This window comes from Nuphar pumila, chromosome 14, assembly GCF_984573655.1.
Source record: "Nuphar pumila chromosome 14, dmNupPumi1.hap1.1, whole genome shotgun sequence".
NCBI lineage: Eukaryota > Viridiplantae > Streptophyta > Magnoliopsida > Nymphaeales > Nymphaeaceae > Nuphar > Nuphar pumila.
In genome coordinates, this window is record NC_143262.1 from 63,182,734 (window position 1) to 63,254,822 (window position 72,089).

The 72,089-nt window shown below is 35.7% G+C and overlaps 1 protein-coding gene across 2 annotated transcripts; it reads left to right on the forward strand.

Moving 5' to 3' along the window:
• The first annotated feature begins 6,765 nt into the window (after nt 1-6,765).
• Nucleotides 6,766-36,176, forward strand: RPE (D-ribulose-5-phosphate-3-epimerase). 2 transcript variants are annotated; one of them, XM_089986631.1, is made up of 10 exons: nt 6,766-7,035; nt 16,433-16,547; nt 32,051-32,191; nt 32,351-32,464; nt 34,261-34,339; nt 35,277-35,386; nt 35,518-35,574; nt 35,644-35,713; nt 35,813-35,874; nt 35,961-36,176. In XM_089986631.1, the coding sequence occupies exons 1-9, from the start codon at nt 6,908-6,910 to the stop codon at nt 35,860-35,862; spliced, it is 864 nt and encodes a 287-aa protein (XP_089842757.1). In that variant the 5' UTR covers nt 6,766-6,907; the 3' UTR covers nt 35,863-35,874; nt 35,961-36,176. The 2 variants fall into 2 exon arrangements, with proteins under 2 accessions (XP_089842757.1, XP_089842756.1); XM_089986630.1 differs by having other exon boundaries at nt 35,813-36,176.
• Nucleotides 36,177-72,089: the final 35,913 nt, after the last annotated feature.

Here is a 72,089-nt window from a genome sequence, read left to right on the forward strand (position 1 = left end):
TAAGGGGTGATGATGCGCACTGTATTGCTCGTTGCGTTGTTTTGAATATAATTGACAAAATCACATATTGTCTGGTTGCAAAAATTTACGAACTTCAAAACATACAAACCGAAGACCTAGAAAATGATAGTGGTTACATACGTACAAAATTACTGATAGTGTTCCCGTCTGCAAATTCATCTTGCATTTGCTCGATGTCATCTACTACCTCGTTAGGGCGTTGCCGCCCACCCTTGTTTGTGGATGTTGCACTGAGTGCACCATGAGCGTAGTATTCAAAATTCGTCATTGAAATTAGTTTCTACAGTAAACAACACAAGTCAAAATACGACATGAAAAGGCAAATGTTGACTAAACCGGTCAGAAGGTTCAAAAAATATACGTCTTAAGCGCTAAAGCTGCTACTGTGGAAGTGATTGTCTTCTTCTTTGGTGTCGTGCCTGGTCGTATTGCTCTCATCGTGCTCTCCTTTGGCGCCATGTCTGGTCGTATTGCTCAAATCGTCCTCTCTTTTGGCGCCATGCCTGGTCGTACTGCTCCCATTGTCCTCTTCTTCGGCGCCATGTCTGGTTGTATTGCTCCCATCGTCCTCTTCTTCGGCGTCATGCCTGGACGAAGATATCGATGCCACCTTTGCAACGCAGATACAGAAACGACGTCGTCAGTCAAATATAAAGGAATATGTTTTTTCCTATGCTGCCCTTTTTCAAAAACAACCCGCAAGTTAAATGATTGAGTTTTAAATAATTAAGAAACCGTTGTTTCGAATACCGCCCTTTTTCGAAAACAACCAGCAAATTAAATGATTGCGTTTTAAATAATTAAAAATACGTCTTTTCACATGCCGCCCTTTTTCAAAAGCAACCCGCAAATTAAATGATTGTGTTTTAAATAATTAAAAAACCGTCGTTTTGAATACTGCCCTTTATCGAAAACAACCCGCACATTAAATGATTGCATTTTAAATAATTAAAAAACTGGCGTTTCGACTTCATATTATAACAATAGTTGAGTGGGAGATTGACCCGACCCGAACAAACATGTTTTCCAGGTATAAATAATCTTTGACGATTATTGAATTGATTATCAAATATGGATACATCGATATATTAATGCCACATATCTTAGCCCTTATCGGTTTTTTAACAACAAACGTTCATTATCGCTTTATACTAGTATCATTTAACACCGCAAATCATTGTTGACTTACAACGTTTACAAAGGGACAAGCCATTGCTGTTTGCGTTGTTAACCTCATGAATTGCAATCCTAAATCGCGATTTGCATTGAAGGTGTCCCTACAAATGAGCAATTTCTGACAGGAAACCATATCGTACCGATTTTGGCTGGCCGGCATCCTATTGCGCGATTGCAATTTACTTATGATCATCAGTAGCGATTTCTGAGCATCAAACTTTTCTTATCGCTATTGACTGTTATCATTTACGATGTCAGAACTCGTCAAATTATTGTTCACGACATACATCGCAAATCCTTTTTGCGATGTATTATCGAGGCAGAGACAAATACATCGATTGCTGGGAAGAAATGCTCTATCATAACGATGTCGACCTTAGTCAATGCCACACATTCTGAACAACAAACGTCTATTTTCGATTAAAGTTTATTTATTTACGAGATCCACAGACAAAACGTGTCTGTTACATGTAATAATAAAGAATTAAACAATAAAAGAATGTCACGTTATGATAATTAATTATACAATTACAACAAATAGCTATCGTGATAAAAAAGAATGCCCAGGGTTTATTCTTAGGCACTTGGCAAATCAGATGAAATATCATACACTTGTCTCTCTCTTTTTATTGGTGAACTGTCTATCCTGGGTGGCCTCTGGGTTGCGTCCATCTTACTAAAAAAATTGATCATCATCTCTACCACTGAGTTCAATTGTATCCCCATATTGCTTATTTATGTCCTTAATTTCTTATTCTCTCTCTCCATAAGATCGAACCTTGCGGCAGAGACAATGTTCTTTTTTGTAGCAAGTGTTCGCTCTTCATCGCGCTTTGTTACTGAGGGACTCGTTGTTGTAACCAGAGAGAGATGACGTTTTGGTTGTAGAGGCTGGGCTGCAACATGAGAGGGGGCAGTTGGGAGGCATGGGTTCCCAATTTCATGGATCGCCAGATTTCGGCGCATTGGTTCCCAATACCTTTCGAAATAGAAGGGATCAAATTATAGTCCATTAGAATCATACGATACAACACGGACACCACCTGAGTTCCAAATTAATAATTCGTTCCTGTAGCGTTCGCGTCAATTCACGTTCCTGCACCCACCAATATTCATCTTCCTTCTCACTTCCAAAGGCTTATTTGGGATAGACTGCCCCAAGCCAGATTGTAGGAGAACTCGACTACCATGCTGCAACTCGGCTTCATAATTGCAAAACAGCCACAATCGCGGTCAAAAAATCTAGCAGCCTCTGCAACAATGTCTTGGTCATCGTCCTCCCCATTTCCATAAGGTCTCCACAAAACCTGTACATTGGTAATTCTTTTTAATAACGAGTGACAAATATATTACAATTTACTTAAGCATGATATGACGACAACGATATATACTACGGAAGACAATCCTGCAATGATGATTACTTAAGAATGCTAAACATTACAATGATTTATAATACTCAATGATAAATGCTGACACGATTGTAAATAATTTTAGAACGTTTACCTCATTCAGTTGCAGCCCATCTAAAATAGACTTAGCATTATGAACTGTGACGTTTATTCTAGCCCAGCGACCGATCTTTGAAAACCACAACTCGCAAGGCCACAACGTGGACGCAATGAGATAGCATGTTCCCACGCCCAAGCCTAACAAAAACAATATTATTAGTAACACTACAACCTTCAATGAAATTAGTTTACAATTACTAAGTATGCAATCAACAAATACTTGAACAAATAGACAAAATCCCCCAACTGTTTTCGTACCATTACTCGCACGATAGAGTTGACTGTACAAGTGTGCGAGCATAGCGACACCCCAGGCATAGTTGTCGACATCGTCTACGTCTGTCAGGTACTGTAGCCACATGGAACTTATTCTCGAACTAGAACAATCGGAAAATAATGTAAGACCAAAAAATTAAAGAAGAAAGCCGCGCAACTCTCGGTCAGTTGTTTCAGATGCACAAGTAGCGGAGCGACCTTCCCATTTATTACGGAAAAATAAGACTTTCAGTGATGTGGACTTGATTCCACCAGAAATACATTGACTCTATTCGTCCATCAACATTCCTAAAAGGGCCATGCATTTTTTCCTTGTGTTATAGTTTGAATGTCGTAATAGGACAACAGTGCCATCGCACTTAAGGCCAGTGATCCTTGTCACATCTTCTAGAGTCATGGTGATCTCAAAAGAATCAAACTAGAATGTGTTAGTCTTATCATTCCACTTATTTACCAGGTGGGTCATGGTATTTCAACAAGTTTCAAAATATTGTTGGTCCAAAAGGCCACCGAAGTGCATATTTTGTAATCGGTCCTTCTGATATGCACTCAGTTGACCATACCACGACAGAACTACAGGCCATTGACACCGACCTCCGAGCTTTTCACCTGGTGCTCTACTTCTCCTGTGACCTCCCTGTAACACAAAATAACATATTATTCCTACCAATTTTAAATTAGTTCCATTTGTACTTATAAATAATATTCTACTAATCACTATAAATAATATTGGTTGCACACAAACTATCACAGTAATCGCTATACATATTAATACCTAACACAGTAATCGCTATACCAAAATCGATAAACATATTATTAAATCTTTAGAGACAGGACGAATTTATTTACCTTGGTCGCTCTTTTCTCATGTTCTCCTTCCAACCTAGGCCTTTCTGGTGGGTCCACTGCCTCCAACTGCCTTTCCCTTTCCTTCTCTACCGACTCCACCATCGCCTTCCTGTCTCTCTCCTTCTTTCCTTGTCGTCCTTCTCCTTCCTTTCTCTCTCCTTCCTTTTCTCGTGCTCCTTCTCCTTCCTTTCTCTCTCCTTCATTTCCTCGTCCTCCTCCTTCATTTCTCTCTCCTTTTTCGCCTCCTCCTTCTCCTTCCTTTCTCTCACTTTTTTCTCGTCCTCCTTCTCCTTCATTTCTCTCTCCTTTTTCTCCTCCTTCTCCTTCCTTTTTCTCTCCTTTTTCTCGTCCTCCTCCTTCCGCCGCATTTCTTTCTTTTTCAAATATTGCTTCCTTCTTTCCTGCACTTTTTCCTCATGCTTCTTCATTTCTCTTTCCTTTTCTTCTTCCTCCTCCTTCTCTTTCCGCCTCCTTTCTTTCTCTTCCAAATATTGTTTCCTTCTTTCATGCACTTCCTCCTCCTTCTCCTTCCTTTCTCTCTCTTTTTTCTCGTCCTCCTCCTTCCGCCGCCTTTCTTTCTTTTTCAAATATTGCTTCCTTCTTTCCTGCACTTCCTCCTCCTGCTTCTTCCTTTCTCTTTCCTTTTCTTCCTCCTCCTCCTTCTCCTTCCACCGCCTTTCTTCCTCTTCCAAGTCTTGTTTCCTTCTTTCCTGCACTTCCTCCTCCTTCTTCTTCATTTCTCTTTCCTTTTGTTCCTCCTCTTCCTTCTCATTCCGTTGCTTTTCCTTCTTTTCCTCATCCTCCTTCTCTTGCCTTTGCATTTCCTTACCTTCCTCAAACTCCTTCTCCCTCCTCCGCCTTTCCTTTTCTTCCTCATCCTGATGCTTATTTCGTTCCTTCTCTTCCTCCTCCTTATTCATTTGCCTTCGCCTCTCCTCCGCCTCCTTCAGTAGCTTTTCCTTGTTTCACCTTGCTTTATGCTCCAAGCCCCCCTTATCCAATTCCGCCCTAGCCTCCATCATTACCTTGTAAAAATACCTTTCCCTCTCCTCCTCATTTTTTTTTTGCCTTTTCTTGTGCTCTGCCTTCTTCCTTCGCCTTCTCTTTTCATTCTCCTCATTTCTTTGCTTTGCCTTCTCTTCGTCATCCTTCTTCTGCATCTTTCGTTCTTCAGCATTCTTCCTTTGGTCCGCAACCTCGATATTTGAGGGATAATCCTCCGCATAATACAATTCCAAGGCTTTCTCCCTGTCATCATCGTTCTCAATCTTAAGTATATTTTGGTACCTCTCAAGAACCTTAAATAGATGAGACTGGCAGATCACTTCTCTAATACACAAACCATAGAACGACGGGGCATCTCTTCTCTGATGAGCCACAGACATTGCTAACCTGCACAACACATTAAACGATCATCATGATTACAAATCGTCGCAATATTTGGGTTCATAAGTACACATCTTTGTAAGATTTATCAAACTTACAAATCATTGTATAAGAAGCAACCTACAGATTGAATAACGAAACCTTACACGAAACTCACCGAAACGATAGGATTTTGGATATTCCAACTGTAGAGTAAGCAACAGTAACAACTAATACGCAACAGAAGGTGACAACGATGCTGCGACTGCGCGTAAGACAGAAACGGATGCTCTGGAACAAAGAAAAGGATGCTCTGTTGTACACAGATGAAAGCAAAGTATACTCCGATAGAGTTTTCTGCTTAGGGCGAGAATGAATTGTTTTGAACTATTTAAATCATACAACATACAACTTGCTGCATACACAAACTTTGCGAAACATTTTGGCGCGATAACGATGGAGGGCAGTTTTGTCCTTTTCACGAACCCTCGATTCAGTTTTCTAGATAAGGGGCATTTATGTCCGTTCGAGGAAGATGAAGAGAATGACGATAAATGGTACTTAAGTCTTTCCGACGGCACCAAATTACGATGCAATATGATGCAGACACACATGGGGATACATGCCGGTCTGCATCTTATACGTGGCACTCTTTGGGAACACCCGAACATGAGATGGAGTACCGGCCCTGTTCGGGGGGGGGGAGGGGGGGGACATATAACCTGCTTCGCATGAATCTTAGGGTTAGGAAATAAATACATATATATATATATATAAAGGATTTAAATATTATTTTATAAAATATTAAAAATATATAAATAATTTTAATAATAAGAATCCGGGGCAAAAAAAAAAGTAAGTCCACCATGCCTCATTCCTAGCATGAGTTTTGATTTTTATCTCTATACCATGTCCTCCATCCCATCACCATCCCAAAAGGAGCGGGTTAGGACAGATCTCCGTTTTTCTCCCATACACTGCCATCCCTATTCACAACCACACATCTAAAGCATGCAAAAGCGATCACTTGTAAAAGTTATCACGAGGTTAGATTTATGTAAAACATTCACAAATTTTAAGGCTTTAACATTTACATATGAAATCACATTCATGGGTAACATTTTTTTATGTTTGCAATGCCCATGTGAAAGTTCTAATAAAATTTGCAAACAAATATTTCAAAAGTTGAACGAGTATTGTGACATTTTCAAATTACGGGAAAATGTTTTCTCTTTTTCCATGACGGATGGAAGAGGAGAGAGGATAAGATTCAAGGAGCCATGGACAGAAAAGCTGCCTTGGGATCCACAACCTACCTAATGCAGCTTGTTTTGGAAGATTTTCAGCAATCCGTTTTTGCATCATTAATGCACTTCATGTACAAGGCGAAGGGCAACAAAAACTCTTGTAGGGCCCATATAGGTAAGGTCATTTCTTTAGATGAGTGTTGGATGCCGTCGATTTCTATGATGAACGGCATCCAAAGACCCATAGACAGTTTTCCGTCCAAGGTCTACTGGCCTGATCTTCTCCCGTGGAGGGGAAACCTTGGGGGCAGAGAATAGAGATTGGGATATGACACGTGTCGTCCTAAGACCCAACTACGATTAAAACATTTTAGGTTGCGGGTGGTCGTCTTATCTTTTGTGAAGTGACGAGCAAGGGGGGGAAGGAAGAGGAGAAACGAGCTGAAGTTGGGTGTTCGAGGAGCGATGGCAGCTGCTGTTTCGGTCTGCTCAGCCAGGCACTCTTTCAATCCTCAGATCAAAGGACATGAAGGTGGCCTTAAATCTGGAAGAGCTTCGTCTCTTTCTACCACAACGCTGGTGACCTCGATCGGGTAACCACCATATTCTCTCTCTCTCTCTGGTATTTGAATGAAATCTTCATGACTTGGGGTTTGGATTTTCTGAGTTTGATGTTGAAGTTGTTAGATGGGTTCTTGCTTTGGACTTATGTTCCCCACCATAAAGTAAGTAGTACGTGGGAATGCTGGGAATGTTGAAATTGAAGTTGGTTTTGGTTTGATGTCTTGGTCTAGTTGAGCCGTTAAAATTTCGTAGTGATTCATGTTCAGAGTTCAGGTGTAATGATTCTGAGACCAAATCAGCCGTGTTTTCTGGATTGCGGGAGCCGTGATGAATTGAGGCTCTTGATAGGCCGTTCATTTTCGTCTCTTTTTGTTCCCTCTCCTGCTTAAGCACCTTTTATTTTAGGCGATGTTCACTGTCCTGGATGTCTCACTAGTGTATTACATGTTTTTTCGTGTGTGATTCAGATTCTTCATCTCTTTTGATCCACAGAAAGCCATGATTTTTCTTGGTTTGGGAAAGAAAAATCATGCTTGCATACCAATAGTTGCAGATTTTAGATTGGGAATTATGGAGCTTTCATTTACATACGTGGATTGAAATTCTAGTTTATTATATACCACTTCCCCATGTTGAACCTGTCTTTCTTTCTCTTCTTGGAGCATGATCGGGACATAAGGATTTTTAAGTAATATCTAATGTTAAAAGTTGAAACCATTTTTTTAGTACTGAATAAAACTTGTCTTCATGCAGTTCAGACCTTCGTGGTGTCAATGATAACTGGTTTATTAATTTCAAGATTAAATGCCAAACTTAGATTCACACCAGAAAATCCAAGGAATAAAGTTGAAAACAGCTAACCTTGCTAGTTTTGAATTTCTTATTTATTGGACTGGATTGCTTGATAGTTATATCATCTAAAAAGGTGTACAGTAGAAGAAAGTATAAAATTTGGAACATCATTAATAGAGCAGGCTTAGAATAACTATACTGTGATTATTCTAGCTTGAATATTTATTGGAAATTGTCTCCTGGACATTTCAATCAAAGCGGAATGTCACACTACATCTCTCTCTTCCTACTCTTCATTCTACATTTGGTAGCTATGTATATCTTGGTCTATATTTTCAAGAATGCAGGAAGAAAGGAGAAGCAAGTTGGACATCTTTTAGACGGGAAGATTCTGCTAGCTTTGCCCATCTTAGTTATTCAGCTCCAGTCACAGTCTTATGACTGTTTTTTCCGACAATGAAGAATATTATAAGTTTTTCCAAATTTTTGTTGCTCTCATGTTTCCGAGTTAGTCTGAAGGTGGACCACAGAGTTATGTCTACAGGGTCTTGTCTTTGGTTTATTTTTCCTTATGCATTTCTTCTGTCCATATTCCATTTTAAAGATATAATTTTCGTATGTGTGTCTGTGTGTGTGATGTGAGGTACATTTATTCTTTGTTTCCCTACTTTATGATTAGGTCATATGGAACTATTCTCTCCCAAGTATGATTCTTCACATGGAAAACATGAATAATCTTATATATATATATATATATATATATATATATATATATAGTTAGATTTTACATATAGAAATGCTAATCCAAAAAGAGTTTTTGCATGCACAAATGCCAGTATTTTCACAGGAGGGTGTCTTAGAGGCCTTTTACTACCTGTTCCAATTCTAGATGGTATGCCTGCAATGGCAGTACTTACAGGATTGATGTTGGTTTAATTATTAAGCCATTAATAACTTCACAATGACCTGGGAAAGTTCCAAATCTAAATGCTTCAAATGTTTTCGTTACAAGGATCAGCATGTAAGTATCTTATAATGCATGGAAAATGTCAGATATCCTGATAGGGATGTTAGGATTTCACCAGGGTGGAAGTTGTTGTATCAAGGAGGAGGAAGTAGAGGTTGCGGAATAAAAAGGAATTCCTTTGGGGATGAGGATATCTAATTAATTGTTCATCCTTTTCTCTGAAGTACGGGAAAAGGTGAGAGAAATGCTTGATGGAAGTGGAGCCAGTGCAGTTTACTTTTCCCAGTTTAGCATCATAATGGACAAACATTTCTCCTTGTGAGTATGTCATTGTTGTGTTTTACTTATGCACTCTTTATTTATTCTGTCTTTTGCCTTTCCTTGTAACATGAGGGGCATTTATGTTCTTTTGCCCTCTCTATACTTGGTGGTAGCAGTTTGTAAAATTCATGTTGTGTTTAATATAAAGAGGAGCAATAGACTGCATGATCCACTATTGGGAATAGTGAAAAGACGTCATTCACGATTGGGTTTGGATCTCAGGATCCAGACCCAACTCGGTTTTATTTTAACACGCTCATTAATGGCATAATGTAATTTTATGTTGTTATGTAATGGGTATTTTCGTACCCTAATAGTTGTATTATTAGCACATACTTAATCGAAGCCAATACCGTAGACCCTAATTGGGTTTTCTGCAGCCACCGGCGCCTCTCTCCCTCTCTACTCCTCTTCTTGTGAGTGAATGGTGGAATACCATTTTCTAACATGGTATCAGAGCTATAGATCCATCATTGAAGATCGTGTTCTCCTATGAACATTCAGTTAAGCCTCTTTGTCTTCTTCTAAGGTATTTCTCTATCGTTCATACCATTTCTTTTTCTTCACAATTCAAAATCTTCGATTTGCTCATTAATCTCGCATTCTTTTCTTCCCCTGATTGATTCTTCTCTTACTATTCTTTCTTTCATACTGTTGCACATGATTTCACCTAAACTATAGCCCTACATAATCACACAATATCAGAATTCATATATGCGTGATTTCAAAGATTAAAATCACATCAAACTCGTTCTTTCTGTTTTCTCAAATTGACGTTAGAATAGATTCAAAACTGGACATGATCTCAATTCTGTCTTGATTGATTGATATCACTTTGAACCTATCTTTCTCTCTACTTTGGATTTTTTCCTTTGAAAAAAACACGTTATTCTCATATTAACATGCTCCTTACTGATTGAATACTTATTTTTCTTCAGAACGGTTTTTTTTTTCTTTAGTGCATAGTTTGGTTTTTTGCCTCGGGTCTGCAGGTTATTATTAAAAAAAAAAAGGAAAAGGCAGTCGAGTTCTCTGAAATTCAAATATTTGTTCTAACTTTCTATTTTGTTTGCTCTAAAGTGAATTTTCTTTTCGGTCGCTTAATCTTCCTAGTTTTCGCTTCCCATCGACTATGGATTCATTTTCTTCTTCTTAATCTGACTTTTCTTCCAACTTTCTCAGTCAGCTTGTGTCTGAGAAACTGAACAATTTCAATTTTCTAACCTGGAAGAGACAAATCATCTCATTCATTAGAAGTCGTGATCTTTCTGGGCATTTGGATGGCTCTATTCATGTTCCTCCAGAGTTGATATCACAAGGAAAGAATGGGGAGGGTGACACTTCAATTACTTTTGTTAGAAATCCAGAGTATATATCCTGGATGAAGTGAGATCAGGCTTTGGTTGCCTACATCACTTCCACTCTCTCACAGGAGGTGCTTGTGGCAATCCTAGATGACTGCTCAACTATGCAGTTATGGCATCGTCTTATTCAGACATATTCTCAAGTTTCTCAAGCTAGAGTTTTATTTTTAAAGAAAGAGTTTCAAATGCTGAGAAAAGACTCCATGACTGTCATGGAGTACTTGAACAAAATAAAGACTATCACGGATCAGTTGGCCATCGTGGGTTGCACTGTCAGTAACAAAGATATGGTGTAGCAGACTTTGAGTCCGATTATCACATGATGGTTACTTCTTTGCTGTGTTTGCCAGACTTACCTACATTTGAAGACCTTCATGCTAAGCTCTTACAGTATGAGATGACCTTGAAGGGATTCTCTGAAGGTATTCACAACTCCATTGGAGCACACAACGTTCTTGCCACAAGTGTTACCTATGTTTGAGGACCCTTAGGTATGCAGGGGCCTCGCCCCTGCCTCTTCTCCCTGTCACAGGCAGGCAGGGCAAGGCCCTGCCTCCCTGCAGGGGCTTCGCCCCTGCCACTCAGTTTTTCCAGCATTGGCAGGTGTGACGGGCTAATCGCTCTCTCTCCTGCAGCACAGGCAAGCGCAAAGGGCCCCTGCCCCTTCCTACTTTTTTGATTTTGTGTTCAGTTTTTAGTTTCACTTTTCTTTTCAATTTTCACTTTTTCAGATATAATGGTGAGTTCCAGTGGCAGTGTCAATACAGTTGGTTCAAGTTCTAACTCTTAATTAGAAGTTTCTCAACCACTTTGGAGGCTTGTCACAAAAGGGATAAAAGCTAGTGGTGGTGGTGGGAATGTGTAGTTTCTTTGTAATCTATGTAAGATGTTTTCACGGGTTCTTATACACGTGTGAAAGTACATCTTTTGCATATTCGTAGTCTAGGAATTAGGCCATGTTCTAGGGTTGACAAAGACTTGTTAAATCAATTAAAGAAAGAACAAGAGGAAGCTGAAAAGAAGAAAATTGCAGAGATGAGAAGCGATTCGATTAATCTGCCTTTTGCTATTGCTAGTGATGAACAAGAAGATCTTTTGAAGAAAAGAAAAATGAAAGGCAATAAAACAATACAAGGGTCATTCAAAAACTTGGCAAGAGCAGAAATTGATAAAAAGATTGGTCGATTCTTTTTCTCAAGCTCAATTCCTTTTAATGTAGTTAGAAGTCCATACTGAAAATGTATGATTACATCTTTGGCTAATTGTAATTTGAGTGGTTATGTGTCTCCTAGTTCAGAAAAACTAAGAACAATCATTCTTGCAGAGGAAGAAAATAGAATTGAAGACTTGTTAGAGACCAAAAAATTTGCATGGAAACGACATGGAGTGTCTATTGTTTCTGATGGGTGGATTGATATACAAAGACAACCACTGATAAACTTTATTGCTTACTCACTTAATGGGTCAATCTTTTTGAAGACTGTTGATGCATCTGGGGAGTATAAAGATGCTGAATATTTAAAGAGATTATTTGTCGAAATGATAAAAGAAGTGGGTAAAGAAAGTGTGGTGCAAATCATTATTGACACGCTCCAGTTTGCAGTCGTGCAAGAATGAATTTGGCAAGTAAAGATTCGTATTCACATATTTTTTGGACTTCTTGTGCAACACATAATTTAAATTTGATACTTAAGAGTATATGCAATCCATTAAAAGATGATGCACATGCACGTGAAATGCGTTTATTGATTGAGGAAATAGAGCATGATGTTCAAAATATTAAAATTTTTGTTGTAAACCATTATCATGCTCTTTCTATACTTAATAGGTATTCTGATCTCAAGTTACTAAAAGTTGTTGAAACTCGTTTTGCTTCTCTCATTGTTATGACAAAAAGAATTAAGCAACTGAAGAATGCATTGATGATGATGATTGAACAAGATTGAGATTTTTATCATACTGAAGATGATGTTAAGGCTCAAACTATCAAAAAATGTATCTGTGATGATTTTTGGTGGGATAAAATTACATATTTTGTTGAATTTACAGATCCTATTTGAGAAATGTTGAGAGAAGTTGACAGAGATGTACCCATGCTTCATAGAATTTATGAAATATGGGACAATATGATTGAAAAAGTTCAAAGTATCGTTTTCAAACATGAGAAGAAAGATGTTGCACTTGATGATTCAGAATTTTATAATCATGTACATTCAATTTTAGTGAGAAGATGGATAAAAGCAATACACCTTTACATTGCATGACGCACTCTCTCAATCCAAAATATTATGCAAAAAAATGGTTGACAGAAGGTCTTGGTCGTGTTTCTTTAAATAAAGATCCTGAGATATCAAGGAATAGAATGATATGTTTGGGAAGACTTTTTAATGATCCTCACATGTTTAAGGTTGTAAATAGTGAGTTTGAGAAGTTCTCTACTGGGAGATTTGATTATTTAGCAGCACTTATGACAAGGGATGAGGAAGATCTCCTTAATTGGTGAGCAACATATGGATTAGATACACCAAATCTGCAACGTATTGCAATGAAGTTGTTATCTCAACCTGCTACATCATCGTGTTGTGAAAGAAATTAGAGTACTTATGCTCAAATTCACAACATTAAAAGAAACAAACTCACTAGTAAAAGAGCAAATGATTTAGTTTATGGTCACTCTAATCTACGATTAATTTTTCGCCGCACCAAAGATGAGTATAAGTACTTTTTTTTCTTTTGTATTCAAAGTTCGTATTTAAATATTTGTATTCAAAGTTTGAAGTTAAATACTAAGTTAGTCATATTTTGATGCAGTTGTGAACCATCCAAGTATTGGGATGCAAATCCAGAATTTTGACTTGGAGATAGAATATGATTTGCCTACTCTTAACATGGACTACCTCGATCCTGTTCTTCCCTCTAATTCAGACGATGAGGCAGATTTATGATAAGTTTTGTTGTTATCACACTCACAAGCTTCTTTATGTGTTATATTTTGGTAAGTTTGTGTTGTTACTTCAATAAAATTATTTTTTTATTTTTGCTTTAAAATTTACAATCTTATTATTGCTATATATGTATATTTAAAATATATATAGCAGTGTCCCCGTGTCCAAAATTTTTGAAATTGCTCCACACCTGTGTCGTACCCGTACCCGTACCTGTACCCACACCCATGTGACATAGAAGAATGAACATATTTTTGAAACTACTCAAGCCTTGCTCTTTGGTGGGTGTGTACTTAAGGACTTTTGGGCAGATGCAGTGTGTATGACCATCTATCAAATCAATCACATGCCATCAAGACCCCATAAAGGTATATCTCCGTTTTAGAAATTATATGGTATTGTCCCAAGTTATGAGATGAAAGTTTTGGGGTGCACTTATTTTGTACTTTTGCCTAGTATATATAAAGACAAATTCTCACCACATGTTGTTATATGTTCCTTCGGATTTGCTAATGTTCAGAAAGGCTATAAGTGTTATAACTCAGTTGAGAAGAAAATTTGGATACCTAGGCTTGTTGTATTTCATGTGGACACATCTTATTTTGATAAGTTGGAGTTTAAGGAGAAAGATCTGGTTGATTTCTCTTTCTTGATACCTTTTCCTATTGATGAGAGAATTGATAAGAGTGTGGAGGTTCAGGGGGAGGTAACTCAAGGGAAAGAGAGTAGATTTAGTCAAATCTAGGTGAGGAGGCAAGAAAATGTAGTTGAGATACCATTCTTGGACCAAACAAAGATGCAAGAGATAGGTAATTTAGAGGCCAAATTAGTTATCCTCCCAACTGATTTAGAGCACAAAATTATAGAATATCCTTCCCCTTCTTCACCTCCTCAGGTATGTCGAAGTTCTAGAGTCTTTGTTCCTTCTACTCGTTTTATATCCTATAATTCTTTTTCTTCTCAACATCGTTCTTTTTTGTCACTAATCCACTCTTATGTTGAGCCTAATTTTTATGCGTAATTATCATCTAAAGAGTAGTGGTGGCAGACATTGGCTGAGGAGTTGAGCGCACTAGAGAGAATGCATGCTTGGGATCTTGTAGAACTCCCACCTAGTAAAAGTGTGGTTGGGTGTAAGTGGGTCTACAGGATTAAGACTAAGGCAAATGGGTTAATAGAGAAGTATAAGGCCAGATTGGTTATTAAAGGATATAACCAACAATTTCAAATTGACTTTGCCAAGACATTTGCCTATGTTGGTCACATGACTCCCATAAGGATTTTGCTTGCCGTTGTTGTAGTGAGGCAGTGAAATCTATAGCAGTCAGATGTGAAGGATGTATTCTTGAATGGAGATTTAGATTGAGAAGTGTACATGGAGTTGCCACAGGGTTACTTAGATTCTCAAAGCAAAGTGTGCAAATTGAGGAGAATTTTGTATAGGGTCAAACATGCACCATAAGCGTGGTTTAAACATTTTAGAAACAGATTTGAGCAAATTTATCATGATCCTCATTTGTTTATATCCTCTTCTGTTCATGTGAAGTGCATATTACTCTTGTATGTTGATGATAGGATTATCATAGGAGATGATATGTAGAAAATAAAAGACACCAAGAAATGACTGGCTGTTTTTTTTGAAATGAAGGATCTAGGAACTTTGAAATATTTTCTTGGTTTAGAAGTTGCATACTCGAGGAGAGGCCTTTACTTGTCACAACATGAGTATGCAACTGATCTGGTGGTAAAGGCTAAACTGGCTGATGACTCTAAAAGAGTTGCTTCTCCAATGAAGGCAAATGTTAAGCTGGCACTACTAATGGAGAAAAGCTTGAGGATCCACTGATATACAGGCATTTAGTGGGCAATTTGATATATTTGAGTATTTTTAGGTCTGATATCACATATGCAGTTCATGTTGTCAGTTAATTTTATGAGATTTCCTACTTCTGTTCACCTTGCTGCTGTGCTCAGGATCATTCGTTATGTGAGATACACCGTGAACTTTGGGATATTCTTTTCTTCGTCTTCCTCTTAGACATTAGAGTTTTTTGTGATTCAGACTTTTAGAGGGTTCTGTGTTTTTCTTGGGAGTTCTTTGATCTCTTGGAAGAGCAAAAAGCATCGAGTTTCTTTGTCCATAACTGAGGCAAAATATAGAGCTATGACACAAGGTTTGGCTGAAATCATTTGGTAAGATGGCTTCTTGGTGAGCTTGGTGTTTCAGTATCTGGGAGAACCTCCTTGTATTGTGACAATATGACTGTCATCCACATTGTGAAAAATCCTGAATTTCACGAAAGAATGAAGCATATTGAGATAGATTGTCACTCTACTATGATGTAATATGAGAATGAGATCATATCCTTGGAGCATGTGTGCTCAAAAGAGAAAATTACAGATATTTTTACTAAGAGTCTGGCTTCATTATACTTTCAGTCATTTCTTTCCAAACTTGGGATGATTTCGCTTGCCTCATCTCAAGTTTGAGGGGGAGTGTTGAATGGTGTAAATCTTATGTTGGTTGTAATATGGTGTATTACAGTCATTAATGCTACCCTTCTAGTCTTGTAAATGTCATTATTAGAAGGGCATTTCTGTACTTAGCCAGGTAGGTAGAAAGTCAACAGTTTTTTGTCTTGTAGTGTAACCAAAAAGGGACGTCCTGAAGCCTCTTTTTGAGTATTCCTCTCTACAACTCTCTCTTGTTTCTCTTGTGCTAATAGTATCCTTAAAAAGCTAGTATGCCTTTTTGTTTTGGTTGGGATAACCTCTACTTTTCACTTTTCTATGCTTCCTTGCGTGCTTATGCCAAATCATGTTTCATATGGCAAAAGGATTATTTGGTTCTAATTGTGCTTCTTATTATTTGACAATAGACAAAATAATCAATAATTTTGCTCATTATCTGAATGTTCAGATAATGTTTGACATTATTTGGGAAGTGACTCCTAGTGCCATCCTACTATTCTCTTTGCCAAATATTTACTTGTTTGATGGTTTAGGCCTTGACAGATTGTCTCATTATGAACTTTAGGAGGAAGCCCAAGATGGTCGTGAAGGCATCAACGAGAGTTGATAAATGCTCAAAGAAGGACATTATCGTATCTCCTTCTATCCTCTCTGCTAATTTTGCAAAGTTGGGAGAGCAGGTTTTCTTTTAACTCTGTGACTCAAGAATGCCTCTTCAGTTAGCTCTTACATTCTCTCCATCTTTCTTGTTAGCATTATTACGATTCTACTAAAAGAATTTTATATCTCATGTAAAAGTTGCATTCCTTGATTTGAATTTAAAGGGTCTTATATTCTCTCTTATGCATACATACATACATACTTGTATACTTTCATACAGCGCTCAGAGCTCTACCTACAATGTCAATACTTTGAGAAAAGAATTTCCATTCTTAGGGAGGCTATGTACATATACATAGGCTATGTACATATATATACATATACTTGTATTTATATGTATATACGTGGGTTTATCTAATATTACGAGAGTTATATTTAAGATTTGCTGTCTTATTGAAATGACCAAACACCAAGTAATGTCATTTTTAAAAATACACGGCTACATTTTGGGGTAAAAAAAGTACCTTGCACTTTTCAGATTCAAATTTATGAAATACATCCTTGAAAAATGTGTTTGACAAGACATACAAATATGATATGTTAAAATCATAGTCACAGATATCGGCGATATTTTCAAAATATCATGATATTATTGTTAATATATATATATATATATTGTTAAAATATGGTGTATCTTGTATATATATATTCATATATATATATAGAGAGAAAGATACATATACATATATTTATCTCATATATATATGTATATGTATCTATCTAAGTATATATATATATATATAAATATATATCTCAAACCCGATAAGGGTATTTATGTAAATCCACATGTTTTACGCATATTCTCATTTGAGAATATGTTGTAATTTATTTTCCTATTTTTCTTTTTGTCTTTTTCCTTTTTGTCCCTTTTTACTTTTTCATAAAGTGTACCATGGGGGTCCCCAATACACAAGTTGGAAGCACCCTCCAACGGTTACTTTTCTAACCGTTGGAGGGGCTCCAACATGTGTATTGGAGCCCCCCCATGACTCCAAATCATTATAAATAGGGGTGAACCCCTTTAGGTATTTCATTGCTTTTGTAAAGCCCCTCTTGGGATCTCATATATTGAAGTTCATATTTTTTCATGCTTTTGTGCATGTGTATCCGTGCCTTTGTGCACTTGTGAGTGTTCTCCTTTGTGCCTTTGTGCACTCTTTGTTTTTCTTGTATTGTGTTGATAAACAAAATCTCTTTTTATAGAGATTTTCACATGGTATCAAAGCAAGGTTGTTTGGAGAAAGAAATTGGTGCGGTTCTTCACAATATCAAGTGCCTCGAAAAGCATGCCTTCAACATTTTGGTGATTGGAGTGGAGATTCTTCTTCATTCAATATTTTAGAAGATTACTACAAGTAAGATTTAAAATCTTATTGTGGTACGTATTCTTTTCTCTCATCTTACCTCTCTAATGGGCGAAAAAGACTCCCATTTCTCTCTTGGTTTCAAACTAAATGGCTCAAATTATCACGTGTGGGCAGGAAATATGGAAGCTCACATCAAAGGGAAAGGGTTTGGGGGTTACGTTCAAGGCTCAATTTCGGAACCGGAGCCTAAAATCACTTTGATTAAAGAAGGAAAAATCAAAATTCTTGAGGGAGATTAAAGAACTAAGGCTCTTGAGGAGTATAGTAGGAAACATGAGGAGTGAGAAATGAAGAACTTTAAGATCTTGTCTTGGATCTTTTCCTTTGTTGAGACAAGAATCAACGCCAACATTATAAAGTTTAAAAAGGCTTCTCAAGCGTGGGAGTACCTTGAGAAGATGTATACTTCTAGGGACTTGTCCCATAAGTATTATCTCCAAAAGAGAGCACTAACCTTTCTTTAAGGAGAAATGACTATAAGAGAGTATTTTGCCGAACTCTCTTCCATTTGGGATGAGCTTGCCATGCTTGAACCCAAGTGGAGTGAAGAAGCCATAGAGTTTCGTCACAAGCAATTAGAAGAAGATCAATTTTTTAACTTTTTGAATGGGCTAAGGCCCGAGTTTGAGCAAATAAAATCCTCTCTCCTATCCTCTTTCACCTCTCTCTCTCTTGAAGATGTTATAACTAAATTAAGTTGCGAGGAAACTCGTATGGGGATTAGCAAGCAAAATCCTAGTGTGCTTGCAATGCCCACAAATCAAGAGGAGTGTGATGGTGTTAATGCCGTTTCTAGGCCCGGTAACAATTTGAGGACATATAAACCTCCTCATTTTAATAACCAAATTCAAGGTGGTCAAGGTAGAAGAAGAGACTAGAAAAATTTTGTGCCACTTATGCAAAGAACCAGATCATATCAAACCGGTTTGCCTGAAATGGAAGAAACTTCTAGCAATGACAACTACATCTCAACCACCAAAAAAGGAATCTTCAAATGAAACTCTATCTCTCAATCAAATTGTGGAGGCTCTTCAACCTCTTCTTAAGGGAGCTATTTCCGGTGCCGCTGTATTCACTCCTCCTCCAGGTAAAACCTCTTGGCTCTTAGATTCGGGTGCATCATTTCATATGACCCTAAATATTTCTTCTCTCTCCGAATATTCTAAAAGTGTGTCACCTTTTGTTTCAACCGCGGATGGTACTTCTCTTGAAATTAAGGGAATTGAAAATTTTGAAACCCAAAACTTCTTTATTCTTAAAATTCGACTTATACAAAAATTGAATTTAAACTTGCTTTTCGTTTCTCAACTCACGGACATTGGGTGTGCCATTCAATTCTCATCTAATAAATGTTTAATACAGGATCACCAGTCCGGGAGGTTGATTGGGGAAGACTCTAGGAAGTGAGACTTGTACTATGTGGACTCTTTTCAAATTCCTAAAAACACTTTTTGTAATGTGGCCCAACATAAAGACATAAATGTTTGGCACAAGAGACTTGGTCATCCCAATATTACCAAGTTGTCCTATTTGCATTTTGTTAAAGATCTTTGTAAAAATACTTTCTCTTGTAATGATTGCATTCTTGGAAAAATGAGAAGTATGCCTTTTGAACAAAGAACTATGTTTAGTACTAAACCTTTTAAAATTATTCATTCGGATGTTTGGGGACCGGCACCCGTCATATCCAAAGGAGGTTTTGCCTACTATGTGATTTTTATGGATTATTTTTTGTGGTATTATTGGATATATTTTCTCAAACATAAGCATAAAGTCTTTTCATGTTTTAAATCATATCATATGATGATAAAAAATCAATTTAATAGTAATTTAAAGATATTTAGGACCGATTTTGGAGGTGGATATCTCTCAAATGAGTTTAAGAAATATCTTGAAGATTGTGGCATTGTCCATTAAAGATCGTGTTCTAAGACCCCACAACAAAATGGTTTGGCCGAAAGGAAGCATAGGCATATCATTAAAACCACTAGAACCCTTCTTATTTCTCAAAGTATTCCAAATTTTTTTTGGGCCGAGGCGGTTTTTGCTTCCGTTTATCTTATTGATCGTCTTCCATCTAAAAATTTAGATAAAATATCTCCTTTTGAGATTCTATATGAAAAAGAACCCAATTATAATAGATTGAGAGTTTTTTGGTTGTAAGTGCTTTGTTCTTACAGATAAAAATGATAAACTCTCACCAAAAGCCGTTGCTTGTGCTTTTCTTGGCTATTCTGAAACCCAAAAAGGATTTCGTTGTTATGACTCTAAGAATGATAAATTATATGTCTCAAAGAATATAACTTTTTTGGAAAATGATAGTGGATTTGAAAAGAATGAAACTCATTTAGAAAATGTCGACTATTCCTTTTTTTTGACCTATTATCTAAGGATGATGATATTGTTAAAATATATGTAATACTATATATATATATATAAATATAGTTCTCATTCACTACCCGATGAGGGGTAGTTTTGTAATCTTGCCCAATAGGGGCATTTTAGACTTTTTCCTTTTCTTCTTTTTTCCTTTTTCTTTTTTCTATTTTTTCCTTTTTCTTTTTTGTCTTTTTTTATTTCTTTTTGTGCATTTAATGCACAGCCATTGGGGGGCCCAACAAAGAGTCGTTGGGCCCCCAACGGTCACAATTGTGACCGTTGGGAGCCCAACGACTCCTTGTTGGGACTCCTAATGGTCCCTCTCTCTTGCTTTTCTCTAACTCTCCCTCACTCCTCTCTTGCCTATAAATAAGTGGGGTCTCCCCCTTTGTAAGTGTGGCTTCTTCAAGCCCTTTTGTGCATTTATAAGATTTTATGCTTTCTAGCCATTATTGGCTTTTGTGTATGTAACGCCCCGTATTTCCAAAACAAAGTTAAGTTAAAATTTTCATGAATTTCTTTTTTTTCTTTGCAGCGGAACTTAGAAAAACTTTTAGCAGCGGAATAAGACGATAATGAGTCGTCGGTTTTAGAAAACTCCGAGCACGTTGCAGGTATGTGGCCAAGCAACTCATTGACCACCAAAGTGTTCCATTTCATCGAAAACACATGTTTATTACAACACTACTGCTTAGAAAAGCAGTGAAGGTTCAATAAAAAGGAAGCAGTACAACTCTGTCTAGAGAAACCCTAGAACTCGATGCCGCCTTGCTCCGCATATCGCCACGCAGGTTCAACACCTGAAATCCCCATTAAACTGGGTCAGAACCACTGATGGTCTGGTAAGTAGGCAAATACCTATCTATTCAACTCAAGTAAATGCATAGACCACTCAGGGTCGCAGTTCGTAATACGACGCTCAAGCCTCCATGACTTAGCGTATATCGCAAAAGCCTCCTCAGGGCTATGAGTTGAACATCCACGCAAGTCTTCATGACTTCGCATAAGCCTCTTCAGGGCTGTGAGTTAGAATAACTGTTTAAGTCTCTATGACTTAGCCTTGACCTCCTCAGAGTCACGAATGGATGTCTAGCTCAAGCCTTTATGCTTGGCACATCCATATCCTACGAATCTAAGGACAGCTCTCCGAGCTTCACTTAGTCGTACGGATATCAATGGGGTTCTTTCCCAATCGGTACAGTGGTATACCGACCATGACACCTTCACAAAGGTTATGCAGGACTGACTCAACAACGTCATCCACTCATACATTCAAAGTAGCGCTGTACCTAAGGTAATGCTTTGTTTCGATAATTGCACCTCCCCCTGGGCTTAGGGGACTCATATCTGGGCGACAACGCGACGATCTGGGGGTTGATTATTCTATGTATTTTAGATACCCCAGAGGCCTGTTGACCCCATCCCCCTAGTAGGACGGTACAGCATACCGGAAGAGATCCTTACTAGGTATCCGAATGCATTCTGCTACTGCAGTAGTTGGGTTCAATCCTTAGATATTTAAGGACAACCACGACCTCCATACCTCTGAGTGACGAAGGCCATCAATGAACTCTATCAGGTTCGGGTGAAATATATATCACTCAAGGCTGCGCCATAACCGTCTTCCTCGGTGAGAAATTCTGAAAGGGGCCTGCCGGTCTTACAATTACTTGACGAACATTGCATGCCTATTGGGCAGCCTTTGAGAAGTATGTACCCGACCCCAATAAACCACACGGTTTTCACCATGGAACAAAGGTTTTATTCATATGCATGCTTAACTCTGCTCTCGGCACTTCGGCCTTGACGAGCACTTCACCTCTTTCGGTGGAAACAACACACTCCGGCTCAGCGGCCCTTACGAGTCTGGTTGTCTGATAATTCTCAATGAGCATGCACATGACTCGATCTCTACGGATCGGCTACTCGGCGTATTTTTACGCAACGAGCTCAGGACCTCATCAAGGCGCTACCACTACTTTGGCGCAACGGCTCTTACAAGTATGGTGCCCTTGCAGGTGTCAGGGAGACGAGTCATTCTGACATCGTTCCAACAAAGGACATCATTGTGCCACTTAACTAGTTTTGGCAGCTCTTCTGCCAACCATTCTGTCAACACCGTCTCTGCTCTACTGGCAGTGGTGCGACGAACCTTTCTACATCGTAGAAGGCGTTCCATAACTGGGTAGCACTTCTGCTACGTTCTTTCTGAGCCATTCTTAGCTCCTTCAGGAATTTCAGCAGCACTTTCTCTCTTTTACGGAGAAAGCGTGCGTTTCTTTTATCCATTTCAGCGGCATCTCCCCTCTTTGGTAGGAAATCACCACGCTTAATTCGGGGAAATGGATGCGCACCGTTGTGCGTACTTTGCATCCATCAAGGTTGCAGGAACCCTGGGCCATAGCCAGGCCATACGTAATTGACTTAGTCTTTACGTAAAGAGCATTTTGCCAAAAAGTGAAGCCTTTCCAATAGGAGCTTCATTCGTCAAGCAGAATCTTGAACGAGTAGCGGTAAGGGAATCGCATTGGCGATTTGATCTCCATTTGAACGCTCACTTACGCGCCATATATGTAATATAAGCAGAAGCCTGTGCTTTATACAACGGCGGCGTAAAGGAAATGCATATACTATTGTTCAGGGTGTGTAACTGAACGAAATATTCTACATATATAACAAAACAGGAGCCTTGGCATTGTTCGACGCGACGGCGTAAGTAAATACATTGCAGTGTTTTGCCATAATGAGTATCGGGCACTGCCATAATGAGTAACACATGTCGTCTTTGCTTCATCTCCTTTAGCAATCCGGATCTGCTGGTACCCAAACTGAAGATCGAGTTTAGAGAACACACGGGCACTCCCAAGTTGGTCAAATAAGTCTACGCTAAGTGGCAAGGGATATTTGTTCTTCAAAGTAATTTTGTTAAGAGCCCAATAATCCACGCAGAGATGCTTTGACTCATTGTGCTTAAGCCGAAAGAGCATGGGGGCACTGAAATAAGCTTTGGAGGGGCAAATGATACCGATTTCAAGCATTTCGTCGAGTTGGCGACACAACTCTTTAAGTTCTGGGGGTGCCATGCGGCAGGGTACTAGTGGTTTGGAGCCAGAGACCAACTCAATCTAATGGTCTAAAGTTTGGTGGGCATGGCATCCGCTGAATTGCTTTAAGATGAGAGCGAGTTTCGAAGGGACCTCCGCCTCTGGCTTAGGCGGGTCTTCTTCTTTGATAGCTACTAAGGACTCATTCCCTTTCTAGAGGCCTTTCTTCAATTGTAGAGCTGACACCATCAACAACTTGGAACTGCTCGTAGGGTAAGCGGGAACCATGCATAGAGACGTCTCTACCATTATGCTCACTGAATTCAAGTGTGGCATGGGAATGACTTTGTGGGCACACACAAATTCTATGCCGATAATGATTTTGAAATCATCAAGGGGCACAATTGAGAAGTCCTGTTAAATTATGTAAATCCAACTTGTAATTTAGTATATATATATTATATATATATATATAAGGTAATACATATACATATATTATATATATGTATATGTATCTACCTATTATATATATAAAATATATATATTTCTATCTTTAGTCTTAGGGGTAATTTAGGCATTTTACACATTCTTTTTCCTGAATATGCTTGTATTTCTTTTGTATTTTTCTTTTTCTTTTTTTCTTAATTTATTTTTCTTTTAATAAATGATAGTGTACTTGCCTTGGGAGGGGCCCAACCCACTAGTCGTTGGAGGGGCTCCAACGACTATGTGGAGCCCCTTCCAAGGCCTCCCAATGCCCTATATATATGGGCACTATTTCTTGTATTCTCTTAAGGGTTTTGGGACTATTGCCCAACCTTTTGTTGTTTATGAATCTTATGAGTGCATTTGCACATTTGTGAGTTCGTATTTTGTGCTTTTGTGCACAAGTGTTTCAAGTGTTCTTGTTGTGCTTAAGTGCACGCATTTATTTTCAAGAATATTGTTCTATTGATTGTAGTATCTTGTTGAAGATACTTTCACATGGTATCAAAGCCTCGTTGAAGAAGAAGTATTGCAAGTCTCCTCCGTTTTGAAGTTTGAAGTGGATTATCTTTTTCGGGCAATATTTTAGAAGTCTCTTTTATCAAGAAAGACACGAAAAATATTTGAGGTACGTATTATTTCTTGTCTTCTTTCCTCTCCAATGGGCGAAAAAGACTCTCATTTCTCTCTTGGGTTTAAACTTAATGGCTCAAACTATCATGTTTGGGCCGGTAATATGGAAGCTCATATTAAAGGAAAGGGGCTTTGGGGTTACGTTCATGGTTCAATACTGGAACCGGAACCCAAAATCACCATCATTGAAAAAGGGGATATTAAGATCCTTGAAGGGGAAGAAAGACAAAGGGCTCTTGAAGAATATTCTAAAAAGCATGATGATTGGGAGATGAAGAACTTCAAGATCTTATCTTGGATTTTTTCATCCTTTGAGACCAAGATAAACGCCAATATCATCAAGTTTAAAAAAGTTTCCGAAGCTTGGTTGTATCTTGAGAAAATGTACACTTCAGGAGACTTATCTCACAAGTACTATCTCCAAAAGAGGGCTTTGACCCTCAAACAAAATGAGATGTCCATTCAGGAGTACTTTGTCGAATTATCCTCTATTTGAGACGAGCTTGCTATCCTTGAACAAAAATGGAGTGGAGAAGCAATCGAATTAAGACACAAACAACTTGAGGAAGACTGGTTCTTCAACTTTCTAAATGGTCTTAGACCCGAATTTGAACAAGTTCGGTCCTCTCTTCTCTTCGTCTTCACATCTCCTTCACTTGAAGATATAATCACTAAGCTAAGTGGTGAAGAAACCCGTATGGGGATTAGCAAGAGTAATCCTAGCATTCTTGTTGCCTCTTCTACTCAAGAAGATTGTGAAGTGGTTAATGCCGTGTCAAGACCAGAGAATAATGTGAAGACCTATAGATCTCATTTCAAGAAGCAAGGTCAAGGAGGAAATGATCGGTATGGCAAAAGAGACTATAGCAAATTGAATTGTCATTTTTGTAAAGAACCAGGACATATCAAACCCATGTGCCCTAAATGGAAGAAATTAATTGCAACAGCTATGGCATCCCAATCGGAGGAACGACCTTCATCATCAAGTGGGTATCTCTCTCTTCAACAAATCGTAGAAGCATTGCAACTTCTTCTCAAGGGAGGGATTTCCGGAGCCGCTATGTCATCTACCCCCCCCCGGTAAGACATCTTGGCTTTTAGATTCTTGGGCATCTTTTCACATGAACCCAAGTACTTGCTCTGTTTCAAATTTTTCTAAAATTTTTCTTCCATCCTTTTTGGGATGAAGTTGTTGTTGTTGTTGTTGTTCTCTTCCATCCTTTGTCTCAACCGCGGATGGAGCACCTCTTAAAATTAAATGAATATGCAATTTTGAAAAACAAGATTTCTTTGTTCTAAAAATTCGTCTTATCCCAAAACTAAATTTAAATCTTCTTTCCGTCTGCCAACTCTCGGATCATGGTTGCGATATAAAATTCTCTTCTAATAAATGTTGGATACAGGATCGCTAGTCCGGGAGATTGATTCCGGGAGATTGATTGAGGAAGGCTCTAGAAGATGAGACCTCTATTACGTTGACTTTCTTCAAGTTCCCAAGAGTCAATTTTGTAATGTTGTTCAAAACAAAGATATTCATGTATGGCATAAGAGATTGGGTCATCCCAATATTGTTAAAATCTCCTATTTGCCTTTTATTAAACATCTTTGTAAAAATGATTTTTTATAATGAATGTATTCTTGGGAAGATGCAGTGTTTACCTATTCCTCAAAGATCCATGTTTACGATAAAACCTTTTGAAATTGTCCATTCCGATGTATGGGGTCCGACTCCTGTGATATCTAAGGGAGTATTTTCATACTATGTGATTTTTGTGGATGACTACACTAGGTTTTGTTGGATTTATTTTTTTAAACATAAACATGAAGTTTTTTCAACTTTTAAAAATTTTCATATGATGATTTTAAATCAATTCAATGAAAGCCTAAAAATCCTTAGGTCAGACTCTAGAGGAGAATACCTCTCAAATGAATTCAAGAGTTATCTTGAAAGTTTTGGTATTCTTCACCAAAAATCTTTTCCGAAAACCCCTCAACAAAATGAGTTAGCTGAACTAAAGCATAGGCATATCATTGAAACAACTAGGACTTTGCTCATTTCTCAAAGCATTCCAAAGAATCTCTGGGTTGAGGCAACCCTTACCTCTGTCTATCTCATAAACAGACTTCCATAAAAAAATGTAAGCAAAATTTTCCCCTTTGAAAAAGTATACGAAAAGGAACCTGATTTTAGCAGGTTAAGGGTCTTTGGGTATAAATGTTTTGTTCTTACTGATAAAAATGACAAACTTTCTCCAAAGGCCATTCCTTGTGCATTTCTTGGCCATTCTGAAACCCAAAAGGTGTTTCGTTGTTGTAATGTCAAAAGTGATAAATTGTATGTTTCCAGAAATGTGAGTTTTTTGGAAAATCTTAGTGGCTTCGAACATTGTGAATCTCATGATGAGAATGTAGATTATTCTTTTCTATTTGATCTACTAGATAAAAACGATGATATAGTGATGATGAGTCAGATCAAAATGATTCAAGTGATATTGAAACTGAGGAAAACATTCCCTTGCTCTCTTCATCTCATCAACATATTGATGAAGGATTACCTAGAGATCCTATCACCTATATTCATAGAGACCGAAACACCTTTAGAAGTGCTCTTGAAAGATATGATAAGTGCTCCTCAGAGTGAAGTGATCCCCCGTAGAACCGAAAGAAGTAGAAAAACTCCTTCTAGGTTCATTTCCTATGACTCTTTTTTGTCAGTCCAACAACTCTATTGCTAGTCAAGTCTTACTAGCAATCGTCATTCTAGTTCAAACTGAACTAGATGACATAAAGACAAAAAATAAAAATAAAGGAAAAAAATTACAGAAAAGAAAGAAATGAAAAATATATTTATATATATATATGTACAGTTTTACATTTTAACACTCCTCCTCAAACTTATGGTACAATGAGCAAAAGTTTGTATAAGAGAAAGTGAAATCGGGGAGCAGTGAGAGGCTTTGTAAAGAAGTCTGCTAACTGATATTCTAAAGTGACATATGGTAGATCAATTATCCTGTGTATATATTCCTCTCTGACGTAGTGACAATCCATTTCGATGTGTTTGGTGCGTTCGTGAAATGTTCTGTTATTGGCAATATAGATCGCACTTTTGTTGTCACAACACATTTGTGAAGCCTTTGTTGTTTCAGCTCCCATGTCAGCAAGCAGTCGTCGGAGCCAAACTACTTCCATAGTCGTGGTTGCCATGACTCTGTATTCAGCTTCGGTGGATGAGAGAGATACCTTCTGCTGCTTTTTACATCTTCACGAGATCAATGATTCCCCTAAAAAAACAGAAAAGACAGTGGTTGAGTGTCTGTTATTGGGATCACCTCTTCAATCAATCAGTATATGCAATTAAATCAAGAGAAGAGGAGGAAGATAAGAAAAGTCTTCCTTAAAGAGAGGACTTGATGTATCTGATAATACACATGACTGCTCCCATATGAACAGAAGTAGGAGCATGTTGAAATTGACTTGCTGTGTGAACAACATGTGCTATATCTGGTCTGATAATGGATAGATAGGAAAGTGCCCCGACAAGCTGTATGTAAGGAGTAGGGTCTGCAAGAAGTTTTCCATCGTCAATCTTCATTTTAACATTAACAGTCATTCTAGTTCAAACTGAACTAGATGACATAAAGACAAAAAATAAAAATAAAGAAAAAAAATTACAGAAAGAAAGAAATGAAAAATATATTTATATATATATAATATAATAATATATATATATATATACATGTACAGTTTTACATTTTAACATTTTCACCTAAATATAAAGTATGTCTTAGTGTCATTCATTCTTATATAGAACCTAGAAACTTTGAAGAAGCACGAAAGTGCTCTGAATGGATTACAACAATGGATAATGAACTTGGAGCTCTGATAAAAGCCAAAACTTGGGAGTTTAAAAATCTTCCTAAAGGTAAGAAAACAATAGGGTGTAGATGAGTTTTCAAAGTAAAAACTAAAAGTGATGGATCTCTTGAGAGATATAAAACTCGATTAGTTGCAAAAGGATGTAGCCAAGAGTATGATATTGACTATGAGGAAACTTTTGCTCCTGTAGCTCGTATGGTCACTGTCCGATGTCTTATAACTGTTGCCTCTATCAACAAGTGAAACATCTATCAAATGGATGTTAAAAATGTTTTTTTAAATAACGATTTAAATGAAGAAGTTTATATGGATGCTCCACCTGGAATGGAGTTTCCCAAGGGAAAAGTGTTTCGTTTTCAAAAAACACTTTATGGTCTAAAACAAGCCCCCAAGGCTTGGTATGATAGGTTTAATTCTGTAATGATTGAAAATGGTTTTTCTTCTTGCTTTATTGACACCACTCTATTTGTTAGAAAATCCAATGCAGGGATTGTGATTTTATTATTATATGTGGATGACATGCTCATCACTGAGAGTGATTCTAACGGGGTTAAGAGTATAAAATCTATTTTGAAAGATAAATTTGAAATATCTGATTTGAGTTTTCTAACTTACTTTTTAGGGATTGAAGTGACATACTCTCTTAAAGGGTATTTTTTATCTCAAACTAAGTTTGCTTCTGAGATCATTGATAAGTCAGGTATTACAGATGAGAAGGTTTGTGAAACTCCTGCTGTAGTAGGGGCAAAGATGAAAATTGATGATGGTGTTCCTCTTTCGGACCCTACACCCTACAGACAGCTTGTAGGATCATTGATGTATCTGAGTATTACCATACCAGATATATCTCATGCAGTCCATACTGCAAGCCAGTTTCAGCATGCGCTTACATAAGTGCCATCTTGCGAGTCGTAAGATACATAAATGGTACTCTAAATAAGGAAGTTTTTCTGTCCTCTTCTTCTGATCTAAAATTAATTGCTTATACTGACTCTGACTGGGGAGGTGACCCAAATAACCGTCACTCCACCACTGGTTTTTGTGTATTCTTAAGAGACTCGCTAATTTCGTGGAGATGCAAGAAGCAACAAAAGGTGTCGCTCTCCTCAACTGAAGCTGAATGTCGTGCTATGGCGACTACTATCATGGAGATTGTATGGATTCATCAGCTGCTAGAAGACATGGGGATCACAATAGAAGGGCCCACCAAGCTGTGTTGCGACAACAAGAGTGCAATCTACATTGTGAAAAATCACACTTTTTATGAGCGGACTAAACACATTGAGATGGACTGTCACTATGTTTGTGAGGCGTATCTCAAAGGACTCATTGACCTTCCTTATGTCACGTCGGAATATCAGTTGGCAGATTTCTTTACTAAAGCTTTGTGTGCTCCGTGGTTCAACTTCTTCCTTGGCAAACTCTCGGTCATCTTGCCTTAAGTTTGAGGGGGGGTGTTAAATTATGTAAATCCAACTTGTAATTTAGTATATATATTTTATATATATAAGGTAATACATATACATATATTATATATATGTATATATATCTACCTATTATATATAAAAAATATATATATTTCTATTTTTAGTCTTAGGGGTAGTTTAGGCATTTTACACATTCTTTTTCGTGAATATGCTTATATTTCTTTTGTATTTTTCTTTTCCTTTTTTTATTAATTTCTTTTTCTTTTAATTAATGATAGTGTACTTGCCTTGGGAGGGGCCCAACCCACTAGTCGTTGGAGGGGCTCCAACGACTATGTGGAGCCCCTTCCAAGGCCTCCCAATGCCCTATATATATGGGAACTATTTCTTGTATTCTCTTAAGGGTGTTGGGACTATTGCCCAACCTTTTGTTGTTTATGAATCTTATGAGTGCATTTGTACATTTGTGAGTTCGTATTTTGTGCTTTTGTGCAGAAGTGTTTCAAGTGTTCTTGTTGTGCTTATGTGCACGTATTTATTTTCAAGAATATTGTTCTATTGATTGTAGTATCTTGTTGAAGATACTTTCACATGTGGAGCCTTTCCATGTGTCAATCTAGATAGCCACATCCCTTGCTTGATCGAGGATGGACTTAGCTTTCAAATTCACCGCTTTCATGCGGCTTTTCTTTCTTTCAACTTGGAGGCTGAACCGTGCAACTTCATTAAGAGAGACGAAATTGTGGGTAGTGCCCGTATCTACCATGGCCCTGGTGGTTTCGCCATTGATATAGACTTTGAGGTACATAAGATCCTTGCTTACATGGGGAGGGGGAGGCATGGCTCCCCCGATGACATTGAGCATTTGAAGAGCTCCCATCTTTGGCTCTTCATCTCGGTTTCCTTCTTCAATTTAAGCCGTTGACCTTGGCTCGACTCTCGAAACAATTGGGGCAATCACTCATTCAATGCATCTCCCCACAAGTGAGGCAAGGCGTGGAATGAGGGCCTTACCGACGTTTCGTGTGGTTGGGCTTGCCCTTGTGGTGATGATTGTCATCATGCCTATGAGGTGGGCGGTAGCCATCTCACTTAACTTGAAAGCCACAAAACAAATTTCCAGTAACACGTCATAACTAAAATATAGTTCCAATTCTTCATTAGGGGCAATAATCCTTACTTTGAGATAGCTTTTCAGTCATGAATCAAATTCCAACAATTACTCTAATCATGAATAGTAAAACAAAATTTACTTCGAAATATAATTCTAATTTCAAAGTGGAATTTACTAACTTAATTTAAGAATGTAGTTCTAATCAAAATAACTCAAACTTTAAAATGATAAATCGACACTTACCTCTCCCTCTCTCTCCTTCTCTCTCTAGGTGGGATGACTGCTAAGAGTAGCTCAAGTGATGGGGAGGGGTCTCCATGTGGACACCTCACTTGTCACGTGTCTTGCTAGTGTTTGGTGTAAGCATGGTCATGGACGCTCAGCTGTTTGAGATGTCCTTTCTTAGTTGCTTGATACTCGTGTTGATACTTAATAGGATGAGGTGTCAACTCTTATTGACACAGCTACTTAGTGTGTCATTCTATTACATTGCCAAGTGATGGGTTAGAGTAGTTGGGTTGGATTCTATTCAAATCCATATCCATTGTAGCCCATGGTTATTTTCCCTTTATGTTCTCCTCCTAAAATTCATGGATAATTAAGACCTTAGGTTTGACTTCTACAAATTACTTAGAATATCTGGCTCCTATATTTTTTGGATGATTGTGACCATGGTTTGATTTTTTTCAAGTAACCCAAGTTTGACTTTGAATATCCGTCTTTTATAATTTTTGGACAATTATGACCATGATTTGACTTTTTAAGGAGACCTAAGTTTGGCTTTTACAAGTGACTTAGATCAGTATATTACATTCCTCCCCCCCCCCTCCCCTTAAAAAAAATGTAGTCCTCTAAATTTCACGGACCTTGGATTAGGTTTGGGTATTTTGCTTTCATTTCCTCTTCACGCTCCTAGGTGGCCTCCTCTTCTGAATGATGCTGCCACAATACTTTTACCATTTGTATACTAAAATGTTGCTGAGATCAATACATATAACAATGATCATATCTATCTTTAATATATGCTAATATGTGTGCCTGTGCAAGCCTGTGTAGATTTATGTATATAATGAACTGAATTCATAGCAACAAACTGATAAGATAAGAGGCTGGTGGTGGATTTTTCCAGAATATTCTATTGATAGATTTGTTGTTGATGTCATATGCTTTAATTTGCATCCTCTAAATATGCAGGTTAAAGCTGTGGAAGCGGCAGGTTGTGACTGGATTCATGTTGATGTGATGGATGGACGTTTTGTGCCAAATATCACTATTGGACCACTTGTTGTAGATGCTTTGCGTCCTGTAACAGATTTGCCATTGGATGTGCATTTGGTAAATATTCAGCTGTATTCCTACATTGCTTATTTGCCCCATAGTTCCTTGGTAGCAAAGTTATCTTCTTCCAGGCAAAATTGGTTATAATAATATGTGGTTTTGTCAGTTTTATACAAAAGCAATAGTTCTCATATCCCTTCACATGCCAACACGTAGATGATTGTGGAACCTGAGCAACGTGTGCCAGATTTTGTGAAGGCTGGGGCAGATATTGTTAGCGTCCATTGTGAGCAGTCTTCAACTATTCATTTGCACAGGACAATTAATCTAGTGAGTTTACTTTGCAGAATTTGATTGAAAGTACATTTTGGTTCAATTTCCCTTTCATAGAATAGTGATTTAAAATAGTGATTTAACCTGGTTAATATAACTAGCTACTACTACAACTTCTATCACAATCTGACAAGTTTTGTACCTTCTCTTTTCATTAGGGCAGAAATCTGTCTTTTGAAATGGCGAGAGTATGCAAAAAGAAGCAACCTTATAAGATTATGTTTATTAAATATATAGATTCTAAGTGGCATTAGAGGTTGGTGTGTGTGTGTGTGTACTGCTACAGGTCATTTCTTACAACAGGCCTTTAGGATATGAAAATCAGAAGAATTCTGCATTATAGATGCATCCTTAAACTTCTTGACTGGTTCTTACAACCTTGAGATTTTTCTATTTTGGATTCAATTATATATATATATATATATATATATATATATATATATATATATATATATATATATATATATATATCATACAGTAACTTGTTCAATTGCCGGAGAGGGAAAGTGTGTGGTTTATGGCCATTCTCATCGACATCATGTTGTATTTGTATTCAATGAGATGATTATTTGCAATCATTCAAAGCAAAAGATATGAAATGGAACAAGCTTCACATCCCATAATATTAAGCGAATAAGAATCGAATTTTCCTAATAATAGGCAAAAACAAAATTTGTTAAAGGCTCCAACCCCCCCCAAAAAATTGCATCCTAATATTGGGAAGCGAGTGGGAAACGAAATGGGAAGCACTCTTCCCAATCAAAATGGGCGCTTCCCCGTACATTTCAGAAGCGCCACATTTCACGCTTCCGAAGCATGTTTCAGGGAAGTGCACTTCCCCAAGCCCATGGGTGCTTTTGGTAACCCTGCTTTAAATAATAATTAAATTCATAAAGATACAACTAATCACTTTTGAAGCATTTTAGGAAATCTAATGGTTTTCAAAACAATTTTAGAAAACCAGTTTAACTTAAATGTAATGGCTTTTCACAACTATTTTAAAAACCCAGTTTAACTGAAATCTAATGGCTTTTCAAAACAATTTTAGAAAACTAGTTTAACTTAAAAGCGGTTGTAAAATCATATTTAATAAGTTAATAACAATAAAACCTTGTGATGTTTGAAAAATCAATAACTTTTAGACAACACAAGAGTTGTAATCAAATATTTGGTTTATGATATTTACTTTCAAATTATGTAATTAAGAGGAAAAATGTACTTTTACTTTTCACATTCAAAATTGTAAGTACACCTCTGAAAAATGTGTTTGATTTTTTTCCCTTAAAACCACTTGACCATAAAAATAACCATGTATTTCAGGAAATGTCATTTCTATTAACAATTCTTTTGATCATCTCAATCAGATGAGCACTGCTCATGTTAAATATAACTAAAATAATGTTAGACAAACCCTATATATGCATATGGAGAGAGAGAGAGTTAACCTAGTAAAATTACTGATCCTGGTTTACTCGGCTGAGTCAACAAACTGACTGGTTTATCAGAAAGTAGGTTATCCTATTTGTCTAGGGTTATAGGTTGTTTTGTTTACATGATGTCTTTGTTGTCAGTGGTGTCCACAATATGTCTGTTTTCAGATCCATGTTCCTATACTCTGTTGCTGTGTATACTGTCTGTGCAGCACACTTGTGCTTATAGATTCATGTTGTTATAATCTCTTTTTTAGAATCAGCTTTCAGATGATCTATAAATGCTATATTTAATGGGACAATAAATTTTGGTTCATTTTGTTTCTCTTTGAGATCATAATTACACGTGTTCTTATTGTGCAGGTTAAAAGTCTGGGAGCTAAAGCTGGAGTTGTATTAAACCCTGGAACCCCATTAAGTGCAATTGATTATGTTCTTGATGGTAAATCTGAAAACCTCTGTGAATCTCCTCAACCCATTATCAGCACAAAATCATGGATTTGAATGCATACACGACCACAGTAAAAGTGCATGCCGTTCATGAAATATATTGAAGGATTTTGTTGATATTTTCTTTGTGGAGATAAAGTTTATTTAGCATCGTAAATTTCTTATGAACTGAATGATGTACTGTCTTCGCTGAAGGTTAACAGTTTCTATAAACAGAGGCCCTTTCAATTAGAACTTACACTTACCCACCATAAAAAACTTATTTCTATGTTCTTCCTACTGCCATAAAGAAACTTATTTCTATTTTCTCCTTCAAGCATAGCTTTTCCAGAATTGAACCACGTACTAATAAGACAATTCTGAACAGATGGACTGTAGTTTTGCCAACTTTGGGACATTTAGTATGTTTGTTAATGCAGAGATAATTTCAAAAGCTTTCAGGATCTACTTAATATCTATGAACAATAGGCAAGAAGAAGATCCATGCGTGTGGAATAAATTTGCTGCCATATCTGCAAGTATTCTATAAGAGCTTCTGTGCTCAGCAGTCATCACAGTTTACTTGCAAAATTGAATATACATGCCCCTATTTTGTCAGAATTTGGCTATTGTGATGCCTTCTGAAAAGGTGGATTTATTCTTTTTAAAGTGGTATGTTTGATTGGATAGATGGAGTGTGCTGATAACCTTGACATGAGCACATGGTAGTCTTGAACACTACATTCTTTTCTGAAGGTAAACCATCAGAGAGATTATAGCCATAGAATTCATATGCCTTTTCTTTTGGTGTTTGCTTTCCTTTTTTTACTTATGATGAATGTGGAAGTTGCCATTTCTGCATAACCTTGCATCCTGTCCTTGCATATTGTATGTTACTGAGGGAAAGATACTAAGGTAGCCTATCTGGATTTGCAACTTTATATGAACAGTTGTGGATTTGGTCTTGATCATGTCAGTCAACCCTGGTTTCGGTGGTCAGAGCTTTATTGAAAGTCAAGTAAAGAAAATATCAGACCTAAGAAGATTGTGTACGGAGAAGGTAACATAGCAAAATAAATTTCTTGGTTGCTACATTTTGTTAATCCATGGGAGCTGGTTATATTTTCAAGATCAGCATCCCTGAACAGATTTATATACAAGTGCAAGTTACTGAGAGGAGAAAAAATGCAGGGTGTGAATCCATGGATTGAAGTGGATGGTGGAGTGGGTCCATCAAATGCCTACAAGGTTCTATCTGGGCCTGTAACCCCTCGTGTTGCTTTTCCAGTGATAGTAATTTATCAATCATGTTGGCAGGTTATTGAAGCTGGAGCAAATGCTTTAGTAGCAGGTTCTGCTGTCTTTGGAGCTAAAGATTATGCTGAAGGTTTGGAGCCATCACATCTCTATTGTTTCTGAAGGCAAAGTTGTTTCTATATGTGTCAGTGTATGCCATCCATCTTAGGTTTATGAAAAATTCTTGCAGCAATCAAAGGCATCAAGACTAGCAAGAGGCCTGTAGCAGTTGCAGTATGAAGAGCTAGAAGGGTAAAAATTGTTTCCAAGCTGATATGTTACCGTTCACCCTCCAGTTTGTATGGTTGCTCTTGATTCTTGATTTCTTTGCAATCCAGAATGCAATAATGTGATTTTGAATGCCATTATGTAATATCATCTTCAAGGTATAAAAAAAATAAAGGCTCCGATTGGGAGCCAGTATTGGAGAGGAGATGAGGAGTCGTCAACTACATCCTTTTTAGACTTATGATTTGTGTTATCAGATCAACTGACTATGTTATCACTGATTTTTTTTCTTCTGATATGAAATATTATAGCACCAGTAAGAGAAACTTTTCCATGCTTCATCGTGGTTCTTGGTTATGACTGATATTTTCAGCATTTCTTGCTCTTTGGCTCTAGGGTTCCAAAGATAAATGTTTCTCTGGGAAAATAAATGATTTTTGTGTTTCTCATGTTGGTCTCTTTTTGGCAGATTTTGTAATTCCGTCATTGATTTTTTTTCATTTAAGTTCACGGTGATCGTCATTTTTTTATCATAACTAGTAATAGTCTCATGCGCTGCATAAGCATGTGCACAAGTGCACACAAGAATTCTGTGCATATAATAATGTATCTTAACAAACTAATTATAGAAAATGATTATACAAGTTTAAAAATTTAAAAGTAAAAAGTCCATTTGATCCCCATCAAGGGACAGAAAGATAAACCACATCTAAAATTTTCACGCACAATTTTTTCTTAGAATTTTGTTCACATTTCAAATTGCATTGGTTGCATGAATTATTAGTTCAGCTGTGACAATCTGAATCAATGTCACAAATCTTGTCCTTGGGAAAACTTGTGGGGGAACACCTGGCGATATTTTCTAAAATTGTATTTTAAAAATATTGAAATTGTTCTTACTGTTGTCCTATAAAAATATGTTTTGAAATGAGTGATGTTTTGAAAATATAGCACTTTTTGCTGTTAGATGAGCATATGATAAGATCATGTATTGGCCAGATTTGTGATACAGATCTAAATAAAATGTGTCCTAAAAAGGGGTGGTCTGGATAAATACATATGGATTGGGCTCAGTTGGATGTTCAATCTAGCTGTAATCTTTTTCTTTATTTTCTTGAGTCTTAATACTTCTTAAAAACAGATCGTGGGCTGCCTTGTGCAAAATATTGACACAGATATACCTTTTTACCCCATCACGCGAGAGAGAGAGAGCCACCGGAGCATCCTAAGGAGAAGAGAGTTAAATTCCTGAAACGTAAATACAAATTGGGTGATTCTCCACTACAGGCTTGAGCAATACTCTTGGAAAAGAGGCTCCCCCGTGTGGAAGGCGATACCCAAATCTTTTCAGATTTTATCTTAGTTCTTTTCAATGATGGGTTGAGTATTAAATGGTCCCTTACCTCAAACGGCGAGTTTTCGTCGCCTCTTGTTATGTTGTGCACTTAGAACCGGGCGTGGATTGATTGCCTAAAAGCTTGGTTTGGGGTGTGGGACCCTCGTTGCGGACGCAATTTTTTACTTGGACCTTGTTAGCTGGTCATGTCAATACTCGATCATATCCAAAAATGGGGGTTGCAGTAAACAAATCGTTGTTGTATGTGTGAGCAAGACTTGGAGGCTGCCATGCACTTATTTTGGTCATATCCTTTCTTTCAATTGATTTTTAAGTCTGCATGGAGGGATTTAAACATCACAGCAGGATTTGGTTTTGGACCCTTATTTTGTTAAGTTTAGCTGAGTTTGAAAATGTTGGCTTTCTTCGGATTGGTGACAAACTTGGAAGGAGAGAAATGGCAGGTTGTTCATGAGTAGAAATCTAGGTGTGGGATGCATCCGGTCGTTCAATCAGGAGAGGGTGTTGTGTGTTCTTCCCGGAACACAAATTCACGTGTTCCGGTGTGTACGGAGGAATATTTTGGGACCCCCAATAATTCATATGCCAATGTTGCCCACGATGACTTTATAATAAAATAACATATAAAAAAGGTAGATATGCTTTTGATGAAAATGTCCTCTCGTAAGATAGATATGCGTTGGACGAAAATGTTCTCTCGCTTTTCGTATATAGATTTGCACGTTCCGCCTTTGTTTTTAGCTTGTGCTATAACACATGGTCGCCTTCTCGTTCCTGCCTTGTGTTAGAAAACTTTTTCGGGTTCGTTCCTACCTCATGGAGATAACTATAAATCAAACGACTGGTTCGATCATTGGTGGGCGTCAAAGGGGGATTTGTCGGCCATCTCTTTTTACAATCTTCTCTTCTTCTTCGTTTTCGTTAGGCAGTATGAAAAAAAACAATGATGCATAAACATTCCAACAAGTGCCATTAAAGCGTGGTGAGTACCTTTCCATATCATCATGCAATTGTTGAAGAATGTATGTCATCGTGAGTGTCATTAAGACATTTTTTTTTGTTATTGCAGGTAGATTTTATCGTTTCAACGGTTGAAAACTTGAAGATATTTGTAAGGCGGTGGGATCTCCTTACAAGAATGCTTGGTTACAGATGCGAGAAAGGGCCTCTACCCCATCCGGTATCGTCCATTCACTTAGTATATGCAATGTAACCAAATCGCGGTTGTAGTAACATGTATATCAATTTATGAGATATTGTTTTGTTTGTTAATATCGATTTGTAATATATTATGCTGAATTGCCGTATATCAATTTGTAAGATATTATGTGTTTTCTAGTATCGATTTGTGAGATATTATTTTGTTTGTTGATATCAATTTGTAATATATTATGTTGAATAACCATATATCAATTTGTAAGATATTATGTGTTTTCTAGTGTTGATTTATGAGATATTGTTTTGTTTGTTAATATAAATTTGTAATATATTATGCTGAATTGCCGTATATTGATTTATAAGATATTATGTGTTTTCTAGTGTCGATTTGTGAGATATTGTTTTGTTTGTTAATATCGATTCGTAATATAGTATGATGAATTGCCGTATATCGATTTGTAAGATATTATGTATTTTCTATTGTTGATTTGTGAGATATTGTTTTGTTTGTTAATATCGATTTGTAATATATTATGCTGAATTGCCGTATATCGATTTGTAAGATATTATGTATTTTTCTAGTGTCGATTTGTGAGATATTATTTTGTTTGTTGATATCGATTTATAATATATTATGCTGAATAGTCATATATCGATTTGTAAAATATTATGTGTTTTCTAGTGTCAATTTATGAGATATTATTTTGTTTGTTAATATCAATTTGTAATATATTATGCTGAATTATCGTATATTGATTTGTAAGATATTATGTGTTTTCTAGTGTCGATTTTGAGATATTGTTTTGTTTGTTACTATCGATTTGTAATATATTTTTTTGAATTGCCGTATATCGATTTGTAAGATATTATGCTGAATTGCCATATACCGATTTGTAATATATTATGCTGCATTGTTGTATATCGATTTGTAAGATATTATGTGTTTTCTAGTATCGATTTGTGAGATATGGTTTTGTTTGTTAATATCGATTTGTAAGCTATTATGTTGAATCTTTGATACTGTGATTCATTCAATCGTTTCTTTTACTTGCTTAACTAATCGGTAGTCGTTGTTATATGCATCTTGAATAAATCGTAGTAAATGTATGCGCTGGCTAACACAAATTGATATTTTGCTCATGACAGTGGTGAGCTTATCAACTAGTTGCAGTGAAGATGATGTATCTCAATCATTGGGAAGTCGTGGAGCAACAAACATCCGTACTATCGACGTACCTGAAGAATTGAATATGTGTACTAATGATGCACATGATGAGAAGGGTGCATGCATTGGATTTACTCTTGACTTGAATATTCCAGCAGACGAAATGCAATTCGATAATGAGGTAGACGATCATGACAGTGCACTTGACAAAGGTGCAAGCACCTCAAGTCTACATGATAATACACTTGACTTTGTTTCTATAGAAGGAATGCAGTTTAATAATGAAGAAGCTGCATACAAATTTTACAATGATTCTGCCTTAAAACTTGGCTTCAGTGTTAGAAGGTATTCTTGGGCAAAAAATGCACAGGGTGTCGTGGTGAGAAAGGCATATGTTTGTTCTAAGCAAGGTTGAAGGAAGTCAAGTGAAAATCTAACAAGGAGCAAACCAAATTCAAGATGTGGCTGTCCAGCGAGAATAGTGTTAAAAATACTTCCGAATGAGAAATATGTAGTTCGCAATTTAATCAATGATCATAACCATGAATTAGACGCTTCAATTATGACTCCTATGTTAAGGTCACATCATAAAATAATTGAAGCGCATGCTGCAATTGCTGAAATAGTTGATAGCGTCGGCATTGCACAAAGAAAGACATACAATTTATGCACGCATGTAGATGGTGGTCGCGAGAATGTATCATTCACACCTATGGATCTAAGAAACCACTTGAGAAGGAAGAGGTAAAAAAACATGAAGAATGGAAGAATATGTTCTTTGGTTGATTACCTACAGAAAAAATCAAACATTGACCCTGGTTTCTTTAGTGCAATGCAACTGGATGAAGATGGGTATGCTGTGAATATGTTTTGGGCAAATTCAAAGTCAAGAGTAGATTATGAATGCTTCAATGATGTGCTTATTTTTTATACGACAGTGAAGATTAAAACAGAACAATGGCCATTTGCGCAGTTTGTTAGAGTGAACCATCACTCATGGAGTTGCATATTAGGTGACACTTTTTTGTATGACAAAACCAAAAAAACCTTTGAGTGGTTGTTTAGAGTATTTACAAAGGCAATGGATGGGAAGCACCCTAGAGATGTACTTACAGATGGTGATCATGCAATTGCGTTTGCAGTGTCTCATGCATGGCTATATGCACATCATCGCCTATGTTTGTGACATATCTTTCAAAATGCAGCAAAGAACATAAGACACATTTTTAATCAGAAGACATGGTTTGATAAAAAGTTTAGATAGTGTGTACTTGAGAGCATAGACGAGGTCACCTTTATGTCTGATTGGGAGAAAATGATTCAGATGTACAACCTTGAAGACAATGTGTGGTTACAACATTTATATGCAGACAAAGAGAAGTGAGCATTGGCATATAGAAGACAATACTTTTGTGCAGGTATGATAAGCACACAAAGAGTTGAATTTATGCATGCCACACTAAAAAAAAAACCTTGTATTCATGTTTAACAACGTTTCACTTCATGCAACAATATGAATTATTTGTAGACGGTCTTAGACAGAATGAGCTTGAACAAGATGTGAAATGCTTTAACACCCACCCTGTAACTTTGGGTATGAAAATATTGACGCGACTTGCAGATCTGTATACACTAACTGTATTTGAATGGACTAAGAAAGAGGTTATACAGGTCATGAATTGCAACATAGAAGGACATATACAATATGAGAATATGCACAAATATCATGTTGTATGGGAGGGCGAAGAACATTCAAAAAAGTAAGAAGCACATGTTACGTACAATGTTGACAACAGAACAGTTGAATGTACTTGAAAAATGTTTGATTTCAAAGATATTTTATGTCATCATGCATTAAAGGCACTTAATCAAGAGAAGATACAAGAAATACCTGAGTCATGTATAATGCGAAGATGGACGAGACAATCAAAGATTGAACTGCTGGATACAAATAATGTCAGTCCATCTAGTGTTGATGAGAAGTGCCACATAACCTCCCGTTACCAACAACTATGTAGGTCACTTATGCATGTTGCACATTTGGCATCGAAAAGCGAAGAAGCCTATTTATGCATGAGAAAAGTGTCAAGGGAATTACTTGAAAAAGTGCAGTTAATTCACCATGAGTCCGTTGCAGCTCGTGAAGACCAATCTAAGAAAACAGGATCGAACAACATAGGTGAAAATCGTGCTTTCCTTGACCATTGTGAGAAGTTGCAACGAAGCGTAAACATTATCTTCGACAAGTCAGGAGTAAACGTTGTAAATTATGAAGAAAATATTCACCTAACGAAGGGTATCAAAAAGAAATCTGCCTCTGATCGCAGTCGTCGAAGGACAAAGGATACACTAGAATTGGTTGACAAGAAAATGTCTAAGAAACAACCAACTCCTAAGCAACCAAGCCCTTCACATGAACATGTATGTAGTACAATATATTGCTTCTCATGTAAATTGTATTACGTGCAACCTATCAATATCTAACTTGTGTAATTTCCAACATGCAGCAATACCATAAAGACGTGCACTGCAATATTGGAACCTGCAATCCACCTGACCTGTTTGAGTGGAATGATGACATGAGTTTGACAAGTCTTTTAGTATGTAACAATTTTGGGAGGATGTTTGTATTTTTTGTTGAACTTAATGTAGTGTCTGATATTATTCCGTTTCATGACAGGCTTAGTTCAATTCAAAAGTGAGCAATGCAACATAGGAATCACGTGTGGATTCTTCAACTATAAAATAGTTGTAGCATTTAACTTTCAACATAATATCCTACAAATCGATATACGGGTGCACTGAAATTGGTTTGCAAGAAAATATCTAAGAAACAACCAACCCCTAAGCAACCAAGCCCTTCGCATGAACAGGTATGTAATACAATATATTGCTTCCCATGTAAATTATATTATGTACATCTTATCAATAACTAACTTGTGAGGTAAAAAGGAGGACGACAATGACACTTCATGTGAGGTATAGTGAATTAGAACATGGTCTGCTCAATGCATTTGTTCATCTGCGTGGTTTTTAGTTTATAGTGTATCATCAACCTTTTCTATCTCTTGCTTTAGCTAATGTTCAGTTTGAGACAGAGGGAAGATGATGATTTTGAATACGAAGTGCCATTGACGCGATCATGGGTAAGAATCGAGAAACCTCCATCTTCTCCACCCTCTGTTTCGCTGTTGCCTTATCGCGACACACCAACATCATCAAAGAAACCCATGCTGGAGGAGCCAACCCCACCAAGAAGGCGATTATAGTTGAAATTGGAGCCACCATCTTCCCCACTTCAGTCTTTTCCTCCAAGATTGTCGTACCATGAAACCTCATTGTCGAGGAGACCCGTGTTGGAGGAGCCTCCAAGAAGCCGGTCTGTGAGATTGTAGGAGCCCCCACGTTTACCATCAACATCTCTTCTGTGCTTGCCATATTGATAATTATTTATTGTAAATTGATAATTATTTGTTATAATTCTATAATTCTTTGTTGTAAATCGATAATTCTTTATTGTAATGTTATAATTCTTTGTTGTAATTCTGCAATAGAAATCATACTACAAATATCATCAAACTCAACACTAGAAAACACATAATATCGTACAAATCGATATACAATAATTGAGCATAATTTATTAAAAATCGATACAGAAATTCAACATAATAGCTTAAAAATCGATATTAACAAACAAAACCATATCTCACAAATTGACACTAGAAAACACATATTATCTTACAAATCGATATACGACAATTCAACATAATACAATAAAAATCGATATTAAGCAATTCAATATAATATCTTACAAATTGATATAGGGCAATTCAACATAATATATTATAAATCGATATTAACAGCCAAAACAATATCTCACAAATCGATATTAGAAAACACATATTATCTTATAAATTGCTATATGACAATTCAACATAATATATTACAAATCGGTATACGTTAATTCAGCATAATATTCTACAAATTGATATACGACAATTCAGCAAAATATATTACAAATTGATATTAACAAACAAAACAATATCTCATAAAACGATATTAGAAAACACATAATATCTTACAAATCGATATATGGCAATTCAGCATAATATATTACAATTCAATATTAAGCAATTCAGTATAATATCTTACAAATCGATATACGACAATTCAACATAATATATTACAAATCGACATTAACAACCAAAACAATATCTCACAAATCGATACTAGAAAACACATATTATCTTACAAATCGATATACGACAATTTAACATAATATATTATAAATCGGTATAAATCAATTCAACATAATATCCTATAAAATGATATATGACAATTCAACATAATATATTATAAATTGATATTAACAAACAAAACAATATCTCACAAAATGATACTAGAAAACACATAATATCTTACAAATCGATATACAATAATTCAACATAATATATTACAAATCGATTTTAACAACCAAAATAATATCTCAAAAATCGACACTAGAAAACACATAATATCTTACAAATCAATATACAACAATTCATCATAATATGTTACAAATCGATAATAACAAACAAAACAATATCTCACAAATCGACACTAGAAAACACATATCTTACAAATTGATATATGGAAATTTAGCATAATATATTACAAATTGATATTAACAAACAAAACAATATCTCACAAAAATCGATATAATATCCTATAAATTATAAGTTATGTCGATTTGCAAGATATTTGTATTATGATTTTAAAACATGTGCCTACAAAATTTATATTGTTGCGATTTGGGCGCTTAAGGTGGCGATTTGAGTATTCAACACACGTGTGCTAGGTTTATAATTTTGATTTATGGATCAATATGAATTTTGTACATAGTCTTACAAAATTTGTATACACAGTCTACAAAATCTGTTACAAATGTCTGTACATAAAAAAATTAGAAATTAAAAGTTGAACCAAAAATTGCTATCTCTCTCTCTCAGTAGTAGAACATAACCCTCTTCATGTTATCCTTGAGAACAAGTAGACATTTAAAAGGACTTCCTCTTACTCTTGGGGGCCTCGCATCGTTCATAGCTTTCTAGGTAATCTTGCAGTCTGGGTTTTTTTATATTCCTTAACTAAAAAATCCTTTAAATTTTCACATAGTTCTATGCGGAATCCAGGTATATCATCCTGAAAAAACCCCCCAAAAGTCAGACCAATATAAAAATGTAGTAACCAATAATATAGGATAATAAAACATGTTCAAGTGTACAACATACAACAATGAATTCTGGTGCTCGTTGATGATGCATAAATATTACGTTTTCTTAACATGTTTTCACTGCATAAATGCATCATCTATAGATTAAGAGCATACACTTAGGTGCATAATGATGTTAGGAAGTTATGGTTTGAATTTCATCAAAATCGGACTTAAAATGAAGGAATTAATACATTTACAGTGTAGCGGGTCAAATATCGGAGCCGATTTAGAGGATTTGGATCCAGGCGCCCATTTGGATCTTGGATTCGGGTCAAAACACATAGATTCAACCCAGCTCCACACCAATTCACGTTTTCATAAAACATTTTTTGAAAACCCTATGCAGAAAGAGGTGCCCAGAGAATATTTTTATTTTAACACTGTTTTTGTAAAATGGTCAAAAGAGCCCAAAACGTCAAAAGGGAGAACACGCCCATGGAGATGTTGTATTTGCTTTGGTTTTTGTGCCCTAAAGGCACAAATCTTACTCCAGCCCCCTTCTCAACCCTCACCTTCTTCCATCTCCATTCAAGACATGACGAAAAGCTTGAGATCCAAGCCTTCTACCTTGTCTCCGTTTCAAATCTTCTCATTTCTTATTCTCCCTTGTTGGTTAATCTCATGGTGACTGTGTTTTGCAAGTGAAGCAGAAGTGGGAAACACTTTTTTCGTGTGGAAGTGCGAAACACTCCAACGAGAAGGGCCGGCTCTACCTCCATCCGGTCTTCTAAGACCCCCCGATCGAGAATCGGTTCATCCTCCATCTTCGATGGATTTCCAACGTGTTGCAGCTGTAGGACATGGTTCCATGATGTATTTCCAGCATCAACGAGGTTCCTAACGGTGCAAAGCCAAGCAAAGTCCGCTCTTTTCTTCCCCTCAGTCGTCGGATCGCCCTGGAGGTTGGTTCTCTCATCCCTTTCTTCTAGATAAAACCTATTTTGTGCGTGAGTTTTGTGTGCTGTATTTTCTGTATTTCGTCAGCCTTAGTATAACTTTTGTTCATGCATAAACCAGCATGTAGGGTGTTTAGGTGTTTGGTTTATTTAAATAATCATTTTAATTCCAACGTTTGATATCTTGTTGGGTGTGTGCGTGTGCTTTGAAGTTGATATTTCTGTATGTCTGCGTTTTCCAGTGTGTCCCAATCCATTTATCTTGTTTTGATCTAGTTTAGTATTTTAGGAGCTATGCCAATGTTCTTTTCTATTTTTGACGTTTTTAGATTTTGATAAAAGTAAGTGTCGAGTATTGTTTTTCTGTTTTTTAGGTAGAACGTCCAGCCGGCTGTAGTGTTTAGGTTAATTGTATTCTGATAAATCATTTTAACGTGTTTTAGTTATTGTTTAGATTTAGCTGTAATATAATGACAGATTTAGTTGTTCGTGTATATCTGTTTTGGGTTTAAGTTAGCCGATGGTGTTAGGTTGCTGATTTATTGTTTGCTATTCTCTTGATTTCATTTACAATATAATGTTGATGTTAGTTAATTTATTTTATGCATTTTCTAGTTACAATTCCAGTTTAAATAGGTATTAGTGTATCGTGATTAAATAGTTGCTTAGATCTGTATCTTTCGTGCCTTAGTTTAATTATGTGTTCTTTGTAGATTTCGTGCAGTAGTATGTTTAGTTTTGTGTGAATTTAGTTTAATTTTATTTCATAGACTCATGTAATAATTTAGTTAACTATATTCGGTTTTTGATTTTTGTAGTAAAGTAAGATATGTTAATGTTTGATTTAGATTATGTAGGATATTTAGATTTAGATAAATTCATTTTAGTCATGTCATATTTACATTAGATAGGTCGAATTTTATGTAGTTAAGTAACATATTTATCCAGCTCTCATTTATAGTTGATTTTACATTTTTATCCCTTGAGTTATTGGTACTTAGAACAAATTAGCTCGGATTATATTAGGATAGAATAATTATTTAGTTAGAGTAGATGAAGGGCACTTGGGTCTTGGAAGCTAGAAAACATTTTTGGTATGAAGACACACCTCCAAATTCGTTGATTTCATTAAAGGAAAGGTTTAAGAAATTGTGTCCAGCCAATTGGCCAAGGAGTTATTGTTTTATCTCCTTTGAATTTCAAATGCATTTCCAAAAATACTTACACGATTTTTGGTAAGAATTGAAATGCCATCTTCTCTTTTAAAGCCAGCCATAATCGTGTTGGGTGTTTTAGGAAATGTTTTCAAATGGATCCTATTGCTTATTATGGAAAATGAATGAAAACGTGTGGTACCAAAAGGGTGGACGGTTTTTGAAATCAAGACTTTTCTAAATGAGTAATTAAGGTAATAAAGGGAGAGGAAGTCCTCTATTAAATTCGTTAATTCTTTGAGTAGCCCTTGATTAACTTTCTATTTTAACATGATCTAATATGGATAGCATGAATGTAGTATTTATTGTTTTAGAATTAGGACTAGATTTTAGAAATTTGTGTGTAATTAATTTAGTAAGATGTGTCTTAGTGTTAGTTTTAGAAATCGTGTATGCTTAGGTGTTAATATTAATCTACATTTAATTTAGGAATTCATTTAGATTTAGCATAGTTAGTTACCCATAGTTAGTTAACCATAACCGACCCTAGCTAACTATAGTTAATGCTTGACCCTAGGTAGTTAACCATAGTTGGTTGATTAACCTAACCGACCTTAGTTAGTTAAAGCCTATTTACCTTAGTTACCCTAACCGTATCCTATCAGCCCAGTTAGTTCTTAACCATAGCCTAGTCAACCATAAGTAATTTATGTTAACCATAGTCAAGCCTAGTTAGTAAATCCCAGCCATTAGTTAGTTAGTCGACTAACTCTAGGTAATTAGCTAACCCTAGTTATTAGGTTAACAATAGTTAGTTACTAACCCTAATTAGTACTAACCATAGTTAATTCTAGGTAGTTATCTAACTCTAGTCAATGTAGCCATGTATTCTTGTTTGTTTTAATTAGATCTTAGATTTAACACTAGGTTAATTAGTTAGATTTGTGATGCAGTTAGATAGTTTAGAATTAGAATTAGTTAGTTATTAAGTTTAGGTTAGATTAGGTTTAACGAGTAGTTTATATTAGAATTAATAGTGGTGGTTTATGTTATTTCTTAGTTTTATTTTAATTAGTTTAATTTTTGTCTTTTCTGTAGTTTAGCAGTAGCTTAGGTTTAGTTAGGACTGTGTTTGTTCATGATTTAATGTAGAAATGTGCATTGTGGATTCAAAGAAATGAATAGTGCACTGAACCAAAACCCTAATTTCTACCCGATCATGCACTCATCAGTTCATGTAGATTTTCGTAAGTTTTCTGAAAATAATTTTTCTATTCTCTACATTGGTGTGTTAACTGTTTGCAGACCAAATTTTAGCTCGATTCGAGTTGATTTGGTCTAGTTTTTAAGTGTTTTGTGAAAACAGCTTTTTCGGATTTTAAAATTTCGGGTCCTGCGATTTCCCAGATTATCCTGATTTTGAAACGCTTAAATCTGGAGATCCAAAATGTATTTTTCAAATCCGTAAAATGTGTCAGTTTCTTGGATCTGTCTTTTACAGTATAGAAGTAGTTTCATAAATTTTGGAAATCGTTTGATCTTTCAAATCTGTGTTTTGCGAAAAGCTGTCAGAGTCCACTTTTGCATGCTTTAGGGACAAAACAGTCTTTTATGTAATTGTTTGATTTCGTGTAGTTTTAGTGTTTTCTAGTCTTTTATTTAGTGAATTAACAGTATTTAGAGTAATTAGCAATTGATTTTTTTAGTTAGTTTAGTTAGAAGTTATAATTTTAGTTTTCTTTAGTTATTTAACTGTAATTTAATTGCTGAATTAGTTTAGAATTAGTGTAGATGTAAATTAGATTTAATTTTTATTAGTTTACTGACTTTGTATTTTTATTGTGTAGGTTGATAAGTTAGAACAGGTTCACAGGTGTAATTCAATTATGAAGTGCAACTGCACTTGTGGTGAAAAGATAGTTTTGCCTCTGGAGACCTGCAGAAGACTTAGCCTCCTATTTTAGTTTATTTTCATAGTTTAGATTGTTATTTGATGTAACTTGTAATATTGACATAGATTGTAAACTTTGTTATATTAATAAAGTGTTATTTTAATAGTAATTCAGAAGTATCCTGTTCCCTGTGGATTCGACCCGTACTCGCCACTTCGGTGGAAAGTCGGTTTTTATATCTTTGGTTGACGATTTTCCCTTGTTTTTATTGAAAAAAAATATTATTTAAAAATACAATCCCCAAAAGTACAACCAAATTTTGGTGCCGTTGCCGGGGAACGACGATATATTCTGATTATTTCTGAGATATCATTTTATTAATATATGTGTTTAGTTTAGTTTAGTTTATTTAATTATTTTAGTTTATAGAATTAACATAGTTAGAAAAATATAGGATGCACATGTTGTTTTTCTTAGGATTCATTGAATTCCATACTTTAATGATTATTTAAACAGGTGAGTCTTATATAAAATAGTAGTGTTTTCCTTTATTTACTAATATTGTGTTTTAGATTAGAATTGTTTTCATAGATTAATTAGATTGTTTTAACATAGTTTAAAATAGTTTAGTTGTTTAACTTTCTGATTTAGAGTAGAATTGTCTTTTTATTTCATAAAGTAATTAGATTATTCTGACATAGCTTAACATAGATTAGCTGCTAATTTAGATTAGATTGATTATCTTAGTTTAATTCTAATATAGGTTAGATGCTACTTTGTTCATTGTTTTACTGATTTAGATTTAGATTTAGGTTTATTATTTGCATTGATAGAATAATTCTGACATAGTGTAGTTGTTTTATGTGTTAGAGTTCTTATGTTATTAACTGTATTTTAGGATGTATCATATGTATATTAGAATAAATCAGTATTTGTTTATGTGTTTTGTTTTGAATTTTGTTTTGATTTCATGTTGAATTTCAATGTTGACATGTATGAACATTCGATCCATCAATGTATGAGTTCAAGTTACAAGACATGAAGAAGCCTTCAAAAGCAGAACATTGACCAGATGTGCAGAAAACTATGCATTTGTACATGCATAGTGGTGGTGCAAAAGTCCAGTCAATCGACAACTTCAGAGGTTCGAGCATGCCAGGTTGTATCAATCCTTTCTCCTGATTCATTTTATTGTTCTGTAGTGTGCATCTGCATTGCATGATTGCATTATTCTGTATGCCACTAGGGACAATGTCATTCAAGCATGGGGGATGGTTTAGATGCACAAAATTTTAAAATTTTTCTTTATGGCTGATAGCTTAAAACTCATAAAAGTAGGTCTTTTAAGAATTAGTTGTAGCATTTATGATTGTTTATTTGCATGATCTGACAATTTAGACATTTGTAAGCCCCATGTGATATTTTTTTTCTTATCTGATTTAAATAGAGTAGTTGTTTATGAAATAGTTAAAGAAAAGACAGTGTTTGATATGTTAGAAAGTTTTGAATCACTTTAGTATAAGTATGCACAGTGTGTTTTATGAAAAAATGAAGTAATTGAAAGATGTTTTTGAAAAATGAGCTTAATAGAATAGAGCCACACTTAGTTGTTGATGTCTTCGCAAGTCCCAGTAGTGGAATTCAAACACAAGATGAAGTGTTTGAGTCTCTTGATGAAATGGATAACGAAGGAGATCATCTTCTTATCTAGTCAATATCTGTGGCCTTTGTAGTTCGAGTAAGTAGAGTTTGAAGGGTGTTTTACACCTGGTGCCCTAAAGCCATCTGGTTTGGGAGCCACCGATTTGAAAACTTGTTACGTGGACTGCATAGAAAGCCTAAGAGATAGAGACATTGCACATGATGAGAGGAAAACTATACATAACTATTAGAATAGAAGGTTTAGTGACTCGAGCAATTAAGTCCGAGGGATACTCTGTATCTGGTGCCCTAAGGTTGTCTGACCTGGGAGTCACTGACCCAAAGCTCACTACAAGGGTCACAAGACTAGATATTTGAAATAGTGCTCAAATTAGAAGAATGAAAAAGAGTGAAAAAGTTGAATATCAAAAGAAAAAGAGTGAGCTTAAAGAGAATATTTCATTGCTTAGAAATAATTGTGGAATTACTGTGCATAAAATATACAGGTGAGGATAAATGAGGAAAACATGATAATACTTGACTTTCTGAGAAAATTCATAAATAATTACAAGTTTAGAGAAGTGAAAGAAAAATAATTTTTACTGTGGTGGCATAAAAATTTCTGAATTTGTTTTGAGAATGTAGATTACATGAAATATATGTTTACAATGAGTTCTTGATTGCCTAGAATTTCTGAAAAATTATTCATGCATGATATTGATGTTTGTGGGTAGCAACTCTGCAAACCCTCACGAGACCTTACTCGTCCACTGGGGTAACCCAGGGGTTTAAAGGGCTTGTTGCATAAGCTAAATGCAACCATGATTCCTACGAAAGTGAGTTAGTTTTTTTTTTTATTTAATAAGAGCTTTCATGTCATTTGGGTAGTCCATATTTTCATTGCATGGTAGAGTGTATTGCTAGGGACTAGCAATTATTTTAGCATGGGGGTATTTGATGATGCATAAATATTATGTTTTCTTAACATGTTTTCACTGCATAAATGCATCATCTATAGGTTAAGGGCATACACTTAGGTGCATAATGATGTTAGGAAGCTATGGTTCAAATTTCATCAAAATCGGACTTAAAACGAAGGAATTAATGCATTTACAGTGTAGCGGGTCAAATATTGGAGCCGATTTAGAGGATTTGGATCCAGACGCCAATTTGGATCTTGGATTCAGGTCAAAACATATAGATTCAACCCAAATCCACACCAATTCACGTTTTCATAAAACATTTTCTTAAAACCCCTTGCAGAAAGAGACACCCAGAGAATATTTTTATTTTAACACTGTTTTTGTAAAATGGTCAAAAGAGCCCAAAATGTCAAAAGGGAGAACATGCCCATGGAGATGTTGTCTTTGCTTTGGTTTTCGTGCCCTAAAGGCACAAATCTTACTCCAGCCCCCTTCTCAACCCTCACCTCCTTCCATCTCCATTGAAGACATGACGAAAAGCTTGAGATCCAAGCCTTCTACCTTGTCTCCCTTTCAAATCTTCTCATTTCTTATTCTCTCTTGTTGGTTAATCTCATGGTGGCTGTGTTTTGCAGGTGCAACAGAGGTGGAAAACACTTTTCTCGTGTGGAAGTGCGAAACACTCTAACGAGAAGGACCGACTCTACCTCCATCCGGTCTTCTAAGCCCCTCGATCGAGAATCGGTTCATCCTCCATCTTCGGTGGATTTCCAACGTGTTGCAGCTGTAGGACATGGTTCCATGATGTATTTCCAGCATCAACGAGGTTCCTAACAGTGCGAATCCAAGCAAAGTCCTCTCTTTTCTCCCCCTCAGTCATCGGACCGCCCTGGAGGTTGGTTCTCTCATCTCTTTCTTCTAGATAGAACCTATTTTGTGCAAGAGTTTTGTGTGCTGTATTTTCTGTATTTCGTTAGCCTTAGTATAGCTTTTGTTCATGCATAAACCAACATGTAGGGTGTTTAGGTGTTTGGTTTATTTAAATAATCGTTTTAATTCCAACATTGGATATCTTGTTGGGTGTGTGCGTGTGCTTTGAAGTTGATATTTCTGTATGCCTGCGTTTTCCAGTGTGTCCCAGTCCATTTATCTTGTTTTGATCTAGTTTAGTATTTTAGGAGCTATGCCAATGTTCTTTTCTGTTTTTGACGTTTTTAGATTTTGATAAAAGTGTCGAGTATTGTTTTTCTGATTTTTGGGTAGAACGTCCAGCCGGCTGTAGTGTTTAGGTTAATTGTATTCTGATAAATCATTTTAACGTGTTTTAGTTATTGTTTAGATTTAGCTGTAATATAATGACAGATTTAGTTGTTTGTGTATTTCTGTTTTGGGTTTAAGTTAACCGATGGTGTTTGGTTGCTGATTTATTGTTTGCTATTCTCTTGATTTCATTTACAGTATAATGTTGATGTTAGTTAATTTAGTTTATGCATTTTCTAGTTACAATTCCAGTTTAAATAGGTATTAGTGTATCGTGATTAAATAGTTGCTTAGATCTGTATCTTTCGTGCCTTAGTTTAATTATGTGTTCTTTGTAGATTTCGTGCAGTAGTATGTTTAGTTTTGTGTGAATTTAGTTTAATTTTATTTCATAGACTCATGTAATAATTTAGTTAACTATATTCGGTTTTTGATTTTTGTAGTAAGGTAAGATATGTTAATGTTTGATTTAGCTTATGTAGGATATTTAGATTTAGATAAATTCATAGTCATGTCATATTTACATTAGATAGGTCGAATTTTATGTAGTTAAGTAACATATTTATCCAACTCTCATTTATAGTTGATTTTACATTTTTATCCTTTGAGTTATTGGTACTTAGAACAAATTAGCTAGGATTATATTAGGATAAAATAATTATTTAGTTAGAGTAGATGAAGGGCACTTGGGTCTTGGAAGCTAGAAAACATTTTTGGTATGAAGACACACCTCCAAATTCGTAAATTTGATCAAAGGAAAGGTTTAAGAAATTGTGTCAAGCCAATTGGCCAAGTGTGAACACCCCACAATTTTCAAAATGTTGTAAATATCCCCCCTTTTGCCCTTGATTCCATTTTCTGGGTAATTGAGTCAGTTTTAAATCTAAAATTTCATTTTATTTCTCAAATTTTACTGAAATTAAATTCATTTTACATATTTGACTCAATTTCGGATCTGGATCCAGATAAAAGATCCAAATCTGAGCTTCCCCATCCAATTTTTAAATCAAATCTCAAAACTACTAAAATAACTTTTGAAAAAGCTCAGACAAGTTCATCCGGTATCCGTTTGGATCCATCGTGTTATATTCCTCAATTCGAGGTTTTTAGCTCGAATGTTTTCTCAAAACCTGGGTCCAAACCCATTCTTTTGAAGAAATTTCCCCAAGATAACCCTGATTTTTTAGGGAAACCCTTTCTTCGGTAAAATTTTTTGAAATTTTTTAAAAATGAGTTTAAATTCCTTAGTTTTAGAGCTTTTGTCTTCAAAAATACAAAAAATATAGAAAATCTTGAAAAGAACAAAAAAATAAAATTATATAAAAGAACGAAAAACATTTTTTAGAACCTCCTTCTTGAAAATACCTCTTTTTCCAAAAAAACCTTTTTGAAAATCAAGTTTTATGGAAAGCACCTTTTTAGCGTTTTTTTTTTTTTTTTGCAAAATCTCGAAAGTAAATGGGGCACGTTGCAAAACCCTCATTTTAGGGTTTTCTTTTAACGAAGAAGACACCACCTTCTCCTTCGCTCATGGCAAAACTCTCCAGAACCTTCTCCCCTTCTCGCCCGAACCCTCCATCACCCACTGGTGAACCGCGAGCTCCCTTCTTTGTCCATCTCTAACAAAATATCCATTGACGAAGCCTCCATCATCCTTCATGGCCAACGAATTTCGGTGAAAACCTTTTTCCTCTTTATTCTCATGGACCGACCGCCCGATCCTCCATGTCGACCCATCTGCCCTCCATCACCAACGGCCTCGCAGGCCTTACCCCATCACCGGCCCTTCGATCATGCTCATTCGTCTCAGTCCGTCGATGCTAAACCACCCCTTCCCGAATCTTCAATCTCCTTTAAGAAGAGGTCTCCACCACTTCTTGAAGGGAGAGTTTTCCTCTATCGCATCCGTCTTCTTTTAAAAAAAATCATCTATCAAATCCCTTGACGGGACCTCCCTGCGCTCAGCCCCTGTCTCCCGCAGGAATTTCATCCTCTTTCTCCATTTACGCTCCTTTTTTTTACTTGGGTCCTGAAGTAAGATCTGCGGCTGAAGTCCCATCCAAATTGCCTCCAAAGCTTTGAGATATCGGTAGAGCCGCGATCAAATCAACCTTCTGAACGATTCAGTAAGAGCTACTCTCCTCTGCTTTAGTTCTTTTGATTTTCTTCATTTTTTTTCTTTTCTCGACATTTCGTTAAAGCAATCTTTATGGTAATTGCTTTGCTGATAGCAAAAAAAATCCATATATGTGCGATAGTCAATCAAACATACATGTTCCAATATGTTTTTTTTTTCTTCTTTTTTCTTTCTTCTTCCTCTCTTATTTTATTTTCATCACTGGTCTTTTCTTGCTTTGAGCATCTGCTGTATGTTGGATTCAAATGGCTCTTCAGCACATTCCCAAAATCTGTAATGTATCCCCATTTTCCATTGGTTATTGTTGGCGTTGAATCTTTAATTGTTTTCTTTTCATTCTGTGTATAACATTGTATATTCTCCTCTTTGAATGTCCTATGAATGTTTTCCTTTTTTTTTTCTCTTCTCTTAACGCTCAATATTCATCAAGTGCGTATTGTGTGTCATTAAATTACTTATAACAGCATCAATGGTATGCCTCTGCAACAACATTAATACCTGTCCATGGCTATAACCCATCGTGGGTTACCCTCTATTCCATTATACATTGTTTTCTTATTTCCAACAACAACAACAACAACTACGCCTTCATCCCAAAACAATTGGGGTCAGCGAATTGTTTTCTTATTTCCATTTTTATTTAATATTCTTCTCATTCATCTTGATTCTTGTCAAATACACTCCTGGTTATACTTTTTATTTTATCTGGTTTTCCATTTTTTTTCTAGATAAGTTTCCTTTAGCCAAAAGCCTCGATCCAGGTCTTATCCTGTAAATCTCACCCATCGTTTTGATTGTGGAGGCTTCAACTTCAGAAGCCACTTAGAAAATAGGGATTCAGATATATGCTTGTGATTTTAAAAGTTCAAGTAAAACGTCTAGCTTCCATGATCTTTCCTCTGACCCTAGTGACATGGTGTTCTGGTGGCTGGATGTCCAGCATAATTAGAACCCCGATTGGCCCAAACACTCATGTACTGTCGCTCAGCATCAAGGTTATTAAAGCAATAGGAGAGCTGGCCAGGAGTCAGAATTCTGGATATCATATCATCACTGGCTGAAGATTTTCAAGTTGGAAAGAGGAAGCCGACATACAGAGTCGACCATCTGCTGAGAAAAAATATCCCTGAAGATTCTACCATTATGAGAAATTTTTTTTGAGCTATCGTAGAACTAAATTTGTATGCACAATATTCAGGTCATCTTATTTGAATATTGGAAACAACATCCAGAGGATGACACTTTGATGAGCCAAATGACTATAAGAGGCATTGTCCATAGTCACGTTATGCAAACCACCGCCTTGTCTGCCATAGAACCTCCTGTGAGCTCTAATGGCGAAGACATTAAAGATGAAAAAGTTTTTAGATCTGTCAAAAAAAAAAAAACAAAAAAATAAGAGGGGAAATTAGAACTTGGCGACTTCATTCTGGGCCGGTATAAGCCCAGTTCAATTTAGCAGACGTGTATTTGAAGATTATCATTATCTTCAGCATTATTTAGGGTGACCAATTCCACCATTGTAAACACCTATGTTTAACGTTCCTGTTTACATTTTTTTTCTTGCTCTGATAGTGTTTGACTCATCATCTTTTCTTTACTGAACTCTTACGTAAGATATCATCTGTATATTTTCGTGATTTTTTTTTTTGCTTAACACTTGTCTCTTCAATTCATCATAGCACATAATCACGTGTAGTTAAGATTTTAGCATTGTCATGCTTATGTTTTATATGCTGTTTTCATAGAAATACTTGTTATATCTATGTGAAGCAGTCATCTGGTGGCCATCATAGCACTTTTGTATTTACATTTCCTGCGACTTATTATAACTGCCTGTGTGTTGATCGTATACTATGGTCCTCAACCCCAGTTCCTCTTCAGAAAATCAGAGAATTCTAAACTAAGCTTGAATCTCATGATAATCTTCTATGTCCAGCTACTGATTCAAGATGCGCCACGACCTCCATTGATGTGGCAGAAGACTCCTCTGCAGATTTTGGACTACGTTTTTAATAAACTTTCGGTAACAATGAGGACACTGCTTTTAGAAACCATGCTTGCTATAGTTCAACTGTTCCAGAATGGCTTGGTCTCATGGAGCCTCATAGGTCCGAAGAGGTTTTGAATACAAAATGATCATCAAGGAAGTGGAAAGCTATTCTGAATATTGTCTGAAATTTATTTTATATGTGATTGCTGCCCATTTGCTTTAATCCATTTATCAGTTGAAGTTAGAATTGCTAGAATGACTATTGATCAGGTCATGAATCACAGGGCAAACTTCTCAGAGTGAATGACCCAGGATAACAATATTCAAGATAGAATATGCTCACTAATGGTCTGAATATCTTCAGCCAACAGGGATGAATGTAGCAAAACCCAAAAAAAAAATATATGAGCCCACACTTTCTGCTGTCTTTGTTTTGTTTTGTCATAGCATCTTTGTATAAGACTGTATTGCAACAATCTACTTTATTCAATCAACATTCATGTTTTAGTACATCTCCTCCATCGTGAGTTCATCAAAATCTATCGTTTGTAGCATTTCACCTCTACACACATGCACCATACCCCTGTCCATTGCACTCTGCTAGGCCTGCATAGGTCCAGCAGTATGTAGATTCACCATTTTGCAGCATGTCTTGTTGCGCCTTCAGCATGTATAACACCTCTCACACCCACATACACACTTCCATTGTTATAAATATTCCCTATTGACATTTCACAATCATATATTTTCATTACGTCACCAAAAACACACCTGCTAATGCCATTAGAGCCCATCTTGCTAAAGCCACTGCAAAACAACTTCTGATTGAGTGAGTATTGATTCATTGCAGGTTGTCAGTAAACTCCTAACCACATAAGCTTACAACGGCTTTGAAATTTCTCTTCCAGCATCCATTTTACCAATTGCTAGATTTAATTTGAATTCCTGTTGTAGAACTTTGCTTAAATTTCCCCATGATTTGTTTAGAAGATTTTTTTTTCTTCTTTTTCCCTCTGCAAAATGTCTGTCATAAGATTTACTTAGGCCCACCACACCACTGCTATATCAAGTTTGAGTGTTGTATAAAGCTATTGAGCTCTCACCTTAAGACATGGAAAATGAATATGAATAGTAAATTCGATTTGCTAAAAAAAAAAATAGCAAAACTGATTTACTGAAAAAAAAAATCCTCATCATGTGCAATTTCTTATTTCTAAAGTCATAATACCTCAAGTAGGATCATTTCAATATGGCTGATTGAGTTTGGTCTAATGTGTTAACAGAAAATATTTTTCTGGATCGGCTCAGACTGCCTGGATCCGCTCATTATCAGGTCACACCCCTCCTGTATTATACCCCAACATGCTCACATTTTTTTAATGACACTGTTGTGATCTACCTCACATCACTCACATGTATTGTTAGCTCACAAAAGCACCATCATGCTTACAATATTGCCACTCTCATCCACTTATATGGAATGTATATAAGTGATATACATATATATATATATATATATGTATACATATATGAATCTATGCATATATAAGTATATGTATACATAATATACTGATATAAATATAAATACATACATAGGTATATACACCATTCTATCATAAATGTCCTGACATGTGAGCAATTTCTCTCACCATTGGCATCTTGAAATCTAGGTGATATGTATAATTCTCTTCCATTTTTTTTTACCAACCAAGTATTTTGCAGGGGAATGTGTGGAAAAACATCACTACTTGGAGTTGTGAATTCCATTTTCATGTATTGTAATAGTTAGATCCTAATAAGAATTTACACTTCTTGTTTTAGATAGAATGAAAGAGCATTGTAAAAATCATAAATTATTTGTTTTCATGCTTTTCCCCTTTATTCTCTAAAATATCACAATGGTGAAACACGAATGGCACGTGCACCATTTCGTAAGAGGTAACTAAATCCTAAGCTGATGATTTACATCAATGGCCATAGTCAGGATGTAGACAAAATTTAGGATTTTTATCTTTTATAAAATAACACAAGATCCACACTGGATCATTTTCAAAATTCATCACATTTTCCGTAAATATTTTCTTCTTTTATCACGGTTTAATTTAAAATTAACTCAATATATATACCAATGGCCATAGTCAAGGTATATTGAGAGTTAATTTCATTTTAAACTCTATAAAAGCACCAAGAATGTATTTCATTCTTCACTTGAATTTAAATATAAATTATTATATAATACATTCAATGACCATAGTCAGGGATGTATTATATCTTCAATCTTATTTTAATTCATTTAAAGAATAGAATAACTTTTCAAAATCCAATTTCAAATTCTTTAAATTCATTCATCACTTAAGATAGAATTGCATCATATTTTCAAAATTCTTTTTCATAAATCCAAGTGATTTCCTTCAGATATATTCTTTACTTCTCAACTCTTGTAAATTCAAATATCACTTTCAGATTCTAAATTCAAAGTCCAATTTGACTTTGAAATTCATTTGTATATCCATAAATCAGATTCTAATTCAAATCAAATTTCAAAGTTCAATTTAACTTTGAAATTTCTGATTCATCTTCTGGTTCCCAATTCAAAACTTTAAATTCAAAGTCCAATTTAACTTTAAAATTCATTCATCCAAAATTCAATTTTCAAAATTCCAAATTCATTGTCGAGATTCAAATTCAAATTCAAATTCAAATTCAAATTCAATTCAATATGTTAAAATCCCATTTTTTCAAAAAGTTCAATGTAACTTTAAGATCTCTAATTCAAAATCAAGTTTATTCTCTTACCTTCAAAATCCAAGTTTTTGAGATTAATTCTAAATCTCAAAATTCAAGTCTTTTCCTAAATTCAAACTGGGTTTTTAAAACCCAGATCCATCTTCTTTGGACCTTCAAAAGTCCAAACCCAAAAGTTAGGACCCAATCTCACCTTGGATTCCAGATCTTGGATCCAGTTCCACCTTTAGGATCCAGAATCTAATGCCACTATGAATCTCAGACTTCATTTCCAAATTCCATTTTAGGGACCAGAATCCAATTCTACTTTTGGATCTCAGACTTTATATCCAAATCCATTTTTTAGGATCTAGAACCCATTTCCACTTTGGATCTCAGACTTCAAATCCAATTCCAATTCTAGATTTCAAAATCCAAATCCATTTTTAGATCTTTTCTGAACTTCCTAAATCTATTTCTATTTTTAAATACCATTTGGATTTCTCAAATCCATCCTGATTTCAAATTTTAAATTCAATTCCATTTCAAATTTCATCTTTCCTCCTAAATCTAAGTTCAAAGTCCATTTTCTGACTTTGAAAATTCATTCTTTTCCCTTTTATCTCAGCTTTAAATCATTCTCTTTTCGAAATCAAGATTTATTCTTTCAACTCTAAATTACTTCAAAGACTTAGAACTTCTCCGATCTATCTCAAGTTCTAAATTAGATTTTACCATTCAAAAACCAAATTCTTCACTCCATCATCAAGTTCATCTCAGAAAACTTAAAAAATTTCAAAAACATCTTTCAAAAGAGCGTACATCCTTGCATTGCACAAACATGATTCTTTGTGCATTTAGACTTAGGATAGATTCTTAGATACTATTTAGGTAAAACAAAAGGCATAAATTCGATCCTTGGTTCGATTACCCCTGGTAAAGGCGCCAGGAACGGTCGAACCTCGTACCGACGAGCGAATCCCGTCTCTCCATTTTTTCCGCAATATTTTCAAAATGGAGGCGAGTAATTTTTCTAAATATTTTCAAATCAAGGTCAAGTGAAACCCCACAAAAAAGTTCCTCCTCTTCTCTCTTCTTTTCTTTTCTCTTTTCTCTTCTTTTCTGTTTTTTATTTTTCTCCCTTTAAAAAGGAGGAAAATAGAGGTTAGAACGGAAAAGAGAAGGAAGAGAGAGAAACCACAAGAGAGGAATTTTTTTGCGATGATCACTGTTTTGGCGATCGTGATGGGACTCATCTTCGTCTGGTTGAATCTATGCCTTTGCTTTGCTTTGATATTATCTAAGTCTTTATTCTTTCACATGTCAGCTTCATTTCCATGCAAACCTTAGGAGCCTAGACTCTATCCTAAGCTGACAAGCATTGTATATAATATCTAAGTATGGTTTGGTAGGACCATATGAAGGAGATTATATCCATGTTCACATTAGATTTAGGTCTAAAATACAACTCTCCTCAATTCTAGGGATTGAATGCAAACAATGTATGCAAGTGTATGCTTCTTTTCATTTAAATTCTATCTCTTTAAGATTTGCATTAGAGCTTTCTGGTTTTATTTGCATGTTGAACATGTTTTTGAAAATATCCCTAGCTATATTGTTCCGGTCTTCACGTTGCTGGGCTGTCTCACTGAACCATAGTTCGGGAGAGGGCCTCACAACTGGACCACTGATTTGGGTTCACTCCCCCCTACCACGTACCTAAGGGCCATAGTCCGAGGTATATCGGTAGGTGCTCAAGGATGTTGAGAAGCCTTTACCTTAGAACCGGAGAATTATTTCTATGCCACGTACTTCGAGCCTCGGCTTGAGTATATCGGCATACCTTGATTGGAATCAGATGATCTGAACCATAGAGTTAGGATTAAGGTCCTACAAGCCATTTCAAATATTGCATTTAGAGTCAGCCTTTAGGGAATGCTGTATGCATATCCTTGTTTGTGTGGTTTTGGTTATGCAATGTCTCTCGTGTTTTCATATATGTATATATATATCAAACCTTTCCAAAACCCTGGGTATATTATTCAAAATTTTCCTTATCTTCAGAAACCCCAGGTGTATTTTCTTTTCTTTTTCTGATTTCTTTAAATTCTTTTCTGATCCTGCCTGCAATTTTTCCAATTTTTCAAAATTTACCATCTATTATTCTAAAATTTTCTTCTACGTATCTTCTAAATCTATTTTATAACAAAAATCTCTTTCGTTAAGAGATGTCCTTTTAATCATATTCTAAATTGTTTATTTCTTCTCACGGGGAAATAATACGATTGTCGTGCCTCTCGTGCGGACTCAATCCCTAGTAGTGGGATATCTCTTTGCCAATTTGATTTCTTCCTTTATCAAAGTTTCCTCCGAAATCTTTCTAAAAAGGGTCCCATTCTGCCCTACAAAGAGAGCATTTGGTATTAACGAGTGGTTCAAACTAAGATCAAAGACCGCACCAGTTAGAAGCAAGAATTGAGAAATGGACTCTCAGAGGTTTGCCAAAGAAGGAGTTCAGGACAACCGGAATGAGATTGATCCTACTATATATCGTTTGTTCAAAAAGATGGTGGTTGAGATATTATCCGAGCAGGCTGAAGCCAGTTTTGGAAAAGCTCCCACCAAGGAAGAGGCACCTGTTACCTTTCCAATGAGCAAGCACAACGATGGCAGTGCAGAAAGTTCTAAAACCAGCAGGGGCAGCTACAAAGGCAACCGGGGCAATCAAAACAACAATTTGGAGTCATCTAGAAACCAGAAGGGAAAGTTCAGCAGAAACCAAGATGAACTGCTTCAATCCGGTCCTCCGCAGAAGGAGAAGAATCAGGGAGAGCCAAAATGCAAAGATTGGAGCAGTAACCGAGATTTCACTCCCTTGGATGAGCCGCTGGATAAAGTTCTCGAATACATGTTGACCAATAGATTGGCCAGGCTCCCAAAAGCCACGAGTCCTTCCACTATCTTGGGAAAATACAAGAACCAATTCTGCAAATTCCATCGGACGACAGGACATGACACTGATCATTGCTTTGTCTTTAAAAATATTATTCAAGACTGCATTGATAAGAATCTTTTTGTTGAAAACAAAGAAGAAAAGTGTCCGATCCCAATAACTAAGCATGCTCAGTCTAGCTCTCAGAAAAGGGACAACTCTCGACAAAAATCAGGCAAGCCAAAGGAAATAAAGCATGATGGTTGGAGTTATGATCGCGAGTTTTCCCCTCTAGGTCAGCCAGTCGAAGAGATTCTCGGATACCTGCTCACGAAAGATATGATCAAACTTCCAAGGAGAGTTGATCCTTCGGTCACCATGGGAGAATGGAAAGAGTCTTTCTGCAAATTACATCGAGTAAAGGGGCACGATACAGAGCATTGCTTCGTCCTCAAAAACATCATACAAGATTTCATCGACAAAGAAATTTTGGTACCAGAGGAAGGAGGAGAGCAACCTGCAGTTCCAACCAAGACTCTTTCGGATCACTCGAAGAATTGATAAAGCTAAAGTTTCTTGCTTTCGTCTCCTTTTGTTAGTCATCTTGTAGGGGCAAGTCAGCTCAGCCTTCTATGGATCTTTTCCTTTTAAAGTTCTTGTAAATATTCAGTTTTTGTCATCAAACCTTTGCTTATCAATGAAATGTCAAGTTTTCTTTATATCTTTGATATTTAAATACTTCCTTCTTTTGCCATACTGGGGCATTTGAAATCCTGTTCTTTAAAGAATGCGGGACAATCCTGACATCATTCATGAGAGAAATGATATTACCTATGAGGGTTTTTTTCAAAAATCATGAAATTTTGAAAGTCTTCATAACCAAAGAGTTCAAATATTCTTTGGTCCAACCTTCTTCAAAAATCAAACCTTGTGTTGATGGGTTGTGAACCATTATCAACCCTCGTGTTGATCATGTTTTCAAAATATGGGTTTCAAACCATTATTAACCCTCATGTTGATCATATTTCCAAAAATGAGTTTTCAAACCCTTATTAACCCTCGTGTTGATCAAATTTTCCAAAAATGGGTTTTTAAACCCTTATCAACCCTCGTGTTGATCATATTTCAAAAAATGGATTTCGAACCATTAACAACCCTCGTATTGATCATGTTTTCAAAAAATGGGTTTCAAACCATTATATTCAAAGATCAACCCTTGTGTTGGTCTTGTCTTCTAAGGTTTGTTTCAAATCATTATATTCAAAAAATCAACCCTCATGTTGATCTTATTTCCAAAATTGGTTTTGAACCGACGTTCTACAAATTAAATCTATTGTTGACCTTCTTTTTTTCCAAAGGTAGGTTTTCAAACCATTGCCTTCAAAGATTGACCCTCATGATGATCTCTCATGTTTGATTTAAAGGATTGGATCTCGCGCCGATTATTCTCCTAGCGGTTGGTCTTCTTCCCTAAAATGATTTCTCACTTATCTTTTAAATAAACATTTTCCTTTCAAGATCCCATACGCAGGCAGGATCAAACAAACTCTTTTTTAAAAAAATATTTCTCAATTTTTCAGTTAATCTTGTTATCTTTATTAGTTGCATTCATTTCATTTTCCAATTTAATCAAATTTTCATCAATTTATTATTTTTATCAATTTTTGTCAAGTTTTATCAATTTTTTTATTAAAATTTTATTCTTTCACATAACCCTTTCAGGTTAAGGGATAAACCTGATGCCTCTTTTCCATGAGGTATTCTTTTATTCTTTTCCCTCTCAGGTTAAGGGATAAACCTGACCCTCATTGTCCGAGGTGCTCCCATTCAGGATAAGGGATAATCCTGAAACCCCTCATAGGAGCAATAACGCTACCTATGAGGATTCTTTTGTAAATACAAGTTTTATCAATCTTTATTAATTTTCTAAATTTATATCAATTTCTCTTCATTAAATTTTCTTAAATTCTATTCTTTTTCCCATTCAGGATAAGGGATAATCCTGAAACCCCTCGTAGGAGCAATAACGCTACCTATGAGGATTCTTTTGTAAATACCAGTTTCGTCAACCTTTATTGATTCTCTAAATTTATATCAATTTCTCTTCATTTATTTTTCTTAAATTCTATTTTTTTCCCCATTCAGGATAAAGGATAATCCTGAGACCCCTCGTAGGAGCAATAATGCTACCTATGAAAATTCTTTTACAAATACCAATTTTATCAATCTTTATTTTCTAAATTTATATCAATTTCTATTTAAATTTTTTTCTGTTGTTCCCATTCAGGACAAGGGATAATCTTGATACTCCTCTTAGGAGCACCGGTGCTACCCATGAGAATTCTTTTCAAAGTAAATTTTCAATAAATTTTTTTAAATTCTTCCCCATGTTTATAAATTTTATTCTTTTCCCACTCAGGTTAAGGGGTAAACTTGAATTATTTTTCATAAATTTCTCAATTCACATCAAATTTTATTCTATACTTCTTCAGGATAAGAGAAAATCCTGAAGCTGTCACAAATAGATTCAAATCTTAGGCCATCTTGGGTCAAGGGTCTCGAATAAATCTCCCATCCTCTTCATTGTCGGAATCTATTCATACATTTTGTCAATCCTTCTAAAATCCAATTCTTGGGTAGAAATTATTTCCTTCCCGTCTGAGTTTCGACTCAGATTTTTGTTTTTGTTTTTGTTTTTGTTTTCATTTTTGTTTTAAAGATTCGGGTTCCGACTCAGGTTTTTCCTTTTTATATGGCATCTGAAGTTTCGAGTTCCGATTCGCACTTCCTATCGGATTCAACATTCGTGTTGGAACCGATCGTTCCGTTGAAGATTCAAGTTTTCAAACTCGGGTTTTCCTTTTTTTATTATTATTTTAAAGATTCGGGTTCCGACTCGAGTTTTTTCTTTTTATATGGCATCTGAAGTTTCGAGTTCCGACTCAGACTTCCTATCGGATTCAACATTTGTGTTGGAACCGATCGTTCCGTTGAAGATTCGAGTTTTCAAACTCGGGTTTTCCTTTCTTTATTATTATTTTAAAAATTCGGGTTCCGACTTGGGTTTTTCCTTTTTATATGGCATCTAAAGTTTCGAGTTCCGACTCAGACTTCCTTGTTGAGAAACTCTGTTTTGATGTCACATAATATGATACACTGTCTTATTTGATTTCATATGATATGATAATATGTCTTCTTGAAAAATGTTATATAATGACTGGATATGTTTTGCCATATATCTAACGAGTATTTGATGCAAGGATATCTCACTCAAAAAGGATGGAGACCTCTTGTTCAAGTACAACTATGGTGCAATCATACTCCTTGAAGAAAAAGCTTGTTGAGCCATGCACTCCTAAAGACCATCTAAAGAGATCGGCTTCCTCAAGTTGAAGATTTTTTTTCTTCTTTAGAGTCATTTGTAACAGAACCTTCAGAAGCATGCATATTGCATATTACATACTCACTCATAAAAGCTATTTCATAAAAGTATATGATAGTTTCAAAAAGCTCCTTTTTGAAAACAAATAATTGTACCTTCTTACAACCCTTTATGAAAAAGGTATTTTGACATGATTTCAAAATGTAATAATTGTACCTTATATCATATACAAGACAACTTGAAAAGTAATGATTTTAAATATAGGAAAAAGACAAAACATGAAATCGGCTACACAAAGAAAACAAATATAATATGCTTTGAAAAGACTCTAGTTACCTTCTTTAAAGAAATGATTTCAAATATAGGAAAAAGACAAAACATGAAATCGGCTACACAAAGAAAACAAATATAATATGTTTTGAAAAGACTCTAGTTACCTTCTTTAAAGAAATGATTTCAAATATAGGAAAAAGATAAAACATGAAATCGGCTACACAAAGAAAACAAATATAATATTGGTTTTGAAAAGACTCTAGTTACCTTTTTACAAACTCATAGAATGTCGACTTACTTGAAGTCATCATTCTCTTTGTATAGCATTAAATACCTTATGTAAAGAATCCTTGTTAAATATCCTTCTCAAGAATGTTGACTTACTTGTAGTCTTCATTCTCTCTGTAGACTTTGAAAACACAACATAAAGAAAACACTTGACATGACTATGTACAAATAAATATCTCAAAGCATTCATTGTACTTACACTCATTTAAAGTAAAGAAGTACTTATGTACCTCAAATCATTAATTAGAATAAAGACAAAACTACATAATAGCCTACTATCCAACGTTCAATGTACTATTGTAAGAAATAGACTTTTTATATAAAATATGTATTACCTAAAATACTACAACGACTAGTATACCCTATATTTTACTTTTATGGAAAGAAGACTTTCTCGAATTTCTCTAAAGATGTTTTTTGAAATGACATGACATTTCACTTCTCAAAAAGGCTACGATTTCAAAAAGGCAACGACTATTTTTTAAGCTATAAAAACACACTCAAATGAACTATTCAAGACAGAAGGGAATGAAATAGACAAGTGAGCTTACAACGAGAAAAATACCTATTCGATATTTGAAAGAGAGCCTAGAAAAAGAAAGAGAAAAGAAAGAGAAAAAGTCAAAATTAACTCTTTGACAAAGAGTATCTTCTGAGTGACAAACAGAACATTCTGAGAATCCTTCATTCGTGCATTCATATCATCCTGAAGGTTCTATAGGAAGTATTGTAACTTTCTGTTATTCACTGTATTCCTTCTTTATTGAAAGAAGTAGACCTATGTGAAAGAGGGTGTTGCCCTTCTCTGTTGAGAGAAGAAGACCTCTGTGTAAGAGGGTGTTGTCCTTCTCTGTTGAGAGAAGTAGACCTCTGTGGAAGAGGGTGTGCCCCTTCTCTGTTGAGAGAAGAAGACCTCTGAGGAAGAGGGTGTTTTACTATTTATCCGGTGACTCAGATGTTATAGTGGAAAGCTCAAGTGGTTTGCTTGGGGACTGGATGTAGGTCAGGGTTTTGACCGAACCAGTATAAATCCTGTGTTTATTGTGTTGTGCCTTATTGCTTTATTTTTTATTATATCAACTTGCATCGTATTTCACTATTCACCCCCCCTCTAGTGGAATTTCATTTGGTATCAAAGCAGGTTTGCTGGTTTCGACATAACAAGTCTTCCACCACATATGGCATCTACCTCTTATGCTCGTGATATTAAAGGTCAACACGCATCTCATCCTCCTTTCTTCAACGGCTCCAACTATGGATACTGGAAGTGCAGAATGGCTATATTTCTCGAATCCATAGATTTTGCTGTATGGAAAATTGTTGAGCATTCATACACATCTCCTTCCGCAGACTATAACTTATGGTCTGATGAAGAAAAGAAAATGGCAAACCTAAATGCAAAGGCTATGAATGCCTTATATTGTGCCATCAATCAGAATGAATTCAATAGAATATCTATATGTGAATCTGCATATGATATTTGGCATTCTTTGGAGGTTATTCATGAAGGTACTAACAAAGTGAAAGAAACCAAAATCTCATCTCTTGTCAGAAAATATGAGTTGTTCAAAATGAACAAAGATGAACCCATCACAGAGATGTTCACTAGATTCACCAACATCACCAACGATCTGAAATCTCTAGGTGTAACCCACTCTCAGACAGAAAAGGTGAAGAAAATCTTGAGATCTCTCACAACTGATTGGGAGAAAAAGACTACTGCTATTGAAGAAGCTCAAGATTTGTCCAAACTTACCCTGAACAATTTAATAGGCAATCTTATGGCCTATGAAGTCCATATGAAGGAAAGAAGGGAAGAAGAACAACCTTTGAAGAAAACTCTAGCCTTTCCAGCCCTTTCTAAGGATGAGGACTCAGAAAAAGAAACTGAGATTGCACTACTCACCATAAAATTCCAGCGCTTTATGAGAAGAAACCGGCTTCCAAATAAGCACAAAGAAAGAAAAGACCCAAAAGAAGATTCTATGTGCTACCAGTGTAATAAGCCAGGTCACCTGAGACGTGACTGTCCTCTTCTCAAAAGAAAATCCAAGACTGAGGAACCAAAGAAAAGGTTCTTCAAGAAAAAGGCTTTGCATGCTCAATGGGATGATTCAGAACCATCCACCAGTGAAGAGTCAAATGATGATGAAGCAGAAACCGCCAACATGTGCTTCGTGGCAGAAAGCTCTGTAAGTGAATCTTTTGATTTCTCCTTTGAAGAACTTCAAAATGCTTTTCAGGAACTTTTTGAAGAATCAAGGAAAACGATTCTAAAAAATAAATAGTTGAAATCTGAGAATCTAGAGCTCATTTTGAAAAATGAAAAACTCAGTATTGAAAATTCTGAGTTACAAAAGAAAAATCTTCTTATTACTTCTGAAATCTCTTCTACCAGCTCCAAGACTAAAAATCTACAAGTAGAAATTTCAGAATTAAAAAGTAAAACTGAGAACCTTATGAAAACAGTTTTCAAGTTTACTAAAGGAAAAGAGAACTTGGATAAACTCCTATCCTCTCAAAAAGTGTCTTTTTACAAGAATGGTATTGGCTACTCTCATTTTAACAAACCTTCTTGTATGAATCAAAAGACCACGTTTGTGAAAAGTTCTTTTGATCCTAAAAAGGAGTATTATAATTTTAACTTCTTGAACTCCTCTAAGGCTGTAGACAAACCAAAATCTAAATGGATATGGGTTCTAAAGTCTAACAAAAAGGGACCCAACTGGGTACCAAAAAGAAATTTTACTTAATGATTTGCAGGCTCCAAACAAGAAGAACAGATGGATACTAGACAATGGATGTTCAAAACACATGACTGGACATTCAGACCTCTTTGCTGTTCTTCATAAAAAAGAAGAAGGAACCGTCACCTTTGGAGATAACAACAAAGGTTTGATAATAGGTATTGGTAATATTGGAAACATAGATAAACCTCTTATCAAAGACGTTCTCCTGGTTAAAGGCTTAAAACATAACCTTCTAATTATTAGTCAAATGTGTGATACAGGGTATAATGTTAGCTTTAATCATAATGCTTGTCTTATAGCAGACACCAACGACAATATTATCTTAAAAGGTATAAGAAAAAATAATATATATGAACTATACCTAGAAAACATCACAGAACATTGCCTCATAGCTAATAATGACTCTCAACATTTATGGCACATGAGAATGGGTCATGTAAATTCTAAGTACATGTCTAAATTAGCTAAAGATAAGTTAGTACGTGGGTTACCCAAAATATCTTTTAAAAAGGATTATTTTTGTGATGCATGTCAATTAGGAAAATTGTCTAAATCATCTTTTAAATCAAAAATATCATTTCAAGCAAAAGACCTCTAGAGCTTCTCTAGCTGGATCTCTTTGGTCCTTCTAGAGTAGCTAGTCATAATCACAATAACTACGTTTTTGTCATTGTAGATGACTACTCAAGATTTACTTGGGTAATATTTTTGAAAAACAAAAGTGATACGTTTTGTCAATTTGAAATTTTATGTAAAAAATTACAAAATGAAAAATCTTGTTCTATTGTTAAAATCCGTAGTGACCATGGAGGAGAATTTGAAAATGAACTTTTTGTAAATTTTTGTAACTTGCATGGTATTTCTCATAACTTTGCCTTTCCTAGAGCTGCACCTCAAAATGGTGTAGTAGAAAGAAAGAATAGAACCCTTCAGGAATCTGCTAGAACTATGCTCCAACACAATAATCTTGCTAAATCTTTTTGGGCAGAAGCTGTTAATACTGCATGCTACATAACAAATAGAGTTATCATTAGACCCTTATTAAATAAAACTCCCTATGAATTATTCTATGACAGAACTCCAAGAATAGACTATTTCAAAGTCTTTGGTTGTAAATGCTTTATCCTAAACACAAAAGATAACCTAGATAAATTTGATGCTAAATCTATTGAAGGCATATTTTTAGGATATTCAAGTCATAGTAAAGCATACAAGGTTTTCAATAAGAGTTCCAAGTCTATTGAAGAATCTATGCATGTTAGTTTCTGTGAATCTATTGATAAATCTGTTCATAAGCAAACTAACAATGATGATGTTGAAAGTACAGATTTATTTTTAGATAACACAGCTAAGTCTAATGAAGATGATCATCAAAGAACATTTGTCGATATCAAAGATCATCCTCAAAAGCAGATTTTGGGAGACCTGACAAAGGGGGTTCAGACTAGAGCTCAGCTAGAACAGATTGCAAATATGGCATTCATTTCTCAACTTGAACCAAAGAAGATTGATGAAGCCATCATCGATGAGTTCTGAATGCTAGCCATGACTGAAGAACTGAATCAATTCCAAAGGAATGAAGTTTGGGATCTTGTACCAAGACCAAAGGATCATCCGATCATTGGGACAAGATGGATCTTCAGAAACAAGCTAGATGAAACAGGTAATGTTATAAGAAACAAGGCCAGACTAGTAGCTCAAGGATACAACCAGGAGGAAGGTATTGATTTTGATGAAACTTTTGCTCCTGTTGCTAGACTTGAATCTATTAGAATGTTTTTAGCATATGCAAGCTATATGGATTTCAAATTATATCAAATGGATGTTAAAAGTGCATTTTTAAATGGTTTTATAAGTGACGAAGTTTATGTAAAACAACCTCCAGGATTTGAAAATGAACAATATCCAGATCATGTTTTCAAACTAAAACGTGCTTTATATGGCTTAAAACAAGCACCTCGTGCTTGGTATGACATACTCAAAACCTTTCTATTAAAAACTATTTTTTCAGTAGGCAAAGCAGACTCGACATTATTTATGAAAATAGTGAATAATCATCTAATTGTTCAAATATATGTAGACGATATAATCTTTGGATCTACTAACAGCACTCTCTGTGAAGAATTTTCTAAGTCCATGCAGAAGGAATTCGAAATGAGTATGATGGGAGAACTCAACTACTTTCTTGGACTGCATATTAAGCAAACCAAGGATGGAGTTTTCATCAATCAATCTAAGTATGCTCGTGAACTTCTGAAGAGGTTCAACATGAACTCAACTCCTTCAAAAACCACTCCTATGAGCACTACTATTGTTTTGGACAAAGATGAAGATGGTAAGTCTGTGGATATAAAGGTATACCGAGGTATGATAGGATCACTACTATATTTAACTGCTAGTCGTCTAGATATTATGTTCAGTGTTTGCTTGTGTGCTAGATTTCAGTCAAATCCAAAAGAATCACATCTTAAAGCTGTAAAAAGAATAATGAGATATTTAAAAGACACAGTTGATTTTGGATTATTCTATTCAAAATCCTCTACATTTGATCTAATCTCATACAACGATGCTGACTTTGCTGGAAGTAAATCTGACAGAAAAAGCACAAGTGGAACATGTCATATGCTAGGGCCCTCACTAGTATCATGGTTCAGTAAGAAACAAAACTGTGTATCCTTATCAACTACTGAAGCCGAATACATTGCTGCTAGCCTAGCCTGTACACAAGTTATCTGGATGAAACAAACCTTAAAAGATTTTGGTTTAAATTTTGAAAACACAACTATTTTATGTGATAATACTAGTGCTATAAACTTATCTAAGAATCCTATTTTACACTCACGAACTAAGCACATTCAAATAAGACACCACTTCTTAAGAGAACAAGTCTTAAACAACATAATTAAACTCGAATTCATCCCTACTAATCAACAGTTAGCAGACATATTCACTAAACCATTGAAACATGAAGACTTTACACGAATTAGAAGAGAACTAGGAATATGCAAACTAAGTGACTTATAAATTAATCACACTTATTAAAATTAATACTTCTTATAA

Bases quoted from the DNA above. Each gene is read 5' to 3' on its own strand.
- RPE (XM_089986630.1), top strand. From the start codon at position 6,908: ATGGCAGCTGCTGTTTCGGTCTGCTCAGCCAGGCACTCTTTCAATCCT. The intron at 16,548-32,050 runs GTTTTCTTTTAA...CTAAATATGCAG, and splicing joins TTGCAAAGTTGGGAGAGCAG to GTTAAAGCTGTGGAAGCGGC. The intron at 35,575-35,643 runs GTTCTATCTGGG...TCATGTTGGCAG, and splicing joins GTCCATCAAATGCCTACAAG to GTTATTGAAGCTGGAGCAAA.